The sequence below is a fragment of the Pseudophryne corroboree genome, chromosome 5 (assembly GCF_028390025.1).
Source record: "Pseudophryne corroboree isolate aPseCor3 chromosome 5, aPseCor3.hap2, whole genome shotgun sequence".
Classification (NCBI taxonomy): Eukaryota; Metazoa; Chordata; class Amphibia; order Anura; family Myobatrachidae; genus Pseudophryne; species Pseudophryne corroboree.
Genome location: NC_086448.1, coordinates 728,429,807 through 728,501,895, shown reverse-complemented (window position 1 = coordinate 728,501,895; position 72,089 = coordinate 728,429,807). Strand labels below are relative to the sequence as shown.

Here is a 72,089-nt window from a genome sequence, read left to right as displayed (position 1 = left end):
TCAGAATGCATAGCTCACAAAAATTGTTAACAATAATTTTTTTGCATGTTACAAAAATAAGTTGATTATATGAAAATGTATTTACTGTTGACTATATTTCATATGTAAATAAAGCACATTTGTTTTAATTCACGCTGGCTCAAAATAATTATATCTATACATAACATGGTGAGTACAGAGTTCTCATGATTTTTTTTTGGGGTTTAAACAAAGTGGTGGCATGCCACTTGCACCCTGTACATAGCAGTGGAGAGTGGTGATGTTGCATGGATAATCACACTCATGGTTAATCCGGAATACATGTACAATAGTCACTGTTCGCTCTATGGAGCCAAAGCAGAAAGTTGAATCCATAGGGGAATTTCAGAAATATGTACTGCAGCCTAGCTTGGACTTGTGTACAGTAAGTAAATATTACTGGGGAGGATTAGAAAAACATATATTTTTAGCTGACCGTTTAATTTTCTCCACAGATAATCAGGGTTCTGCTGTATAGCCATGTATTAACATTACTGACAAGCAGGGCCGTAACAATGTGTGTGCGGAGGGGGCACCGCACATAGCGCTGCAGGGTAGGGGGCGCAGTTGGTGGCACTTGTCAATTATCTGTTTTAATTACTTTCACTTTGAGCTTCCCCACTTTTTTTGAAGCCCAGTATCTCCTGACCACCACTGTCTCCTACCCTGACCCCTTCTGTCGCTAATACCTATACAACATTCATGAACTCATCTTGAGATTTCTTTGTTATTCAGTCACATTGTCCTTTATTACATTTGAAGATGCTGACATACCCCGGATTTGAGCCCATTGCCTGTGGCATTGCAGTCAGACACTCTATTCATTGAGCTATCTGCCCTTACATAGAAAGCTAGAGAATTCTATTTGAAGCTTACCTTGTACTTTGTGAAAAAATGATCAGCATTGCTGCTGAGCAGATCTATTTATCGTGTGACTGCAAGAGATTGGATGTGTGGCTGCACACCATAGATCTGCTCAATTGCAATACTGTTTTTTTTTTTTTTACAAAGTACCAGTAGCTTCATATAGTGTCCATAGTATTTATGCAGGATCAGATAGCTCAATGAGTAAGGTGTTTGGTTACAGTTCAACAGGTTATAGGTCTGAATTCCGGGTATGGCAGTATATTGTAACTGAATATTAATGACAGGGCCGTAACTAGGTGTGTGCAGAAGGTGCATTGCCCACAGCGCACTTGCCCTGTGGGCGCACCTTCTACATACACCCTGAGTGGCCGCATATCCCTCCCGCTGACGGCAGCCCTCCCGCTCCCCTGTGCCTGGCATCCGCAGCAGCCCCAAGCTCCGACCAGCTGGAGCCGCTGATCACTGTGTAAAGTCAGCATCCGCGCTGGACAGAATAACCCCCCTGTGCTGCTGCGCTCCCGCGGCCTGCCTCCTCTCTGCCTGTGAAGTGTACAGACTCTGCAGAGGAGTCAGTTCTGTACAGGAGCCGGCAACAGTGCAGGAAGAACGTAAGCCTACACAGACACTACACTCTACACTATATTACACTACACTACACTACACTATACTACACTACACTCTCTGGGCGGGGGGGGTGTAAGGGGAATCTGCCTGCCGTAATGTGTAAAATGGGGACTCTGCCTGCTGTACTGCATAAAAGGGGGAATCTGCCTGCCGTAATGTGTAAAAGGGGGACCTAGCCTGCCGTAATGTTAAAAGAGGACTCTGTCTGCCGGAATGTGTAAAAGGGGGACACTGCCTGCCGGAATATGTGTAAGTGGCGCTACTGTGTGGCATATTATGAATTGGTATTATTTTGTGGCCACGCTTCTTCCCCCATGAAGCCACACCCCTATATTTTTGGCACACGCCTACGGCGCGCACTGGCCCTATTTTAAATATGATGTGGGAGGGAGGGCGCCAATACGGTTTCTTGCACACAGCGCTAAAATGTCTAGTTACGGCACTGGTGACAAGCATGACTGTGTTCATGTTATGTCAGCATCAGAAAAAGTTGGGAAACTTTGGCCAACTGTCATTTAAAACCCTTGAAATTTTTTGAATACTTTCACGATGATAATATAAAACACAGATTCCCTTGTTGCGCTGTTTAAAGAGTAAATATATGGTATCAAGCTAATGGGCTGCCCTGTTTCACTAGGTTCCCTGTTAGAAAGAACCGGAGTAAACAAGGGGGGTCATTCCGAGTTGATCGCTCGCTAGCTAGTTTTAGCAGCCGTGCAAATGCTATGCCGCTGCCCACTGGGGAGTGTATTTTAGCTTAGCAGAAGTGCGAACGCTTGTGCAGCCGAGCTCTGCAAAAAAAAGTTTGTGCAGTTTCAGAGTAGCTCTGAACCTACATCTACGCTTGCGATCACTTCAGCCTATTTGACGTCATACACCCGCCCAGCGAACGCCCAGCCACGCCTGCGTTTTTTCAGACACGCCTGCGTTTTTGCAAACACTCCCTGAAAACGGTCAGTTGACACCCAGTAACACCCCCTTACTGTCAATCCTCTTGCGGCCGTCAGTGCAACTGAAAACTTCGCTACAACCTGTGCACAACCACAACGGGCTTTGTACCCGTACGATGCGCGTGCGCATTGCGGCTCATACGCATGTGCAGAAATGCCGATTTTTAGCCTGATCACTGCGCTGCGAAAATCGGCAGCGAGCGATCAACTCGGAATGGCCTCCCATATGTGTAGCAATAGTAAAATTGTCGCCCCAAGGAAAAAAATGGATTCCCTCCTTTGCTGGTATTTATATAATAATATAGCATAACATTTTATGCATCGTAAAATAAACAGTAAGTTCCAATAGACAAATTTTATTTAAAATTCATAAAAATAGCAGCAGTGTCCATATACATGTACTGTAGATCCTCTTTGGTACAACAGCCCCCTACCACATGTAATGGGGGTCTGCTTTCACATAAGCGTACAAATACTTATTTTATGGGGGGTAATTCCAAGTTGATCGCAGCAGGATTTTTGATAGCAATTGGGCAAAACCATGTGCACTGCAGGGGGGCCAGATATAACATGTGCAGAAAGAGTTAGATTTGGGTGGGTTATTTTGTTTCTGTGCAGGGTAAATACTGGCTGCTTTATTTTTACGCTGCAAATTAGATTGCAGATTGAACACACCACACCCAAATCTAACTCTCTCTGCACATGTTATATCTGCCTCCCCTGCAGTGCACATGGTTTTGCCCAATTGCTAACAAACATCCTGCTGCGATCAACTTGGAATTAACCCCATGATATCCTCCTTCCAATAATGCAGATTTGAGATCGCATCAAAACAAGATAGAAGGGTACGTTTACATGTATATGGACACTGCTGCTATTTTTATGAATTTTAAATAAAATTTGTGTATTGGAACCTACTGTTTATTTTACGATGCACGAAATGTTTTGCTATATTATTATATAAATACCAGCAAAGGAGGGAATTTTTTTCCTTGGGGCGCCAATTTCACTATTGTTACGTACTTTCAGGGTGATACTCATACGGTGAATTGTCTTTGACATTATTTTGTTACCCCCTAAATACCATACACGGGGACTCTCCTTAAATAACAGGGAGACTCACTGAAGTAGTGGGGATCTTCCTGTCTCCCTGAGGTCTACCGCTCGCCCTGAGACCGTGCTGGGTGAGTGAAAACACTGATATGTCATGTGATAATCTTCCGCTCACCAGGGGAGGAAACACTGGGGAGAAGTATAAGGTGGATGTGTGCTACAAGAAAATGGCCACCGCTCTCTATGAGTAGCTGAGTGCCCAAGGATGATTTACAGGTGATTTGTGAATTAGGAAATGTGTGGATTTATTGGAAGTGTGTGCTCCATTGCATGGCATGTGTGTTTATTTCTGCTGAATTACGTATGTAACAACTTTGGGGCCATTTGCAATTGGAAGTTAGTAAGTTTTATAACCTGACTAAAAGACAACAGTAAATGCCCTCTTCAGCTCTGCACGCACAGATATCGCTTTCATAATCTCCTTGAAATGTTTTATCAAAAAGTAGTAAAGTATGCTAAGAACTGAAAGATTAGCCACAGTAAGCATCACCTATATGCAGGTAGGCCGGGAGCATGCAACCATTATGTGATCTGCTCAGCGAGTTGTAGCAGTGTGTCTACAGATGGAGCCATCTTTATCTTGGCCTGTAATAGGATTAATTGAGCCAGGGCAGTCAGACTTAATCCCCTGCTGTAATGATTTAGGAGGTCATTCCGAGTTGTTCGCTCGCAAGCTGCTTTTAGCAGCTTTGCACACGCTAAGCCGCCGCCTACTGGGAGTGAATCTTAGCTTATCAAAATTGCAAACGAAAGATTAGCAGAATTGCGAATAGACACTTCTTAGCAGTTTCTGAGTAGCTCGGGACTTACTCGGCATCTGCGATCAGTTCAGTGCTTGTCGTTCCTGGTTTGACGTCACAAACACACCCAGCGTTCGCCCAGACACTCCCCCGTTTCTCCAGCCACTCCCGCATTTTTCCCAGAAACGGTAGCGTTTTTTCGCACACACCCATAAAACGGCCAGTTTCCGCCCAGAAACACCCACTTCCTGTCAATCACATTACGATCACCAGAACGAAGAAAAAACCTCGTAATGCCATGAGTAAAATACCTAACTGCTTAGCAAATTTACTTGGCGCAGTCGCACTGCGGACATTGCGCATGCGCATTAGCGACTAATCGCTCCGATGCGAGAGAAAAAATAACGAGCGAACAACTCGGAATGACCCCCTTAATACCCTGATGTATTGTTCTCTCTGTATTGTATTGCAGCTGTGAACAATAGATGAAGGGTTTATGCTAATAAACCATGGTGTATCTAGGCGCAGCAGAGAAGCCAAGATAAACGTGGCTCCAACTGTACCTCCCACATACTGCCCTTGCCCAGACTCGCCAAATACCTGCATCACAATCCTCTCCCTGTTAACACGCCAGTGCAAGCTTTACACATTAATGCTGCGTTCTACAAGGTTCATCATCATTAACTACTAAAAACTGGAAGTAGACAACAATAAACAGATTTAGCCCGCATAGAGGAAGTGTGCTCTCTATACACAATAAACTACATAAATCTATAACTTCAATTTACTGAAAATAATAAACCTGCCCGCTGGGAATATTTTCCTTTTACTATGTGAATGCCATTTTCTGTCTTTGTTGCTAGGTGGCGCCATTTGAGCATTTTTGTTTTCCTGACGATTACAACTAACTGCAATGCAATAAGATGCTATTCCATCCACACAGAAATTTATAAGGTGTACCAGGTGCAAAGTAGTTATAAAGTAAACGTCGATCATATTCAGCACTGTAACAGAATTAGTAATTATAAAATATATATAAAACCCAGCGCTTATATAAACCACCAAAATCTGTTGAATTCATTCATAAATACCAATTTCTTGCAGCTCCCACTGGTAGTGCTGTCCTACCAATTGAAATCATAAACCACAAAGATAATAAAAAATATCAAGGGAGCGCAATGACTTTGGTAAATTTATTCATAACACATTTAATTATTTATACTCCACATAAAAAACAAATTTTTAAAAAAGCTTAGAATACATATACATGTGCAATTTCTCCTCAATCGATTGTCCTTTGCTCCAAAATATAAAGTTTAAAATGTCCCTCTAGACTCCGCTTAAAACATCCACTTTGTTATTTTTAAACAAGTTGTATCAAGGTTCTTTAAATGGATAAAACGTAGAGATAAAGAGACTACCGTTTATCCATTTAAAGAACCTTGATACAACTTGTTTAAAAATAACAGAGGGACATTTTAAACTTTAGATTTTGGAGCAAAGGGCAATTGATTGAGGAGAAATTGTAGTCTAAGCTTTTTTAAAAAATAGGTTTTTTTATGTGGAGTATAAATAATTAAATGTGTTATGAATAAATTTACCAAAGTCATTGCGCTCCCTTGATAGTTTTTATTATCTTTGTGGTTTATTAGTAATTATAAGATGTAGCAACTACAAAGTAATAAGATATACCAACTGCAAAGATATATATATCTAGCCTTCTAAGTATAGCGTGAATAATATTTCTTTAGACTGCACACTCTTAGTATATCTATTATATATAATAAATATGGCACACAGCTGAAAAGTCCTGGTCACTCCTGTGACTAAAGCTAGATTGGGCACCCTTGGAACCCTTACACCAATCAACACTATAGAATGTCAGAGTCAGGTGTATCACACTGCTATAGATCCAGGCACCGGAGTGCCTAAAAAGGTTTTCCCTAACCTCCCACCATAGAGTCCTTAAGGCAAAAGTGAGTTTCCATGGACTTACAATGTTACATTAACAATTTTTACTCAGAGGACAGTCTTGGAAGATTTCTAGACTTGCGCCAATAACGTCCTGGTTGCAACCAGTATAGGACCTAATATATATATACATTCTGAAGCATGTAACAGCTCAAAAGCTGAAGTACGGATGGTGTAATGGTTAGCATTACTGCCTCACAGCACTGAGGTCATGCGTTCGATTCCCACCATGGCCCTAACTTTGTGGAGTTTGTATATTCTCCCCATACTTGTGTGGGTTTCCTCCGGGTACTCCGGTTTCCTCCCACAATCCAAAAATATACTGACAGGTTAATTGGCTCCCAACAAAATTAACCCTAGTGAATGTGAATGTGTGTGCGTGTACATGTGATAGGGAAGAGGAGCGGATCTTGGTGCGGGCAAGCAGTGCCTTCGCCCGGGGCACTGCGGCCTGGGGGCGCGGCCGCAGTCACCCTGCAGGCACCGTCGCCTGCCTGCACCCGCACCCCGCTCCACGGCTGCAGCAGACGCCGTGCGCTGTGTGGGCGTCCGCTGCAGCCGGCTCCAGGGACAGACACTCATAGAGAGGATCCAGCGGCCAGACGGAGCAGCAGCAGCGATCGGGAAGCAGGAGCGGGGCAGTGGTAAGTATTGTTTTTATTTTATTTTTGTGTGTGTGTGTGTGTGTGTGTGTGTGTGTGTGTGTGCGCACAACTACTGGGGGCAAAGAAACGGGGCACAACTACTGGGGGCAAAGAAAGAGGGGGCACAACTGCTGGGGGCAAAGAAATGGGGCACAACTACTGGGGGCAAAGAAAGAGGGGGCACAACTGCTGGGGGCAAAGAAACAGGGCACAACTACTGGGGGCAAAGAAAGAGGGGGCACAACTGCTGGGGGCAAAGAAACGGGGCACAAATACTGGGGGCAAAGAAATGGGGCACAACTACTGGGGCAAAGAAAGAGGGGGCACAACTACTGGGTACAAAGCAACAGAAGGCACAACTACTGGGGGCAAAGCAACAGGTGGCATAACAACTGGGGCAAAGCAACAGGGGGCACAGCGACAGGGGGTACAACTACTGGGGGCAAATCAACTGGGGGACACAACTACTTGGGGCAAATCTGGGGGCACAGCCACTGGGAGCATAACTGTGGCCACGCCCCTCCTCTATGAGGCCATGCCCCTATTTTTATTGCGCGCACAAACTGTTTTGCCGGGAGGGGGGGGGGGGCGCCAGTGGAAACTTTCGCACTGGGTGCCACAAGGTGTAGAACCGGCCCTGATAGGGAATGTAGATTGTGGGCTCCACTGGGGCAGGGACCGATGTGAATGGCCAAATATTCTCTGTAAAGCACTGCGGAATATGTGTGCGCTATATAAATAACTGGTAAAAAATGATAAGTCTCATTTATAGAGCTCACTTTATTGAGACAATAGTGGTTTGAATGGATTCCTAACATTCTGCAGATGATAGAGATCACACCTGTTCCCCAAGCAGGCTCATTACAAGGTTTAAAAGATTTGACACAAACTCAACACGAAAGTTGTGTTATCACATTACTGTATAACACAGAACAATCTATTATTTTACCTGGAACTCTTAAGAATACGTGGATAAAATAATTCTGTATTTCAAAGACAATGGAGAATGTCCCCCATCATTTTTTTTTTTTTTTTAAAGTGTACCCATCCTGTGCACATGGAGATGTCAGCTATTTTGTGGCTTTACCAATATTCTAAAATGTGCCAAATGCCCCAGTAATGCCACTAGTCCTAGGTGAATGGATAAACTGAATAGGCTCAACCCTCAAAATGACTGCTCGTAAGGGCCCTACTCACTGGCCGACCCGCCGCCGAGCTGCCCGACGGCGGATACGGCCGACGAGCGACCCGGCGGCGGGGGGGCAGTGACGGGGGGAGTGAAGTTTCTTCACTCCCCCCGTCACGCGGCTGCATTGAAGTGCAGGCAAATATGGACGAGATCGTCCATATTGGCCTGCATGCACAGCCGACGGGAGACCAGCGATGAACGAGCGCGGGGCCGCGCATCGTTCATCGCTGGAGTCTCCACACTGAAAGATATGAACGAGTTCTCGTTCATTTATGAACGAGATCGTTCATATCTTTCAGAAAATCGGCCAGTGTGTAGGGCCTATCAGTGAGTGAGGGTGACTGATCTATGTCAAGAGATCTCTTAGAACATAATGCAAGGACATAATCTGTCCTGAGGAACCACAGCCATACATGTTTGTAATAACTTAAGAAAGTTCCTGCATATCCTAAATTGCCCTCGGTCCACTAATAGGCCAATACAATAATACAGTGCATCCGGAAAGTATTCACAGCGCTTCACTTTTACCACATTTTGTTATGTTACAGCCTTATTCCAGAATGGAATAGATTCATTTTTCCCCTCCAAATTCTTCACACAATATCCCATAATGACAATGAGAAAAAATATTTTTTTTAGATTTTTGCAAATAAAAAACTAAGAAATCACAGGTATATCAGTATTTACAGCCTTTGCCATGAAGCTTTAAATTGAGCTCAGGTGCATCCTGTTTCCACTGATCATCGCTGAGATGTTCCTACAACTTAATTGGAGTCCACCTGTGGTAAATTCAGTTGATTGGACACGATTTGGAAAGGCACACACCTGTATATATAAGTTCCCACATGTGACAGTGCATGTCTGAGCACAAACCAAGCACTGAGTGCCACAAGGTGTAGAACCGGCCCTGATAGGGAATATAGATTGGAAGCTCCACTGGGGCAGGGACTGATGTGAATGGGCAAATATTCTCTGTACAGCGCTGCGGAATATGTGTGCGCTACATAAATAACTGGTAATAAATAATAAATAAATAAATCTCCACAGGGGGTTCGTTATCTATCAGGCGTAATAAATATAAGGATGTATCCTTCAAGCTATGATAGATTTGTGTCTTCATTTCCTCAGAAAGCATAGTAATATAGCTTTCCCACATTATAAAAAAGCTAACGTCAACCCAATCCATTCTAAAGAGGTAGAAGAGTTTACATTTAAACAAGGAAAATGATGGCGGGAGAAGATATCCATTAATGCAAAATAGTCTTGTGTGCCTCTGTGTTTATTGCTAGAAGGAGACGTTTACCTCCTTTACTAACTCTTATTGAGGATGGAACCACACCAAATATTGCCCACTCCGTAGTAAAGGGAACTCAATTAAGTAGCAAAGTTTCAGCATACTGTTTTATTTGCAGCCAAAATCTTCTTACCAATGGGCATGACCAAAAGCAGTGGTAAAGATCAGCGTTGGCTTCCCCACATCTATAACATGCGGAAGTAGTGGAGCGTCCCATAAGGAAACTTCTATGGGGGGATAGGTAAGCCCTATGGATAATATTCAAAAACATTTCTATATACACGGATGAAGTTAATGTTTTACATGATGTATTAAGAGCAGCAAGGAGATCTTTAATTTCATATTCTGGAAAGTTGGGTAAGCATTGTGCCATACCCTTAGTTAAAACCGAATTATCCAAAGGAGTCCTGAAGTGTTGGTAATATTGTGAAATAGCTTTTTTTTTTTTAACAACGGTTGTTTATTTAAAGGAGTATCCACTGGATTTTCACAATCTTTTTCCAAAAATATCCGTATCACAGATGCAGTATAGTGCGTAGCTTGCAGGAAGGCGTAGAGGTTATATCATTAAAGTGCTATGCTTTTCCACAGCTTTAGTGAATGTGAAAATCTGTCGTGAGGTTCTATTTACCAGGCAACCTAGATTATTGACGCCACCCACTTCCCATATTTTGAATGGATAAGCCGCTTGACCATTTTGAAAATCAGGATTACCCACGAATGGCAGAAACAAAGACTTGTGACAATTCAAGCCTGCTCCCAGTGCCATGTTTTTTTTTTACATTCCACAATAGTGGATTGTCTTGTTTGTGGGGTGGGACTTCTTGATCATGGAGATGTAAAAAAGAGATCAGGTTACCGCCCTCCAATAATGCCCTTTCCAAAGAAGTGTTAGCATAATTATCCTGTCCAGATATCCAATCCGACAAATATCGAAACATGGCTGCCTTATATTCTTGAACATCAGGGAATCCTACCAACCTGATGCCCCCCCCCCCCCACCACCCCCTCCTTCCCCTTCTCCTTGGTTTGTTGTAGCTTTGTTAAACTAACCTTAGGTCTTTTTCTGTAACAAATAAAATGTTAGAAATATATTGGACAACTGTTTTTTTTGTGATTAATAGGGGAAGAGTCTGAATGAGGTACATTAATCTTGGAAAAGATATGATTTTAATTAAATGCAGGTGACCTAGGTATGACAAGGGTAGGTTTTTCCAGTCCTTAAGCTAAGAAGAGATATGCCTAATGATGGATGTATAATTATAAGTATATAAATTAGATAACTGGTGAGGAATTGAACTCCTAAGTATGTAAAGCTGTCTTTGGCCCACTTCAGCGGAGTATCACTGATGATCTGAGTTTGCAATGCGTTACTACCCAATGGGAGGGCTATGGATTTGTGCAGATTTACCGCAAATCCTGATATTACATCGGGGGTCATTCCGAGTTGATCGCCTGCTGATGATTTTCGCATTGAGCTATTAAGCATCTCTTGTTGGGTTGGGGACAACTCCGATAAGGTGACATTATGAAGTTAGGCATTATGTTTCTCAGGGTCGAAGGGGAGGTCGCTATATAAATCTGTATAACTTTTCAAATTCACTAATTATTTTGTTAGTGGTAGTATGCATTTTGTCATTAAGTGAATCCTGAATGGTCGTTATGTATGGCCTCTTATATTTTGGTTTTGAAAAAGTAGCTAGAAGCTTTCCAGCTTTATTCCCCCATCTGTAATATTTATGTTTAGAATACAGGACATCTTTCTTAGCTTGTGACAATAAGTGAGTATCTAACAACTGTTTAGCTTGTAAATAAGTCTCTTGGGATGACATAAGGCCTAATTCAGACCTGATCGTAGCAGCAAATTTGTTGGGCAAAACCATGTGCACTGCAGGTGGGGCAGATATAACATGTGCAGAGAGAGTATATTTGGGCGGGGTGTGTTCAAACTGAAATCTAAATTGCAGTGTAAAAACAAAGCAGCCAGTATTTACCCTGCACAGAAACAAAATAACCCACCCAAATCTAACTCTCTCTGCAAATGTTATATCTGCCTCCCCTGCAGTGCACATGGTTTTGGCCAACTGCTAACAAATTTGCTGCTATGATCAGGTTTGATCCCGTAAAGCATTTGACAATGGCAATGATAAAGAATTATAACTAATATTCGCTCCCTTGCATTGTCTAGATCAGAGGTTCTCAAACTCGGTCCTCGGGGGCACACACAGTGCATGTTTTGCAGGTCTCCTCACAGGATCGCAAGTGAAATAAATAGCTCCACCTGTGGACCTTTTAAAATGTGTCAGTGAGTAATTAATACACCTGTGCACCTGCTGGGTTACCTGCAAAACATGCACTGTGTGTGCCCCCGAGGACCGAGTTTGAGAACCTCTGGTCTAGATACATAGTCAATTATACATCCCCTTAACAACGCCTTAGATGTGCCCCAGAACACAGTAGGAGTGTCCCATGCCTCTATATTGTCATCTTAAAAATTCTTCCATTGAGTTAACAGGAAATCTTGACAGTTTTCAGATTTGTAAAGATATGCAGGGAAACGCCATTGACCTGGACCCCGTACCTCATCGGGAAGAGTGAGAGACAGAGTTATAGGAGCGTAATCAGAGATCACAATGGAGTGAATTTCAGCCTAACAGATCCGGGAAATTAAATTATTCGCTATTAAAAAAGTATCTATATGGGACCAGGAGTGGTGTACTGCTGAGTAAAATGAAAAAGTTTTAGCCATGGTATTAAGTAATCTCCATGCGTCGGCAATCTGGAGAGTAGTTTTGAAAGATTGGAACTGTCTCCAAACTGCAGGAACCGAAGTCGGGGGGTAAGTTATCTATCCAGGGAAGGGTTTTCCACAGCGTTGAAGTCACCCGCTATAAGTAAAGAATAATTGGTCCATTGCACCAAAATACCCACTAACTGGCCAATAAATTCTTGGGGTGCAACATTTGGGGCATATACATTAACTAGAGTGTATCTGAGTCACCAGATTTCCACATCTAAAATTAAGTATCTACCATTCTGGTCACAGTATCCAAAATCGTGTATTGTAAATTTTTGTTGAGGAAGATAGCCACCCCCCTGACCTTCCTGCAATAAGTAGCTAATAGACACTCACCAATCGTATAACTATCTGCCCAATGTGTCGCCTGTAAGAAAACAACATCGTGGCGGAAGCATTTAAGATGTGAGACTACCCACTTCCTTTTAATAGGGGATGTACTTTCTCCATGTAGGGATCTAAAGAGTCATCAGCTATTTTTAGTTCCTTAGGGATGGTGTTGGTGATAAAATCCGTTAAGGATTGGCCTGACACCTGTTTGGGTACCCCAATAAATCTTAAATTACTTGTTCCTGCCCGATTCTCTAAATCATCTATTTTAGTCAAAAGGGTCTGAATAGTGTCTGTGTGGGAATCTACAGTCTGATGTGTATTTCGAGACTGGTCCTCCACATCGCTGACACGCTGTTCCAAAGCATTAAGCCTAGTTAAGAGTCTATCTTGTCCAAAGCTGCATCAAAAGATGACTGGAGAGAATCCAGTTTTTTATCTAGTTAAGGCATTATTATTTTAGAAATTTCTTGTTTCATCTTCAGAACCGCTGAGGGAGCCTGTGAGCTAGGCCCTGGAGAGGAAGGCCCTTCAGAGCCAGTATCAGCCATTTCACTATGGGATGGGGAGGTAGGGGATTGTCTCCCCGGCACTGATTTATTTTTACTCATCTTCTTGTTACACTTGTTCCGTGTGAATTTATTAGAAGATTTGTGGAGGTATCTGTCCATACCCTCAGGAGACCAATAAGAAGTTTTCAGCCCTATATGAGTGGGCACAGACCAATATACACCAATATACTAATAAACGTACCACAGAATGTAGAATAGTAATGAATTATCAATGTAGGAGCAGTGTCCTCAGCAAGAAGTAAAGGATTTTAATAAATTACATTTGCTTCACATATTGATTACGAATAATCAGAACAATTGAAAACAATAAATTGGTTACAAATATCAGATATGGGGCTAAGCAACTGCAAAATGAAAGAAGTAACCTGATGACAGTAGTACTATCACCATATGTCTATAGTGTTCTATGAATATCCCGTATTAACACAATAAAAATAAAATATATACTACTAAGTGATGACGGTATGCAACAAAATACCTTATATCTGGAAAACTGAGGGATTAGTTGTAAATACCCCCAACCAGTTTGTTACATATATCTGAGAGTGTTGGGAAATGTAGTATTTCTAATCAAATCATTAAAAGCAGATTGATAACCATTAACGACCACAGGGTGGCAGCACCGTATTTCCTCTCAACAGTACTTAGTAATGTGTGTAATATGTATAATAATAATAATAATATGTTATTGTTAATATGTTAATAATGTTATTATTATTATTATTATTATTATTATTATTATTATAATACAAAGGTAACCCTCAGCAAAGTAAAAATGGTAGAATAACAATATTTCTCAGATAGTAGTGGTATGCTATAACAAAATTTGCAAAAGGGACATTGACATATGCACTCAGCTGCAGTGAGCCGTGAATCTACGAGTCAAAGGATTGCAATATAAGAGGTGAACGGAACCCCTGCGATAATGTTCACACTAAGGTCCACTTATCAATAGGTTGTCTTTCATTCTGTGTGGTGAGAGTCCCACAATTTTATGTAATGTCACTAAGAGTGAGGAGGGAAAAGTGGAGAGGGATAGAGGGAAGATAATGGTAGGCAGAGATTATAGATGGGTAAAAGGCAGCAGGGGGAATTGGGCAGAACACGAGGGAGGGAGGAATCAAGCAAGGCAAAAAAAAAAGAGAAGAGATGATAAAGTATTAGTAAAGAGGAAGGACATACAATGATTTAGTACCAGTAATTGGCTGCCAGGATCACCAAAGGAAATCCCGCTGTTAAATTAAACAGTAGATCAGCACCGCTGTAGAGACAAAGGGCTGGAATCCAGGTGAACCCTGTACCCCAAGATCCTCATCCAAGACGATTCTCCGATGTAACTGTCAGCACGCCTGTCACTTTTCAGCATTTCCCGATTATCAGATGCACAACCACTCCAATTCCCAGACAGAGCTCTGGTGTCCTCCTGTGACACTGCCTCACACCCATGGAGCGGCTCACCTCATGTACCTTGCAATAGTGTTGGTTACAGAGATGCCGCAGCCAAAGCAGGGAGCTCCACTTACACTGCAGATATAATCAGGGTGGTTGGCTGTGCCTTCTCTCTCCACCTGAAGTGTAGTGCTCCGGCTGCCACTCCACTCATCATCCGCAGCTCTGCCTGCTGGCCGCCGCCGTTCTCCCCACAGGCCGTTCCCTTGTCCTCCTTCAGCTCCAAGCTATACCCGCAGCTCAATTGGCTTCCATCGGAGAGAGGGACAGTCCCACCCTCCTCTCCGCACACCACCTGTTACTCTGTCCGCTGCCTGCCGCTGCGCTCTCCACTCGTGGCTCCGTCCTCCTCCCGCGACTCTGAGGTACGCCCGCAGCTCTTCTGACCTTCGTTGGAAAGAGGGACAGTCTCACCCTCTTTTCAATGTCCTCAGCATCTATCTGTATCTGTGTGGTAGAGGTGGGGGTATAGCATTTGAGGCTTTAGCACTACTTGCGCAACAGCTTAACTACCATGCTGGCGCTGTTAGGCCACAATATTGGCCGGACTTCGGGGAAACTATATAAAACTCCTGGGGGCGAACAGCGTCCTCAATAAGGTCAGTGTATGCTCTCTTACTTGTGGGCACTGTCAGTGTGTATTCCAAGAGCTTGTAACTGCCCGCAGGCTAGTTTGTTAGAGATGCTGACCTGGAGCTGCTCTAAAATGCGAGCATCGTGGATGTCCCACCCACCGGACGTCCAGGTACACAGACATTTAAGGAGATTAAGTTACAGACCTCCTGCTGAGCCTCAGATGATAGCCATTATGTTTTCTATGAATATACCATATTAACGTGATAGGACATACAAACGTCACACAGAAAGATGCATGGTTGCGATCGAGCCCATTTTCCTATTGCTGTGAGGCAGTAATGCTAATTATTATGCCACTGTGCTGCCCCAAGGCAATTCCATTACATATACACTATGTAGAAAAAAGTGATTAGACTACCCCTGTAGAGACTTAGTGCTGTATCACCCAGCTCAGGAGAGTGGGATACAGGGAGACTTCACCCCGCTTTCAGGATCGATCAATACGTTAGTGAATGCTGAGTGGATCCAGCCGCTAATAGTGTACACAAATGCCCAGTGAACCTACAGTGAAACACAGACGCCCAAGTGAACACTGACGCACCAGTCACACAGGCACCTATGCTGCGACTTGGTGCTTTTTAGATACACAGCGTCTCAGATGGAAACAGGAAATCAGTTCATGGCGGGAAACTCAGAGGAAACTGGCCATGAACTGGTCATGAACTGGGGGAGGGGCGACCAGGGGAGCGACTTACTCCCTACTGCTGACATCAACCGCAGGGATCATGGCCTCACACTAATCCCTGGAGCCTGTGATCCCTGAGGCCTAGCGCAGTCGCGTCAACTACTGTTCGGTAGTCTCCTAAACAGTGCGGCTTTGTGTCTTGCGTCTCCCCCGCTAAGTGGAACCAACGCCTTACCTTCTCTCCGTGCTCCGGCCACAGCCTGGTAATATCCGCTGGATTTGCTAGTACATCCAACACAGACGCCCGCCGAAACAGCACTGTACACGTGGGTAAGTGTTGTCGTGACCCGGTGGAGAGTTGTTGGAGTGACTCTTTCTAAGGTGCGTGTAAGACGCTTTTTAGAAAATGTAAGACTATAAAAATAAATGAAATAACAAGCTTATGGCTGCCAAAATCAACAGCCCAAAGATCGTGGTCCGGCTCCTGCCGCACCAACAAAAAAACTGAATTGCCTTAGCCAGGAGGCGGGGAAATAGGGGACTGACCCGCTGCATTCTGGAAGACCGAAAGCTTTGTTCGTTGGTGCCAATCCGCTGACACTACCTCATATCCCAGTGTTTATCCTGTGGATAACCTGTTGACCCTGCAGGAGAAAGGGGATCATCGTAGGCTGCACAATGTCATGTTTTCAGGGGAATGCTGGACTAGTATACAGAAAATTCGGTAACCCGGATAGATTTGCCAGCTTAGAGTCCAGCAGCGGGATATAATGGAGGTGCGGGTTGCCGGATGATCTCTGACTTTTTTTGTAAAGGGGCAATCACTTACAGGGTGTGGTTTTGGCTTGTAAGTGATTGCCCCTTTAAAAAAAAAAAGTCAGAGATCGTCTGGCTTTACACACCTCTGGCGATTTCGGACTCTATTACATCCCGCCGCAGATCTTAACCTCTGGGACGATTCGGAGTGAGGGGTGCCTTCTAGACCGACTTAACCTTCTTCAGCACTGCAGTTGGTCACTCTACTTAAGGCGGAATAGCAAAACATACCACCTGCTCTTGTCCAGGAACTTGTGGGCAGTTTGCCAAGAAGGGTGTCTGCAGTAACCATTGCACTTGGTAGACCTACAAAGTAGTGACATCAATAAAATCTTGTTGATCTATTTGCAGTCAGTGTCCAATCACTTTTGCTACATGGGGGGTTATTCAGAGTCAGTTGTTAAATTGTGATTTTGCAAATGGCCGATTTTCGGCTGTCTGCGCATGTGCAGCGGTCGCAATGCACATGCGCAGCAGTCGCAATCCACATGCGCGGGCTTTCACTATGCGATCGCATCTCGGAAGAATGTGATCACATAGTGATTAACAGGCGGCGGGCATTCGTGGGGTAGAAAACACAGGTGTATCTTGCCCGTGTTTAAGGACAGCCGGATGCCGTTGCTTGAGTTTCCTGCAAAGGGAAACATGGCACCGGACCGCCTGCACACGTAGCCTGGTTGCAAATACTCTACCTCTATTCCATGATTCCTGTCATACAATTGCTTTTTAAATGCAATCGCAACGCAGGGCAGCGCTACACATGCTGGGCGGCCCTCAGCATGCGATTTTATCAGTAGCAGTAGTGCAATTTTAGCAAAACTGCTACTGAGTATGAATAACCCTCCTAGTGTATTACATTTACTTGAACTATGGGGTCTATTTACTAAGCCTTGGATTGAGATAAAGTGGACGGAGATAAAGTACCAGCCAATCAGCTCATAACTGCCATGTCACTGGCTGGGTTTGAAAAATGACAGACGTTGATTGGCTGGTACTTTATCTCCATCGAAGGCTTAGTAAAAAGACCCCGTGATCTCTAAAAATGAATTCATTACTAGTTATGGAGCTGGAGCATCTGAAAAAGAAGCATGGAAATGCTCTGGACCAGCTTTGGAGCAGGGGTTCCTTGAGAATTCAGGGACTGAAGCTCAAAGTCTGTCTTGGCTCTGGAACCAAAGCTGGAACCTGGAACATCGCCAACACTACCATCGACCAGTGAGAGCACTGACGGTGTACTGGGGCGGTGGAAGCACAGAGTGCTGTTCATTTAATGATTAGAATACTGGATGCATTATTTAGCATAAAATATCTGTCACGATCCGGGTATCTGGACGCCATTTCTTACCTATCAGATGCCTCCTAAGGCTGGCTCAGCGCTCCAGGACCGGATCCCATCTGTTATCCTGATGTGCACATTCCCGCATCCTCTCCTGTCTCTCTGGACGTAGTCACAGTAACGCCTTATACATCTGGCATGGCGTCTCCCGCGGCCTCCGCCGCCGTCCCTGAGCTTCTGCATTCAGAGTGGCGATTACGTCAGCCGCGGCCTCCGCTGTGTCCGCGTGGTCGGATGTGCATCTGTCAGCCTGGCGTCTCCTGTCTCCGGTGGCCGGCGCCGCCATTACTGTTTTCCAGACCACATGGATTACAATCCAAACTTCCCTCCAAGTGTCTGCAATGGGCGCAGCCATCTTGGATTCTGTCAGCTGATCATTCCTACCAATCCGTTGTCAGTATTATTAATTTGCATAATTGCCTAGCCAATGCCTTCCTTGCTGCAGGTATAAATAGGTTGTGCCTGAGCAAGGAAGGCGTCAGTGCTTTGGTTGTCAAACCTAGTTCCAGTTTGTCTCTCTTCTGTGAATGTCTTCCAGGTTCCAGCTCCTGTCTCCAGACTTCTGCTATAGAGACCCGCACCAGCATTCCATCTGCGGTGTAGCCTGACTCTCCGATCCATTCTGGACTCACCTGTTTCCAGCTACAACATCACCTGCTTCCAGCTTAGCTTCCAGCAGTGTACAGCTTCTCTTAAAGGGCCGGTGTCCTTTCTGCAGTTTACCATTCTCCACCGGTATTATTATTTCTCCGCTCTCAAATTCTACATTTCATCTACATTGCATCGCTCTCAAGCTTTATTTATTATTTAACTGGTTCCAGCCAGTATCCACTCCGTGCCAACACCTGTCTGGTTCTAACCAGTACCCACAGCAGCATTTTATCTACAGCAGTCCAGCTTTCCCTGGAACACCAGCTGGTACGACCCTGGGCTTTCCTCATTGCTACAGTTGAGCCTGGTAAGGACTTTCCAACTTGCAGATAATAAGAACTGTCTCATACCACCAGAGCTCTGTGGCCCCTGCCACCCTGTAGTACCCAGGAACTGTATTATTATTTCTCTGCTGATTTTTATGTTACTTTTTACTGCTACTGTGATGCATGGAGTTTGTCATAAATAAATATCATTGACTTTTACTCAAGTTGTCGTGGTCACGCCTTCGGGCGGTTTCTCTTCATGTTACTTACATGTCCAGGGGTCTGATACAACCTCCCAGGTTCCGGTACATCTCAGCCCCTACAACTGAGGCTGCCTTCCGTCAGCTCAGGCCCTCAGTTGTGACAATATCCCTGATGAAAACCGAAAGCTGGAAGGAACTTTTTATTTTATATTATGGTTGTACAGTATTAGCATATGTAGTTGTAAAGGATTCAGCACTCAGCTGTAGATTTTCTTTAATTAATAACATGAGTTATTTCCACAAATGCGTGTACCTTTCAGAGCCTGGAATACTTTTATAAAGCTGGTTAATAACGGTGGTTAATTAGTCTCAAATGTTTCAGTACAAGATACATTTGAAAAAGTCAACGGTTTAATTTTTTACATGGGATTTACACATAGAGCCAGATTTTAAGATTTATTTACGCAAGTCAATAAACAGGTTAAGCAAAGTAATGATATCCCTTGTAAAAAGATTTATTAGCTCAACAATCAAATAAAAACAGTTATCCATGCAGATCACAACTCAGAGTCTGTATTGGTGTACTGTATGGGTGGGACTGACGTGCAAAGTGGCTGTAGTAGTGGGCAGCCGCAGAAGCCAGATCTACTACCTTGTGCTAATGCCAGTAACCATTCTGATAATATAGGGTTTTTGCGTGTGCAGGAGGAAGCCCGTGCTGCCTTTTGATTTAATACTGGCCGCAGCAAGCGTCACAAATAGTATCTGTGCTGGACCCTGTAAATACCAAATTGTTTTCTAACAATTATTTAAAATGCCCGCTCTAATATATATATGTAGACGCCTGCGCATCTTATTACCATGTGCTATGAATGTGAGCTATATATCGCAAAACACTGCATCCCATAAGAGAAAACAATACACCCACACATTATCTGAGTTCCAAAGCTCATTGATGTATATATTTGTTATTAAAAGGATATGTATTCAATATATCACAATGTACAGTATATATATATATATATATATATATATATAGTTACATGGTTACAATTTATACAGTAAGCAGTTAATACAAACTAAATCAAATACATATAGTTACAAGCCAGCAAATACATCACCATATCTTTCTCATATGAAATCTTCCCTCCATATCACTCTTTATCTCTCTGTAACATCATGCAGGTACTGGTCTGGCAGCACCTCCATCATCGTCTGGGACAAAGCAGCAACTAACTCTCTAAGTCCTAGAAACTGCCTACATCACTCAGTGGGAATTTTCAGTCTGTTGATTTCGGTCTCCTTCTATTGGTCCAGAGGCCAGACCTCTCAAGAACTCAACGGCTCATTGGTCAGAGTGAGGGCTTTTGTCCTGTGTTGCTGGCACATGTGTCTGCCCCCAGGGCCATGCTGTGGAACTAGTTTCAAGTCTTCAAAATATCTTTTGTTCACTTTAGAATTTTGGCTCATATTCCTTCATTTAAACATATCTACTTGTTGCAATGAGCTGCAACTTAATAACAAGTATCAAATTGATATACACATGAATCTGGTTGCTTTAATACCAAATACGACATGTCTATCTTGCTCTGCTCCAATAATACACATACATGACGCTACACCATTTTATTATTTGAAATCATGATGTCTGGCGCTTGATATGTTATAATTATGTGTGTATGTGTTAGGTTCCTGGTGCTCAGAACAAGGGAGATGTTGCGTAGTGAGTCCAGAGCACCAGAACGTGATGCTGAAATAAGGTGTGGTGTGGAAATAGCCCCTAGCACCCTACCTCCATTGTCTCACCCGTGTGGTCAGTTCACGCCTGAGTGACTATGGTTTCTTGGGCCCATGGCAGCCGCGTTTGAAGGGCGGATTAGGTCTGCCCAACTCCGATGCCCCCAGATCTTAGAGCGAGACAAGGCGTGCACCGAGACAGGATAATAACAAGGGGACCTCTAACTAAAGCAAACAGAAAGCTAGGGGCTACTAACAACCCTAAAACTAAATATATGTGCGGCACGCCGCCAAAGGAAAAGAACAACAAAGGAAATGCTGTCCACACGCCGACACAATACTGTTGTGTACCGGCGGTGACAGCATAAGCAGAACCCTCTGCAAAACACCAGTAACAAATATAACCAAAGAATACTGCGGCCAAGGCCAACGGACGTGGCCAAACCGCTACTCACGGAACCGGTACAAATACTGGCAAACGGACAGGAACCCCCAATGTAGCCGACACAGACTCTCAGAACCGAAGGACAGGCAGAATCCTAAACGACAGACCGGTGGACACCAAGAAGCCAGATACTCGACTAGGCACAGACAAAGCCACAGGACTTCTGGACAGGAACGCTTCACGGCAGGACACGGGATCAGACACTGGAACCGACACTGGAACCGACACTGGAACCGACACTGGAAGCAGCTAGACAGACACTGCTAGACAGGAGCTCAGGAACTGGCAGGGACTAGCTCGGAACTCAAGAACTCTGGAACTATCACCAGCGTCTGTGTATTGCACTGAGCCAGAATATAACAGAGAGTCCTAATTAATTATGTCGTGCAGCTGCCCTGCTGCACAACTGAGAGGTGCAATTAACAGACAGGTGAGGCTGAACACATGGGAACAAGCTGCAATTACACAGACTCATCACTAGCAGCAAACAAGAGTCTTCTTAAACCAGAGCAATGGGAAATCCTGGCCTGCAAGACAACTATAAACATAAAATAGGAATGAACCACTACCTGTGGTTCATAACAGTACCCTCTCCTTAAGGGTGGGCTCCGAACACCCCATGACACCCACGGGGAACAGAAACAGAAGTATAACATAAAATACATAACCAAAATGCAAAACAGGAATGAGCCACAGCCGTGGCTCATAACAGTACCCCCCCCTTGAGGAGGGGTCAACGGACCCCAAAATTCAGACTTTCCAAAACAAGGGATACAAAAAAAAACCTGACACACTGGTCTAACAGGCAAGAAAACAGAAACAAGCTGTGGCAACAGCTTGTAACAGTGCCCCCCCTTGACGGTGGCCACAGGACACAAGACAAGGAAAAAAATAAACCTTTTTTTTTTTTTTTTATATATACCCCACAAGGCAAGAGTCAGCAATATTTCTTTTTCTTTTTCTTCTTTTTACCCTGTGCTTGCTTGGCGACACCATGAAAGGAAGAAATCTCTGGCTCAAAAAATTCTTCAAAACATATAGGTCGAGCAATCAGATGCTTCTTCCGTCTCCTACCAGAGTGCCCCGGCATATAAGAAACCTCATCAGTTTCGGAATCTGAGAACAGACCATAGATTGGTTCCATTCCCCTAGGTACTGAAACTTTAGAAGATTTCCTGTAGGGAGAAGACAGGAAAGCACATCCAGTAGCAATGGTAATAGGCTGTGATTTTTGTGCTGACTGGCTGGAGTGCTTCACTGTGACCAAGTCATTACAGACCTTCCTCGAGGCTGTGACTTTCTGAACCCCACCAGGGGCAGTGACTTTCTGAACCCCACCTGGGGCAGTGGCCCTCGGAACCCCACCCGGGGTAGTGACTTTCTGAACCCCACCCGGGGCAGTGGCCCTCGGAACCCCCTCTGGGGCAGTGGCCCTCGGGAACCCCGCTGGGGCAGTGGCCTTTGGGAACCCCGCTGGGGCAGTGGCCTTCGGGAACCCCGCTGGGGCAGTGGCCCTCGGGAACCCCGCTGGGGCAGTGGCCCTTGGGAACCCCGCTGGGGCAGTGGCCTTCGGGAACCCCGCTGGGGCAGTGGCCTTCGGAAACCCCGCTGGGGCAGTGGCCTTCGGGAACCCCGCTGGGGCAGTGGCCTTCGGGAACCCCGCTGGGGCAGTAGCCTTCGGGAACCCCGCTGGGGTAAGCACCTCGTATTCTTTTACTGGGACCGGGCCGTCGGCCTCCCTCTCTGGGACCGGGCCGTCAGCCTCCCTCTCTAGGACCGGGCCGTCAGCCTCCCTCTCTGGGACCGGGCCGTCAGCCTCCCTCTCTGGGACCGGGCCGTCAGCCTCCCTCTCTGGGACCGAGCCGTCAGCCTCCCTCTCTGAGTCGATAATTATCAAAACTTCTCCCGGGACAATGACTTCCGGGACTTTTGCTGAAGCTATAACTTTCAGAACCTCCACTAACGCTATGCCTCTTGAGTCCTTTCCTGGGGAAGCGACTTCTAGACCCTTCTCTGGGGCTGTGTCTCTCGAGACCCCACTTGGGGATATTACTTCAAAGATCCCTTCTGGGGTTTTGCTTCTCGAGTTCCCTTCTAGAACTATGGTTTTAGACACCTTCTCTGGAGTTGCGCTTTTCAAGTCCCTACCTGGGGTAACAGCTTCTGAGACCCCTTCTGGTATTGACACCTGAGCTATAATATTCAATGTCCCTCTATGACCCAGGGCATCGGGTACCGCTCCAGGACTCTGGGCATCGGGTACCGCTCCAGGACTCTGGGTATCGGGTACTGCTCCAGGACTCTGGGCATCGGGTACCGCTCCAGGACCCTGGGCATTGGGCACCGCTCCAGGGGTTTGCAACTCTGCTTCAACAGGAAAATTAAGAGAGGAGAGAAACATTCTCCTTTGGTTCCTGAATCTATAATGGGGCTCCCTAGCCCAAGGACCCCAATTATAGGACAGAGTGCTTTTTAGTGTGGGTTGTGTGACAAGTACCTCTGCCACAGTAGAGACAGGAGTAGGTCTTGTATCCTGACTCAACTTGGCCAGAGGGCAGGACTTGTCGCCACACTTTGGCTTGCGCAACTCACAGGTCTGCAGATAGTGGCCTAAACCCCCACAATATAGGCATAAATTTAAGTTTCTGCGACGCAGACGCTCCTCTTCTGAGAGCCTGGGCCGCAGAAAACTTTTAAACTTTTTCTCTCCAACTGAACCTGAGGATTCTCTTGTCACCATATTGTGAGCAAGAGTCTCTTTAGAGGTAGATGAACTCTCAACGACTTCTGGCAAGATAAGCAAATTTTTAGTCAGAAGGTTTTGCAGTTGCTTTAAAGATTGCTGCAAAACTTCCAGTCGCTCAGGTTTCAAAGCACTGAAAGCAGAGTTCAGGGCTGAGAGAGACGCCTGCAGGGCTTGCATAGTTGGCATAGGAGGATTTTAAACTAGACAAGACAAGACTAAACTAGACTAGACAAGACAAGACAAGACTGGACTGGATTTTTTTTTTATTTTTTTTTAAACTAGACAAGACAAGACTGGATTTTTAAACACCGGACTGGATTCTGCACACCGGACTGGATTCTGCACACTGAATTCTAGACAGGACTGGATTCTGCACACCGGACTGGATTCTGCACACACGAGAGGCAGCCAGGCACCCAGCATGAAAGGCAGGCACCCAGCACGAGAGGCAGCCAGGCACCCAGCCCACAAGGCAGCCAGACACTAAGCACGAGAGGCAGCCAGGCACCCACCACGAGAGGCAGCCAGGCACCCAGCACGAAAGCCAGGCACCCAGCACAAGAGGCAGCCAGGCAGCCAGCACGTGCGGCAGCCAGGCACTCAACACGTGAGGCAGCCAGGCACTCAGCATGCGAGGCAGCCAGGCACCCAGCATGAGAGGCAGCCAGGCACTTAGCACGCGAGGCAGCCAGGCACTCAGCACGCGAGGCAGTCAGGCACCGAGCACGAGAGGCAGGCAGGCACGCAGCTCATTACCAGGAGGAATACACGTCAGTTGCTGGGATCAATACACTGGTAAAAGATAAAGAGGGTTCTACAGCCTCTTAGTAGTGATAACATATTATATTATCTATATATCTTGAGGTGGGAGAGGGGTTGTTCTTTTCATTTTGTTGGAAAAGTTTTCACTTTCTAGCATTAGCTACTTTAGGTCTAAAGGGCCCCATACACTACAACATATGTCTGAGGCTGAAGTCGGAGGTGATTTCCCTTGAACACTCCCGGGAGCTTCCATATGATTTGGTACATTTTGCATGCAATATATCGTATGCGATCCCAGCCATGCCTGCGGGAACCGACATATCACGAGTGCAGCACTAACGATCTAGGGGAGCCGATCTGACTCTCACGGGAACTCGCATCGGATCAGAGCCACCTCCAAAATGCCCAATTTCACTCGATATATCGGCCCGAATGCCCAAAATTGGATGAAATCGGGCATTATCTTTCTTTAGAGTCTAAAGTTTAGACAGTAATGGCAACATTAATATGTCAAATGTGGAAATAGAGAAGACTGTTACCATTAAAGCCAAAAATCACAGTGGAGCAGTTTTATTCTCGGAACTGTGTATCTGAGTAATGTGGACAGTGTATTATACATGCTGCCTTTTATATAACATGCTTGAGCAGACATAAATGGATGTACTGTATAACAAGGCTCATATTACAATAAGGCTAATGAGCTTTTGTTAAGAGTCATATAACTGGCTATATTTTCCAAAAATGTCCCCCCAAATGATCACATTTTGTAAATAAGAGCTATTTACACCTGATTTAGTAGAATTTTTAGAAAAAAATGTTACATAAAGTTTAATTACATAATGTGATAATTAAAAAGGGTACAGGTGGGGGTTGGAAGGGATGAGGGGAGTGGGGGACAGGATGGAACCATGACAGAGCAGGGGGTGGGGACCAGACAGAGTGGAGGATAGGACAGGGATGAGCAGGCAGCATTGAGGTATATATACACACTGATGTGTGTGTGTGTGTGTGTGTGTGTGTGTGTGTGTGTGTGTGTATACACATATATACAAACAAACAGTGCCATGTCAGGCAGTGTTTGCCTTCAAGTAGAGACTGCTTAGGGTGGGGGTGCAGCCGGGCTTCCTGATCACTGTGTCCAGCAGTGATAAGGACACACTGGGGGTGGAGCCATGGGTGCAGGGGGACCAGGAAATCCCCTTGATATAGGCGGCTGCTGGAAGATTCTTTTCCAGCAGCCGCCCAGAAGGCATATCTGATGGCATCAGTTGTAACCTTGTCAGGGAAAGCTCCGCCTCGGGTGGTCATATCTGATGCGACCAGGCCAGGCAAATGGTTAAGGTGATGTGTTATTATAAAAAGGATGTGAACGGAAGATAGGGGAATATATATTGTCAATAAACTTTCATGTACAATAAAGTTCTATAACATGAATCATAGCCAGAGTGATCCCACGAGAAATGATGTGTGGACGAAGGGTGAGTACTCTTTCATTAGTTTATCTTTATCTTTTATCACCCACTAAACTTTATAAAGTATAAACTTCCACCAACCAATGATTGGCGAGATCGCTTTTAAGTTAGAGCGCAGGATCCTCTCCACCATCTTCCAGAACAAGAAGCGCCTATACAATTTATCTGTGGCCAACGCCGAAGAAAAATTAAGATTTTGGTTCACATTAGTACCATGGGGTATAGATGGGTCCACCAGGAGCCATTGGCACTTTAAGAGTTTGAAAGTGTGGGCTGGCTCCTCCCTCTATGCCCCTCCTACCATACTCAGTCTAGAAACTGTGCCCGAGGAGACGGACATCTTCGAGAGAAGGATTATACACAGAGATTCGTACCAGCTCACACATCCAAGACACGTCAAGCCAACGAAGCTGGAACACTCAGCAACTGCTGAAACATTACTTACCAAGTTGTGTCCTAGGCACTTAAAGAAATGGATAATTTGTACAATACGTTTCTTTTTTGAGATGGATGGCCTCAGGATTGGTTCCCTCCTTGTATTGTAATCTCGTCCGGTTGTATTGTACCGTAATTATTCAAACATGTGGAAGAAAAAATAGCATACAATGTGTAGTATTGCTAACAATCCAATAATGACAGACAAATGAAGAAAAATTGTAGTGAGAAAGATGCTCCACAGCTATCTTGCGTACCCCACTCACAATAAGGTGAATGTAGGTGTATCCATAAAGGTATCTTTTAGTATAGTGATGTTGACAGCATCCAGGTGACCAGACAGTATATTATGGTGATTTAATCAAACACAGGCGTACCCAAAACTCACACAAAGGATGTAGAGGGCACTCCTTGAAAGGTATCTTTAAATTTAGTATTCTTCAGAAAAATAAAGCGTACCCCAACTCACACTGGCACGAAGAGTTATAATCCTATCAAGGTTTCTTTATTCCGTAGTGGTGCTGTCGGTAAACTTCAGTGCTCTGGTTTAATAACTCGCAGATATGCGGAGAGGAGGAGATAATGACAAACAATGTGTGATATTGTTTTAGATCAAAAATGTGCACAGAATGGAAGGCACCAATACTACGTGGGACACTCGTGTTTAACGTACCCCACTCACATCAAAAAAAGGGTAATGATAAGCCCATAAAGGTATCTTTCATATGGAGACTGCCATAAACCATAAAATAGAGGCTTAATCTAAAATGGATTGATGTACACAGGCGTACCCGAACTCACACTGGATAAATGACACACGTTCCTATAGCAGTATCTTTCACACCATGGCACTCAAATATAGGCGTACCCAGACTCACGTTGAAGTGAAATAGATGAATCCTATCAAGGTATCTTTTAAAAAACTTTCTCCAATCCGTGTGTGATGGCAGGAAAAGTCACAAAAAGTGTATAAAAATTTCCCAAAAGAAAATCCAAATATAATATTCATAAAAACAAAATTGTACTTTATTCCAATCCGACAGAACAAGAGGTTTTTCAAATAGAAGAAAAGTCCAGGTTCAATACAAAACAATAATTGTCCATAAAAAAATAAATTTGTTGGCCGTTTAAAAATTCAATTAAAAGAGGAAAATGGAAATCTTGCTACTCACAGTCCAGATAATGTCGACGCGTTTCGGTCGTGAGACCTTTGTCAAGACATATCTGAACTGTGAGGAGACTAGGTATTTATAAGGACACTGGCCTATCTGTGAGTAGCAGGAAGTGATGCCGTCAATTAGCCGACTTCCTGTTCCTTAATTCCATTACTTGTAAAATTGTGATCAAAAGGCAATAAAGAAATAAGATACATCGCGGTTTATATAATGTTATTGGAGACAAATCCATAAAGTTCGTATATTTGGTGCAGAAGCATTCATTCTTGATCAATCGCGCTGGCCGCGCTTGGCCTTATGGGATTCGTAGTTCTTTGATTCCAATTTGCGGTCCATATATGGTGTTTCCGCCGGAACCGAAAGCGGAAATGACGTATCGGCCGCTCATGTCAGCGCAATTTTCTCAATGCATTCTGGTCTTTGTAGTCTGGTGCCCCGGTCTCAATAGATAACTATGTATCATAACGGTAAAGAGAGCATTAGGGAAGAACACAAAGATCGTTCACCACATTACAACAATACTTAATAAACAATATGATGAATTAGTATCATATAATAGTGATTTGTATGGACACTAATGACGTCAGTCAGAGAATATATAACAATAACACAAACTGATGAAAATTACAAAAAATGAATTGAAAAATAGAGAAATAATTAGAGTAGGGCATAAAAAACGCTACCTGACATGATACTTCCCGGTCCCATTTATAAACATAAAATATTAGCAACCCTCATGCAGCCCGTAGTTCACGTTATTTTGAAATATATATATTAGGGTATTCCTGGTTGTATCGTATCTAAGATATATCTATAAGAACCATTTAAGCTCAAAGTCACTGTTGAGCCCTGTTGGAATAAGGGTATTATATGTGAAAATAGCCTTCATTTCCGCTTTTGCAAGTTGGGACAATGTGTCCCTGTATCTGATATTATTTTTGATGTGTTTAATTCCATAAAAGCCCACGATGTTAGAGATTGCACAATTGTGGACCTTTTTAAAATGCAATGAGAGAGAATGGGTCTCCAGACCTTTTTTAATATTTCTTATGTGCTCACCCATCCTCACTTTTAAATCTCTAGTGGTTCTTCCAATGTAAAACAGCGAGCAGGTGCATTTGATAGCATAAACCACGTTTTTGGTGTGACAGGTGATGAAGTCTGTGATTTTTACTTCAGTGTCGTTTATGTAAATGCTTTCGATCTTATTATGTCCCTCGCCAGTAATATTTTTGCAACCCTGACAACCCCCACACCTGTAAAAACCTTTTGAGGTGATCCTTGATATAGGTTGCGCGGAGGGGAGACTGCTGGAGACAAGTTTGGATTTCAAATTGGGTGCTCTGCGGTATATGTGGATAGGCTTTTCTGGAACAAGGGTGCCTATGACAGGGTCTTTCCGTAAAAGATCCCAATGTTTCCTAAATACCCCTTTGATCATGCGATGTTGAGAGGTGAACTCAGTAATGAATGCCCAATCGAATTTGGGGTCCTTTTTCGGATCTAATTCGCTGTTGGTTTTTTTCTTCTCAAGGAGGCTCTCTCTGTGGATATCCATAATTTTGGATTTGGCAGTATCAATCCTGTTTCGATCATACCCACATGCTACAAATTTTTCTGTCATGGCATGTGCCTGTGATTCGAAAACTTTATTATCAGTACAGTTGCGTTTTAGACGTTTAAATTGACCTGTAGGAATCGAGTTCAACCAGTTGTCGTGGTGGCAACTGGTAGCCCCAATAAAAGTGCTGGAATCCGTAGGTTTGGAGTATGTTCTGGTATGGATTGTGTTATCTTGTATATAGACTGTTATGTCCAAAAAATTGATACTTGTATTGCTATTTTCAAAAGTGAGTTTGATATTTAAATTGTTAGTATTCAGAAAGGAACAGAATTCAGACAAAGAATCCATCTCGCCCTTCCAGACAAAAAATATATCGTCTATATATCTGGCATAGGACACCAGACTCGCCCCGAATGGGTTGTTGGACCAGATATTGTTCAACTCCCACAAACCCATGAACAAGTTTGCATAGCTTGGGGCGAATCTGGTGCCCATAGCCGTGCCCATCTTTTGAATGTAGAAGTCACTCCCAAACATAAAAAAATTATTGTTGAGAATAAACGTTATTCCTTCTACCACCAGTTCTTGAAGGTTTTTAGATAAATTGGACATGTTGAGAAAGTGCTTGACTGCTTGTATGCCATCTAAGTGGTCAATGATGGTATAGAGCGAGCTTACGTCCGCTGTGACCAAAATATAGTTACTCTGCCATTGGATCTTTTCTAACTGGCAGAGGAAATCCCCAGTATCTTTCAAGTGTGATTTATTTTGAACCACTAGTGGTTGCAAAATGAAATCAATAAACTTGGAGAGATTAGATGTTACCGAATCAACCCCTGAAATGATGGGTCTACCCGGTGGCGCTGTTGCATGTTTATGTATTTTCGGTAGAATATACATAACTGGTACTGTGGGGTTCTCGACGTAAAGAAATTTCGCCTCCTTAGTGGTGATCGTGCCCTTTTTCTCAAACTTCTCTATCATTTCTTTGAGTTTGGATAAGACTTGTTCAGTGGGGTTGTTTCTTAATTTTCTGTATGTAGATACATCATTGAGTTGGCGTAGGACCTCTCGTTCACAGTCCTCAAGGTCCATGAGGACTATGCCTCCGCCTTTATCTGTAGGTTTGATAACCACAGTATTCAAATCTTTTAAATCCTTTAGAGCTTTCCTTTCCTTGTATGTGAGGTTGCACCTTGACTGTTGGTTCTTTTTGGTGGATTTATCTGAAAGATGTTTGCAGTCTTCAATTACCAAAGCACCAAAGGTCTCTATGAATGGGCCCTGTAAATATTTGGGGTAAAAATAGATTTTGGCTTGAAAGGGGTCACTGGTGGCGGTTCTACTTCATTACTAGCCTCCTGGTTTGCGAAAAATTTCTTGATAGTTAATTTCCGCAAAAATCTTTGTATATCGAGATAAATATCAAAGGGGTTGGAGAAATTAGTAGGGGAATATTTCAACCCCTTTTCCAACACTTTTGACTCAACACTGGTGAGTGTATGTGAACTCAGATTAAAAATTTTTACTGCTGAAGAGGTTTGTGGGGATGCCTCTGGGGTAATTTGGATCGGTTCCTTATTTTTCCAAATTTTTCTCTTCTTGCATTTCCCTTTGTGTTGTTTCTGTTTCCCCCCTCTCTTGCCCCTACAGGTTTTGTAACTAGCTACCTCGGGTTGTAGGAATCTCGATTCCTCCCTAAAAAATGACTCGTTCCCTCCAGTGGTGAAAAGACATTAGATGTATATATAGAATCTCTTTGGTTTCTCAGAGGTCTTTCTCTATGGTTTCTTTTAGGGATTTCTCTCCATTCTGGTGTATGGTCCCTCGTGGACTCCACCCGGTTTCTATAAGTGAAATGTTCTCTATACGGTCTATAAGTTTGGGAATGAAACCCCTCATTTTTAGGTATATACCTATTGTCCAATTCGTTTTTTTGTTGTATGGGACTCCTCCCCCTCCTTGGTCTAAATGGCACTGTCCTTCTTTGTGGCTTATCTGATATTTTCATAAGTCTTGGGCTGGACATTTCTTGTGAGGCCTCATTAGGAACAATCAACTCCTTCTTGTCCCTATTAAATTTTTTAAATTTTTTATCTATGAGTTGTTTTTGAGATCTTTTTATTTTTACTTCGATGTCTTTCTCAAATTCTTTGTATTCTTTCGAATCACAATACGGGGTTACAAGGGATTTGAGAATACCAATTTCATCTTCTAGTTTGGAAAGTTCTTTTTTTCTTTCCCTGATGATTAATTTCATCAGGGAAAGGGAACAGTTCTGTAGAATATTGTCCCATTCGGTCCTAAACTCTTCATTAGCTGAAGTGAAGGTAGAGGTTTTAGTAATTTTCAGACCCCGTGGGACAAGGTTATTGGCTAAGTATTTGTCCAGGGTAGCCACCTCCCACCAGATTTTACTCTCTTTTAATAGGGTGGTCTCTAACTTTCCCATAACAGAGTCTAGGTTATAATCTAAAAGTTCAGTGACTTCTCTATTATCTCCGAAGACATTTTCAAATAGTGCAGTACGTTGATCTCTATATGTGAACATTTTACAAGAGTTGCTGCCAAATGGAACTCGCTTTGACAATGGTGAGAAAATGGAATAGCAAAAGTCTAGAAAAAGTCAAGCAAGTTCCCTGGGCGCAGAGCCGCCTGTACACTTCTGATGTCAAAATAAATGTCACCACATTTATAAAACACAGATATCTAACACAACAGATAGACACCAGATTGTGTCCTAGGCGCTTAAAGAAATGGATAATTTGTACAATACGTTCCTTTTTTGAGATGGATGGCCTCAGGATTGGTTCCCTCCTTGTATTGTAATCTCGTCCGGTTGTATTGTACCGTAATTATTCAAACATGTGGAAGAAAAAATAGCATACAATGTGTAGTATTGCTAACAATCCAATAATGACAGACAAATGAAGAAAAATTGTAGTGAGAAAGATGCTCCACAGCTATCTTGCGTACCCCACTCACAATAAGGTGAATGTAGGTGTATCCATAAAGGTATCTTTTAGTATAGTGATGTTGACAGCATCCAGGTGACCAGACAGTATATTATGGTGATTTAATCAAACACAGGCGTACCCAAAACTCACACAAAGGATGTAGAGGGCACTCCTTGAAAGGTATCTTTAAATTTAGTATTCTTCAGAAAAATAAAGCGTACCCCAACTCACACTGGCACGAAGAGTTATAATCCTATCAAGGTTTCTTTATTCCGTAGTGGTGCTGTCGGTAAACTTCAGTGCTCTGGTTTAATAACTCGCAGATATGCGGAGAGGAGGAGATAATGACAAACAATGTGTGATATTGTTTTAGATCAAAAATGTGCACAGAATGGAAGGCACCAATACTACGTGGGACACTCGTGTTTAACGTACCCCACTCACATCAAAAAAAGGGTAATGATAAGCCCATAAAGGTATCTTTCATATGGAGACTGCCATAAACCATAAAATAGAGGCTTAATCTAAAATGGATTGATGTACACAGGCGTACCCGAACTCACACTGGATAAATGACACACGTTCCTATAGCAGTATCTTTCACACCATGGCACTCAAATATAGGCGTACCCAGACTCACGTTGAAGTGAAATAGATGAATCCTATCAAGGTATCTTTTAAAAAACTTTCTCCAATCCGTGTGTGATGGCAGGAAAAGTCACAAAAAGTGTATAAAAATTTCCCAAAAGAAAATCCAAATATAATATTCATAAAAACAAAATTGTACTTTATTCCAATCCGACAGAACAAGAGGTTTTTCAAATAGAAGAAAAGTCCAGGTTCAATACAAAACAATAATTGTCCATAAAAAAATAAATTTGTTGGCCGTTTAAAAATTAAATTAAAAGAGGAAAATGGAAATCTTGCTACTCACAGTCCAGATAATGTCGACGCGTTTCGGTCGTGAGACCTTTGTCAAGACATATCTGAACTGTGAGGAGACTAGGTATTTATAAGGACACTGGCCTATCTGTGAGTAGCAGGAAGTGATGCCGTCAATTAGCCGACTTCCTGTTCCTTAATTCCATTACTTGTAAAATTGTGATCAAAAGGCAATAAAGAAATAAGATACATCGCGGTTTATATAATGTTATTGGAGACAAATCCATAAAGTTCGTATATTTGGTGCAGAAGCATTCATTCTTGATCAATCGCGCTGGCCGCGCTTGGCCTTATGGGATTCGTAGTTCTTTGATTCCAATTTGCGGTCCATATATGGTGTTTCCGCCGGAACCGAAAGCGGAAATGACGTATCGGCCGCTCATGTCAGCGCAATTTTCTCAATGCATTCTGGTCTTTGTAGTCTGGTGCCCCGGTCTCAATAGATAACTATGTATCATAACGGTAAAGAGAGCATTAGGGAAGAACACAAAGATCGTTCACCACATTACAACAATACTTAATAAACAATATGATGAATTAGTATCATATAATAGTGATTTGTATGGACACTAATGACGTCAGTCAGAGAATATATAACAATAACACAAACTGATGAAAATTACAAAAAATGAATTGAAAAATAGAGAAATAATTAGAGTAGGGCATAAAAACCGCTACCTGACATGATACTTCCCGGTCCCATTTATAAACATAAAATATTAGCAACCCTCATGCAGCCCGTAGTTCACGTTATTTTGAAATATATATATTAGGGTATTCCTGGTTCTATCGTATCTAAGATATATCTATAAGAACCATTTAAGCTCAAAGTCACTGTTGAGCCCTGTTGGAATAAGGGTATTATATGTGAAAATAGCCTTCATTTCCGCTTTTGCAAGTTGGGACAATGTGTCCCTGTATCTGATATTATTTTTGATGTGTTTAATTCCATAAAAGCCCACGATGTTAGAGATTGCACAATTGTGGACCTTTTTAAAATGCAATGAGAGAGAATGGGTCTCCAGACCTTTTTTAATATTTCTTATGTGCTCACCCATCCTCACTTTTAAATCTCTAGTGGTTCTTCCAATGTAAAACAGCGAGCAGGTGCATTTGATAGCATAAACCACGTTTTTGGTGTGACAGGTGATGAAGTCTGTGATTTTTACTTCAGTGTCGTTTATGTAAATGCTTTCGATCTTATTATGTCCCTCGCCAGTAATATTTTTGCAACCCTGACAACCCCCACACCTGTAAAAACCTTTTGAGGTGATCCTTGATATAGGTTGCGCGGAGGGGAGACTGCTGGAGACAAGTTTGGATTTCAAATTGGGTGCTCTGCGGTATATGTGGATAGGCTTTTCTGGAACAAGGGTGCCTATGACAGGGTCTTTCCGTAAAAGATCCCAATGTTTCCTAAATACCCCTTCGATCATGCGATGTTGAGAGGTGAACTCAGTAATGAATGCCCAATCGAATTTGGGGTCCTTTTTCGGATCTAATTCGCTGTTGGTTTTTTTCTTCTCAAGGAGGCTCTCTCTGTTGATATCCATAATTTTGGATTTGGCAGTATCAATCCTGTTTCGATCATACCCACATGCTACAAATTTTTCTGTCATGGCATGTGCCTGTGATTCGAAAACTTTATTATCAGTACAGTTGCGTTTTAGACGTTTAAATTGACCTGTAGAAATCGAGTTCAACCAGTTGTCGTGGTGGCAACTGGTAGCCCCAATAAAAGTGCTGGAATCCGTAGGTTTGGAGTATGTTCTGGTATGGATTGTGTTATCTTGTATATAGACTGTTATGTCCAAAAAATTGATACTTGTATTGCTATTTTCAAAAGTGAGTTTGATATTTAAATTGTTAGTATTCAGAAAGGAACAGAATTCAGACAAAGAATCCATCTCGCCCTTCCAGACAAAAAATATATCGTCTATATATCTGGCATAGGACACCAGACTCGCCCCGAATGGGTTGTTGGACCAGATATTGTTCAACTCCCACAAACCCATGAACAAGTTTGCATAGCTTGGGGCGAATCTGGTGCCCATAGCCGTGCCCGTCTTTTGAATGTAGAAGTCACTCCCAAACATAAAAAAATTATTGTTGAGAATAAACGTTATTCCTTCTACCACCAGTTCTTGAAGGTTTTTAGATAAATTGGACATGTTGAGAAAGTGCTTGACTGCTTGTATGCCATCTAAGTGGTCAATGATGGTATAGAGCGAGCTTACGTCCGCTGTGACCAAAATATAGTTACTCTGCCATTGGATCTTTTCTAACTGGCAGAGGAAATCCCCAGTATCTTTCAAGTGTGATTTATTTTGAACCACTAGTGGTTGCAAAATGAAATCAATAAACTTGGAGAGATTAGATGTTACCGAATCAACCCCTGAAATGATGGGTCTACCCGGTGGCGCTGTTGCATGTTTATGTATTTTCGGTAGAATATACATAACTGGTACTGTGGGGTTCTCGACGTAAAGAAATTTCGCCTCCTTAGTGGTGATCGTGCCCTTTTTCTCAAACTTCTCTATCATTTCTTTGAGTTTGGATAAGACTTGTTCAGTGGGGTTGTTTCTTAATTTTCTGTATGTAGATACATCATTGAGTTGGCGTAGGACCTCTCGTTCATAGTCCTCAAGGTCCATGAGGACTATGCCTCCGCCTTTATCTGTAGGTTTGATAACCACAGTATTCAAATCTTTTAAATCCTTTAGAGCTTTCCTTTCCTTGTATGTGAGGTTGCACCTTGACTGTTGGTTCTTTTTGGTGGATTTATCTGAAAGATGTTTGCAGTCTTCAATTACCAAAGCACCAAAGGTCTCTATGAATGGGCCCTGTAAATATTTGGGGTAAAAAATAGATTTTGGCTTGAAAGGGGTCACTGGTGGCGGTTCTACTTCATTACTAGCCTCCTGGTTTGCGAAAAATTTCTTGATAGTTAATTTCCGCAAAAATCTTTGTATATCGAGATAAATATCAAAGGGGTTGGATAAATTAGTAGGGGAATATTTCAAACCCTTTTCCAACACTTTTGACTCAACACTGGTGAGTGTATGTGAACTCAGATTAAAAATTTTTACTGCTGAAGAGGTTTGTGGGGATGCCTCTGGGGTAATTTGGATCGGTTCCTTATTTTTCCAAATTTTTCTCTTCTTGCATTTCCCTTTGTGTTGTTTCTGTTTCCCCCCTCTCTTGCCCCTACAGGTTTTGTAACTAGCTACCTCGGGTTGTAGGAATCTCGATTCCTCCCTAAAAAATGACTCGTTCCCTCCAGTGGTGAAAAGACATTAGATGTATATATAGAATCTCTTTGGTTTCTCAGAGGTCTTTCTCTATGGTTTCTTTTAGGGATTTCTCTCCATTCTGGTGTATGGTCCCTCGTGGACTCCACCCGGTTTCTATAAGTGAAATGTTCTCTATACGGTCTATAAGTTTGGGAATGAAACCCCTCATTTTTAGGTATATACCTATTGTCCAATTCGTTTTTTTGTTGTATGGGACTCCTCCCCCTCCTTGGTCTAAATGGCACTGTCCTTCTTTGTGGCTTATCTGATATTTTCATAAGTCTTGGGCTGGACATTTCTTGTGAGGCCTCATTAGGAACAATCAACTCCTTCTTGTCCCTATTAAATTTTTTAAATTTTTTATCTATGAGTTGTTTTTGAGATCTTTTTATTTTTACTTCGATGTCTTTCTCAAATTCTTTGTATTCTTTCGAATCACAATACGGGGTTACAAGGGATTTGAGAATACCAATTTCATCTTCTAGTTTGGAAAGTTCTTTTTTTCTTTCCCTGATGATTAATTTCATCAGGGAAAGGGAACAGTTCTGTAGAATATTGTCCCATTCGGTCCTAAACTCTTCATTAGCTGAAGTGAAGGTAGAGGTTTTAGTAATTTTCAGACCCCGTGGGACAAGGTTATTGGCTAAGTATTTGTCCAGGGTAGCCACCTCCCACCAGATTTTACTCTCTTTTAATAGGGTGGTCTCTAACTTTCCCATAACAGAGTCTAGGTTATAATCTAAAAGTTCAGTGACTTCTCTATTATCTCCGAAGACATTTTCAAATAGTGCAGTACGTTGATCTCTATATGTGAACATTTTACAAGAGTTGCTGCCAAATGGAACTCGCTTTGACAATGGTGAGAAAATGGAATAGCAAAAGTCTAGAAAAAGTCAAGCAAGTTCCCTGGGCGCAGAGCCGCCTGTACACTTCTGATGTCAAAATAAATGTCACCACATTTATAAAACACAGATATCTAACACAACAGATAGACACCAGATTGTGTCCTAGGCGCTTAAAGAAATGGATAATTTGTACAATACGCTTTATTTTTCTGAAGAATACTAAATCTAAAGATACCTTTCAAGGAGTGCCCTCTACATCCTTTGTGTGAGTTTTGGGTACGCCTGTGTTTGATTAAATCACCATAATATACTGTCTGGTCACCTGGATGCTGTCAACATCACTATACTAAAAGATACCTTTATGGATACACCTACATTCACCTTATTGTGAGTGGGGTACGCAAGATAGCTGTGGAGCATCTTTCTCACTACAATTTTTCTTCATTTGTCTGTCATTATTGGATTGTTAGCAATACTACACATTGTATGCTATTTTTTCTTCCACATGTTTGAATAATTACGGTACAATACAACCGGACGAGATTACAATACAAGGAGGGAACCAATCCTGAGGCCATCCATCTCAAAAAAGGAACGTATTGTACAAATTATCCATTTCTTTAAGCGCCTAGGACACAATCTGGTGTCTATCTGTTGTGTTAGATATCTGTGTTTTATAAATGTGGTGACATTTATTTTGACATCAGAAGTGTACAGGCGGCTCTGCTCCCAGGGAACTTGCTTGACTTTTTCTAGACTTTTGCTATTACTTACCAAGTAACAATGCAGTACTAAACTAAAACGAAGTTGTACTGAACCAAATAATATTTGCAGGAAAACGAAGCGCTGGGCAGGCGCCCAGCATCCTCTACAGACTACGAGAAAAGGATTTACCGGTAGGTACCAAAATCCTATTTTCTCTTACGTCCTAGAGGATGCTGGGGTACACATTAGTACCACGGGGATGTACCAAAGCTCCCAGAATGGGAGGGAGAGAGCGGAGGCTCCTGCAGAACTGATTGACTGAACTTCAGATCATCAGAGGCCAAAGTATTGAACTTGTAAAACTTTGCAAACTTGTTCGACCGCGACCAAGTTCCAGCTCGGCAAAGTAGCACTGCCGAGACACCGCGGGCAGCCACCCAGGAAGACCCCACCTTACGAGTAGAGTGGGCCTTAACAGATTTAGGACACGGCAATCCTGCCATAGAATACGCATGCTGGGAAGTGAACCAGATCCAGCGAGATATTGTCTGCTTAGAAGCAAGACACCCAATTTTCTTGGGATCATATAGGACAAACAGAGAGTCCGACTTTCTGTAACGAGAAGTTCTCTTCACATATATCTTCAGAGCCCTTACAACATCTAAGGATTTTGATGTAATTGAGGAGTCAGTAGCCACTGGCACCACAATAGGTTGGTTGAAATGCCGACACAACCTTCAGAAGAAACTGCTGACGTGTCCGGAGCTCAGCTCTATCTTCATGGAAGATCAAGTAAGGGCTTTTACAGGATAAAGCCACCAATTTGGATACGCGTCTAGCAGAAGCAAAGGCCAATGACGTGACCGCCTTCCATGTAAGAAACTTGAGCTCAACCTCTGGAAGAGGCTCAAACCAATTCGACTGGAGAAACTGCAACATAACGTTAAGGTCCCAGGGCGCCTTAGGCGGTACAAAGGGAGGTTGGGGACTTCCGGTTCCGGCGCGCGGATGAGCGGCTGCTGAAGGAGACAGCTCCGCCAAGCCGAGTGCCCCACTCTCTCTTTACAAGGCAATTAAGCCTCCCTACAGCCGCCTGCACCGCCGGAGAGTGAGGGGGACAAGTACCGCTGTATGGAACGGTACTTGTCAGTCATGCCCAGAGGAAAGTCGCGCACCGAGCCGGAGAAGGAGCTGAGACGCGCCCAAGCTAAAATGGCGCTGGACGCTGTCTCCTCACAGCTGCAGCATGAAAAGGCTCATCTCAGCCCAGATGGCGGCTCCCAATCAGCGCAGTCAGCGGATTCAGATGAGACATCTGAGGAGGATTCCCCCCCAGTTCAGCAGACTAAAGGTGGGAAAAATAAGACTCAGGCAGTGAAAGCATTGCTCCCTGATAAAACACTGCAGCTGTCAGTGTCACAGTTTGATCATGCTGATATGGTGATGGCTATTAAACAGGCTATTAGTCCACTGTTCAAAGAACAAACAGCTGATATTAATAATCAACTGGCACAATTGACTCAGAGAGTACTTGGCATTGAACAGCGTCTTGGAGAGACTTACTGATGTGGCTAATCTCAAAAAATCTACTTCTAAGAACACGAAAGATATCTTGCAATTACATAACAAGATTCAAGATTTAGAGAATAGATCACGAAGAGGGAATCTTAGGATCATAGGTCTACCGGAAACGGTCAAAGGTCAAGATTTATTTGACTTAATAAAAAAGTCTCTGCCGGCTTTGCTCTATGTGGAAGATAGGTGCTCTGACCTGATAATTGAACCAGCCCATAGATTAGACCTTCTTAGACCACAAGAGGGAGCCAGACCCCGGGCGGTGATATTCAAGCCTCTGAACTTTCTTCATAAAGAATTGCTGTGGTCTGCGTCTCGCAAGATAAAGCAGCTAATATGGGACGGACATAAAATTCTTCTATTTCGGCTGAGTTATCCAAGGTCAGACGTGACTTCACCCATTTACGCTCCCGCCTTATCCAAGAAAATAGGAAATTTGCCCTTTTATACCCAGCACGGTTGCGCATATACAACGGTTCTCACTTCGTTGATTTTTTGTCTCACATTGATGCGGAAGCCTATCTTAAAGAAGCATCAGAGGCTGATGTGAATAACTCCAGGTTGTCTCATTGTGAATGATTCTGCAGCTACTGCCGGCTGGAGTTGGATTTTGAACTGCCATTGCGGGACACAACCGGTCTTTGCCTGTTGGAACTTTTTTGGATCCTTGTCTCTTCTGCAACTCAAATGGACACGTGAAATATCAGGGTACACTCCTCGCATTGACATATCCTTGACCTATAATGCATTGTCTGTGGAATCACGTACACTCAGACGTGGGTTGCTGCACTGCCCTACCAGAGGCAGAACTCTGGGAGGCAACGGAGTCAGCTGCCGCCGGGCTCCTGCTTTGAAGAGTGGCACCTCTTCTCCTGTTCCGTGTGTTCAGTGACATTAATCAATTAAGTTAATTGACAGAGTCCGGTATCTTTTCCGTAGCCGACTTCCCCACTAGTCACTGCACCTTACAAATCACACCCTCTTTATTATAGATATACTGGAAGCAGACACCTTACTGATGAAGCTATTTGCTCCTATAAAGGAAACATGAGAATTCTAACTATATGAAGTTATTTCTCTGACCATTACACGTAACTTCATATAGTTAGAATTCTCATACTTCCTATGCAAGAGCAGACTTCCTATGCATGCTACCAGTGTAAAAGGTTGTGGGTTCTAATCCTGGATATGACACTTGCAAATTAATTGTCAGATAAATAATCAGCATTGTGAGTGACTGAGTAGATCTATGTAGTGTGTGGTTGGACCCCTACATAGTTCTGCCTAGTTGCAACGGTTTTGTACGGTGTTACTCGGATCTCAAAATGGCATCTTATTGGCTCACGGATGATATATAGGGGGCACCAATATTTTTCTTGCCTCTGGGCAACTGGGATAAACTTACGCCACTGGCCCTACCCTTACATGTAGAAAGCATGCTTTGCTAAATTTGTTTGGATGTTGATATTTTTGTGCCTTATTTCTCTCGGTTAACGTGAGCAACTTCCTAGTTATTATTGCATCTCTTATTATGTGGATTTTATATTACAAGCTTGAGTGCTGCGACAGTTAATTTTGGTAAAGATTTATCTGTTTGCCGCTGCCTATCACCCTCCCTTCCCCTCCCCCCCTTCATCCCCCCCCCTCAATCCCTAACTGAATGGGCTGCATGATCAACCAGTAGACGGGCGCTGTCTGTGTTAAGTGTTATATAGAGGGTTGAGAGTACGTTGGATGCGGAGTTCAATGTTGCTGAACTCTATCCTAGGCGACAGGAGTCGCCTATTGTTGGCGGAAGTGTTCCTAATGTTATTGATTTTGCTAATTTCTTTTTCCTTTGTTTGTATGTTTGAACACCACTTGGTGTTCCCCTCTCCCTCTTTCCCTTCTTCATCTCCTTCTATCCTCTATACTATGGTCTCTGATCTCACTATCACGGTCCCGTACATGTCTGACAGGTTCTCCCCCGAATGATCTCGTTGAAACGCTGATATGGCTTTGCATATAGGTACTTGGAATGTGGGGGGGCTTAACTCCCCGAATAAACGCAAATGTGTTCTTATGTATTTGAAAAAATTGCGTTTACATATTGTTTCATTACAGGAGACACATTTACTGCAAAGTGATATACACAGACTGAATATTTTGGGCTGGAGGGTTTTGATGTCAGCCTCTTACAACTCAAAGTCAAGGGGGGTTGCGATTATTGCGCGCTCCTCCCACTCAATAGAGATCTCAGATGTCACCATCGATCCAATGGGGCGCTATGTTGTACGTAGGTTGTTATATGAAAAAATGCTCTTTGTCTGTGCTTCTATTTATGCGCCTAACGTATATTCCCTACATTTCCTGACAAAACTTATTTCTATACTAATGGCACGCTCTCACTTACCCATGATAATTGGAGGAGACCTAAATCTTATATCTCTAGCTCATCTTGACAAACAATCTCACACATCTCTTAATGTTAAGATTCCTAAGTTTGGTGTTCCAGAATTTGCTCGTGACTTACACGTGCTTGATTTATGGCGCACCTTACACCCAACAGACAAAGAGTACTCCTGTTTGTCGGCAGCAACGGGACGAATGTCGTGAATAGATTATATGTTGACTTCAGTTTCTCTCCTACCACGATTGTCTGGAGCGAAGATGGAGCCAATAACAATTTCGGACCACGCAGTTGTTTGGATTCAGTTGCAGATGTCTTCTGATAGAGGTAGCTCCATTCGCTGGAGATGCCCCTCGACACTTAACACTTCTCAAACATTGAAAGATTTAATACTCAAATCCTGGGATGAATTTGAGATGGGTAATAGTGAAACAAAATTGTCTAAACCAGTACTCTACTGGCAAGCCTTTAAGGCAACACTTAGAGGGGTCATAATTTCGTACACTGCTTCACAGAAAAAGCAGGCCATCTCTCAATTCACCCGGGCGCAGGATACGCTGACGTCCTCATTTCAGCTTTATAAATCTAACCCATCAGTAGATACAAACATCTCCTATAATAAAGCTAGACACCACTTTGAGAATCTATTTATTAAAATGGAAGCGTTCTATACTTTTGTAAAAGGCTGTAAATTTCATAGATTAGCCAACAAATCTGGTAAACTCCTTTCCAATTTGTTGAATGGTCAGCGCAAACCACCTACGGTTTACCCACTCAAAATGGAGGATGGGAACATGATATCTTCAAACACTCAGATAGCGGAGGTGTTGAGAGATTTGTACACCTCACTCTACTCAGCCCCACTGGCTGATACATCTCAAGACTCGTCTTTCTGGCAAGGCTTACCTATCCCACAGCTACCACATTCTATGGGTGATGTCCTGACTTCTAGAATTACTGCAGAAGAGGTTGCCCTGGCGAACTCTAATTTAAAAATGGGGAAAGCCCCAGGCCCAGATGGTCTTACTCCTGAGCTCTATAAACTTTTGTCCCCCCGTATTGTACCTATACTGGAATTGGTTTTTAATTCTATTTTAGACTTGGGGGAATTACCATTGCATTATAACACAGCGCTAATTAGGGTTCTCCTGAAACCAGGCAGAGAACCCTCCGACCCGGGTTCATATAGACCCATATCCTTATTGAATATTGAATATAAAATGCTGAAAAAAATTCTGGCGAACCGTTTGAAACAGCTTCTTCCAAATCTTATTCATGAGGATCAAACGGGTTTTGTGCAAGGTAGAAACTCTACAGTCAGTGTGAGAAGGGTATTGCTGGCGGTGAGTGGTTCCCGGAGTGCCATGTCGGCTGCCCCACAGGCTATACTATCACTAGGTGCTGAAAAGGCGTTTGACATGGTGCTCTGGGACCACCTGTACGATGTCTTAATGTGTTTTGCCTTCCCTGATAGATTCATAGGTTTTCTAAAAACATTGTACACCCAACCTAGGTCGCAGCTGATATGTAACAGTTTTCTTTCAGATCCATTCCTAATAATGAGGGGCACCCGTCAGGGGTGTCCCTTATCACCTCTGTTGTTCATTTAAGCTTTAGAGCCTTTGGCTATCGCCATAAGACAAAATCCGTTATACCAGGGTATTGTGATTGGTGGCAGGGATCTAAGAGTATCATTGTTCGCAGACGATATGCTCTTGTTCATCACTAATCCTTGTCACTCGATCCCAGTAATTTTGGAATTGATTTCTCAGTTTGAGGACATATCAGGGTATAAAATAAATGTAAACAAATCAGAGTTATTGTTTATAGATGGAAACGGCCAGAATGCATTGACAGAGAGTAATACTTGGAACATAAAAATTATGCCTTCCCACTTAAAATACCTTGGTATCCTTATAGCTAACAACTTATCTGCAGTTTACAGCTTGAATTTTAGACAAGTAATTAAAAAAATGGAAAAATCTCTAGTACAATGGCATGACCTACCACTGTCGCTTTTAGGTAGAATCGAGGTGGTAAAGTCTATCCTGATGCCTAAACTGTTATACCATATGCAGATGTTGCCCTTCAAACTGACCAAGAAAGATATTACCCATGTTGATAAGATCTGCTCCAGGTTTATTTGGAAGTCAAAAAAACCTAGGATTGCATCCTGGAAATTAAGGTGTCCAAGAGCAGCTGGAGGTTTGGGCTTACCTGACCTTATGCATTACTCGAGAGCACTTCTATTCAGATTTGCGCTTGATTGGTTGACAGAAGGTAGTAAATTAACAGGCTTTGAGTTGGAACGAGGCTATTTTCATCCGTACTCCCCAGGAGCTCTATTGCTTGCCCCAAAAGGCCTTGGCCCTCATTCCGAGTTGATCGGTCGCAAGGCGAATTTAGCAGAGTTACACACGCTAAGCCTACGCCTACTGGGAGTGTATCTTAGCATCTTAAAATTGCGACCGATGTATTCGCAATATTGCGATCACAAACTACTTAGCAGTTTTAGAGTAGCTCCACACTTACTCTGCCAGTGCGATCAGTTCAGTGCTTGTCGTTCCTGGTTTGACGTCACAAACACACCCAGCGTTCGCCCAACCACTCCCCCGTTTATCCGGCCACTCCTGCGTTTTTTCCGGAAACGGTAGCGTTTTCAGCCACACGCCCATAAAACGCCGTGTTTCCGCCCAGTAACACCCATTTCCTGTCAATCACATTACGATCGCCGGAGCGAGGAAAAAGCCGTGAGTAAAAATACTATCTTCATAGCAAAGATACTTGGCGCAGTCGCAGTGCGAATATTGCGCATGCGCACTATGCGGAATTTCACTGCGATGCGATGAAAAATACCGAGCGAACGACTCGGAATGAGGGCCCTTATTCCTAAAAGTATCCTTACAAATTTCTTGTTTAAAGATATTTACGAGACATGGGGAGCAGTGAACAAATCGATAGATAGACGATGATAAGAAAACAATGGATACCCCTATGGGGAAATCCCGCCTTTACGCCTGGGTTGGAGAATTCGGCTTGTCGCAGACTGTTCGCTAAAGGTTTGAGGGCCGCTTCTCAGGTATTTGACCCAGGGGGCAAAATTAAGTAATTTAGCGTCTTGCAGGCTGAATTTAATCTCCCTAGTAGTAGTTTGTTCCCTTTGATGCAAGTAACTCATTATGCCCTGTCTATAATCTCAAGCCATGGTCGAGACACAGATGTAGATCCCTTGCAACACATTGTTTTCCGGTACACTGCCAATAAATATAAAACGAGGCTGTTGTATGGAATATTTATGAAACCCAAGATACCCAAATTGATAAATAAGACTCATTCGATGTGGCTTTCGGATTTACCATCCTTGGTGACCGACAAAGCTTTACTTAAATATTATGACAAGACTCTCAAGATTCTGCGGGCCGCTGTCCTACAAGAGGTACATATAAAAACTTTAGAAAATCTTTAGAGCCTATATGACACAAGGACAGAGACAACACTTTATAGCAGAGGAATCTGGCAGATGTCCAAAATTCAAAGCCCCCTCAGCGACATTAATCCATAACCTTTGGACCTGCGGAAAGATCAAAAAATTCTGGCATAAGTTGATTTATTATATACATTTTACTTTTGCTTTAAGGGTGTCGCTAGACCCCCTTCCTCTACTATTCGCATATTTTGACAATTGGGCTTTAGATACATCTCAGTCTCATTTGATTCCCTTTTTGATGAATCTTGTGACAGTGGCAAAGAAAGTAATTATGAACTCTTGGATTTCTAGTCATGTCCCATCAATGAGAGAAGTGGATGTTCTCCTTGTGAGATACATGTATTTTGACCGCTATGAGGCGACTCATGATGCCTCAAGTGGGGATTTTGGGTTCCATCGTAAGTGGGATATATATATCGCCTCACAATCAGAGGAGACACGAAACCGAATTTACGCTTCATTGGATATGTCCAGATAATCCAAGTATTTGGTAAAGATTGTCATACATGGTATGAGAAACCCTGTAACAGTGTGCCGATTCTTCTTCTTCCTCTTCTCCTTCTCCCCACCCCCCCTTTTCTCATTTCCATTTATATACAAACACGAGAACTATACATCTGACAATCTGACATGTTAGAATGGGCCAAAGTGATTGTGAGTCTGCTCCGTTAAGTTTATCAGATGTTAATGGATGTAGGAGATGACTTCAAAATTTTTCCTTGTATCCCCCCCATCCTTCCTGTTCTATTATTGTTTTACTAAAATATTTTAGTATTGGTTATGGTTTCTGGGATCATAATGTCGGTTGGGAGATGAAGGATATAGATTTTGATATGAACGCAGAATATGGTTTCATCTCCACCACTACCTCTACGGTGTTGAAGAATACATTTGTACTGTAAACGTTACACTTCTGAAAGAACAATGCCTTTTATACTGACCAGTTGTACTTGCATTTTCTTTATTTACCATTGATGATTGTCTTATGTACAATGGCTATGTAAGATATACCAACTCTATTCATATGTTTTCGGTCTTGCCATGTTTTTTGATGTATTAACATATAAAAAACCCAATAAAATTTATTTCAAAGGGAGGTTGGATGTGCAGAACTCCCTTCAAAAAAGTCTGAACCTCAGGGAGGGAAGCCAACTGTTTCTGAAAGAAAATAGATAGGGCCGAAATCTGGACCTTCACAGATCCTAACCTTAGGCCCACATCCAATCCTGCTTGCAGGAAGAGGAGAAAACGTCCGGGTTGAAACTCCACCGTCGGAAACTTCTTGGATTCACACCAAGAGACATATTTCTTCCAAATACGATGGTAATGTTTGGACGTTACCCGTTTCCTAGCCTGTATCAGGGTAGGAATGACCTTCCACGGAATGCCCTTCCGAGCAAGTATCAGGCGCTCAACTTCCATGCTGTCAAACGTAGCCGCGGTAAGTCTTGATAGGCGAACGGCCCCTGCTGCAGCAGGTCCTCCCGAAGAGGAAAAGGTTCTTCTTGCAGTAGATTCAGAAGATCCGAGTACCAAGCCTTCTTGGCCAGTCTGGGGCAATGAGGATCGCTTGAACCCTTGTTCTCCTTATGAGCTTTAGGATTCTTGGGATGAGTTGGAGTGATGGAAACACGTACACTGACTGGAACACCCACGGAGACACCAGGGCATCCAGTGCCACTGCCTGTGGGTCCCTTGACCTGGAACAATAACGCCGAAGCTTCTTGTTGAGACGAGAGGCCATCATGTCTATTTGGGGTAATCCCCAAAGGTCTGTTATTTCCATGAACACCTCCGGATGGAGACCCCACTCCTCTGGATGGAGATCGTGTCTGCTGAGGAAGTCTGCTTCCCAGTTGTCTACTCCCGGAATGAAGATGGCTGACAGTGCCAACGCGTGCTTTTCTGTCCAGAGGAGTATTCTTGTGACCTCTGACATTGCGGCTCTGCTCTTTGTTCCGCCTTGTCGGTTTATGTAAGCCACTGTTGTTACGTTGTCCGACTGCACTTGAATGGCCCGATTTCTTAGAAGAGGGGCCGCCTGAAGAAGACTGTTGTAGATGGCTCACAGTTCCAGGATGTTGATGGGCAGGCCGGCTTCCAGGCTTGACAACCTTCCTTGGAAGGTTACTCCTTAAGTGACTGCTCCCCAGCCCCGAAGGCTCGCATCCGTGGTTAGAATGACCCAGTCCTGAATCCCAAACCTGCGGCCCACCAGAAGGTGAGGCAATTGGAGCCACCAGGGGAGTGAGATCCTGGCCTTTGGCGACAGACGAATTCTCTGGTGCATGTGGAGATGAGATTCTGACCACTTGTCCAGGAGATCCAGCTGGAAGGTCCGAGCATGGAACCTTCCATACTGGAGAGCCTCGTAAGAGGCCACCATCTTTGCCAATAGGCGAATGCATTGATGAACCGACACCCGGGCTGGCTTCAGGACATCCCGGACCATAGTTTGTATCACCAACGCCTCTTCCTGCGGAAGAAACACCTTTTGCACTTCCGTATCCAGGATCAGTCCCAGAAAGGACAACCTCTGGGTTGGTTCCAAATGTGACTTTGGAAGGGTTAGAATCCAACCATGACTCCTGAAGAGACGTGTTGTGAGAACAATGGATTGCAGCAGCTTCTCCTTGGACGATGCTTTTATCAGCAGATCGTCCAGATATGGAATGATGTTCACCCCTTGTTTGCGGAGGAGAATCATCATCTCTGCCATCACCTTGGTAAACACCCTTGGTGCTGTGGAGAGGCTGAATGGCAGGGCTTGGAACTGGAAATGACAGTCCAGCAATGCGAAACGGAGATAAGCCTGATGCGGCAGCCAGATCGGAATGTGGAGGTACGCATCCTTGATATCCAGGGATATCAGGAATTCCCCCTCTTCCAAACCTGATATCACCATCCTGAGAGACTCCATCTTGAACTTGAACTCCTTTTGAAAGGGGTTCAATGACTTTACGTTCAGAATGGGCCTGACCGAACCATCCGGTTTCGGTACCACGAAAAGGTTCAAATAGTAACCTTTGTTCTGCATGTGAGGTGGTACTGGCACAATGACCTGTGCCTCCACCAGTGTTTGGACAGCGTCCTGTAGTACAGTGCTGTCTGCCAATAGAGTTGGTAAGCATGATTTGAAAAAATGATGAGAGAGACCTTGAAATTCCTGCCTATATCCCTGGAATACAATATCTATCACCCAGGGATCCAGGCCGGACGATACCCAGACGTGACTGAAATATTTGAGTCTGGCTCCCACTGGCCCCATCTCCAGGCCGCGCAGTCCACCGTCATGCGGAGGACTTTGGCGTACCTGATGCAGGCTTTTGTTCCTGGGAACCCGCAGCTGCAGGTTTCTTGGATTTAACACAACCTCCCCTAAAGCAGGTATTGGATGCTCTGGCCTTTATAGGTCTGTTAGGCCGAAAGGACTGCGTTGCAGAGGAAGAGAAGGATTTCTTCGGAGCAGGTGCAGCTGAGGGAAGAAACGGAGACTTACCTGCTGTAGCCGTGGATATCCACACATCTAGAGCTTCCACAAAGAGAGCCTGACCTGTATAGGGTAGGGCCTCTACACTTTTCCTGGATTTCGCGTCGGCCGACCACTGGCGCAGTCACAGTCCCAGACGAGCTGAAACAGACATGGAAGATATTCCCGCAGCCACGGAACCCAGGTCTTTCATGGATTCTACCATAAAACCTGCTGAATCATGTATATTGCATAAATATAATGCAACATTATCCCTGTCCATCATATCCAAATCCTCAAGTAAGGTAGCCAACCACTTTACTATTGCCTTTGCAATCCATGCGGTAGCAATAGTGGGACGTCATATGGCCCCTGAAGCAGTGTACATTGATTTAAGTGTGTTATCAATTTTTCTATCAGCCGGCTCCTTTAAGGCGGTAGATCCTGGAACAGGCAAAACCACCTTCTTTGAGAGTCTGGACACAGATGCTTCAACAATCGTCAGGTTTTCCCATTTTTTCCTATCCTCCTTAGGGAAAGGAAACGCCACCTGGACCCTTTTAGGGACCTGGAATTTTTTCTCAGGGTTTACCCATGCTTTTTCAAATATAGCATTCAATTCCTTTGATGCAGGGAAGGTTAGCGAGGCTTTTTTATTTTCAGTGAAAAAAGCCTCCTCAACCTTGTCAGGTGTGGTTTCATTAACATTCAACACATCCCTGATAGCCTCTATCAACAATTGCACCCCCTTTGCAAGAGATGCGGACCCCCGCAACACATCCCCATCACCGTCTGTGGTGTCAGAATCAGTATCTGTGTCATCTTGTGTGACCTGCTGTTGTGGGGGTAAACAGCGGGGCGTCCTGAGGTACCAGAAACCGGCCATACTGCCATAGAGCTCTGTAATACCTGGGTTGCAGATTCATTACTCGCAACCCTGTCAGAAATCTGAGAAATCCAAGATTTGATAGAGGAAAACCACTCCGGTTCCCTTGCTGGTATCTGTGCTAAACCAGTGCTATCCTGATTACATGGAATGGGACGATCCTGGGAGGATAAATAATCTGCCGCATATGACACAGTATCCCTGGACATAGCTAAAGGAGACCACCAAACACCACACACACACACACACACACACACACACACACACACACACACACACACACACACACGTGAGGGCAGACAGAGTTCCCCCCCCCCAAGAGTGGCAAGAGAGACAGAGAGATTGGAGCCAACCCACACACAGCGCTTTTATCAAAGGGAGACCCCTTGTCAGCGTTGACTGTGCACCTTAATAGGACACAGTCTTATTACAGCCTTGCCTCCCTTCTACAACCCCCTGGTACCGTGTACAGATAGCTGGAGTTGCTGTGGACGGACCTGTCCTTCCTCTCAGCGCTGTGCAGGCAGGAAAATGGTGATGGAACGCTGCTGGGTCCACTCTGAGGAGAAGCTCCGCCCCCTTAATGGCGCTGTCTTCCTGCTCTTCAAGGATTATACTGGCCTGGAGAAAATGTGCTGACTGAGATACGCGGACCCCGACAGACTTGTGAACCAGTGTGGGGGTAAGTGCTGGCCCAGGGCACCCCACCATGTGCCTCTGAGCCTTCCCAGGAGCGCAGTTAATACTGCGCTCCCTCCCAGTTGCCGCCATCTTCACACCGGCCCCCCGCTTGCTAGGGGGGCTGGTGTCTCACTCACCACATCTTCAGCTCTGCAAGGGGTTGGCGGCATGCTGCTGGGGCGATCGGTCCCCTGTGGCGGAGAAGGATCCGACCCCTCTGGAGCTCAGTGTCCAGTCAGCGGAGACAGTGGCTCAGACCCTGCAGGTTGGACACTGCTCCCCCCCTTAGTCCTTGCTGCAGGGAGGCTGTTGCCAGCAGCCTCCCTGTAAAAAAATAAACTCTTCCAGGAAAGCTCTGTAGAGCTCCCCTAGCTGTGACCGGCTCCTCCGGGCACATTTTCTAAACTGAGTCTGGTAGGAGGGGCATAGAGGGAGGAGCCAGCCCACACTCTCAAACTCTTAAAGTGACAATGGCTCCTGGGGGACCCGTCTATACCCCATGGTACTAATGTGGACTCCAGCATCCTCTAGGACATAAGAGAAATTAATCAGGTAAAGAATTAATTTTAAAATCGGGACAACATAAAAAAAGGAGCGTCAGGGAAGACATCTGCAATAAGATGCCCATCCTCAGTGAGTGATGTTATTTTTCTTCTGGGAAGGTTATAAAGTGTGGCACAGTTACTCCGAAAGGAAAAGTGGGCACTAACATGTTTCCATGGACCAATAAATGTTACTCAAGGAAAGTTACACAAAACAAAACCTTTAAAATGTAATCAAATTGCTTAAAATAAAACTTTCATCCCCCACTTTGTATTACATAGCATTGTCCAGCCCTCAGTGATCACTTCACTTTATTGATATAAGCTTTCCTAATAGTCAGTTGGTACTGGGTTTCTCCATAAGAAATACCCCCCCCCCCCCCACACACACACACACACACATACAATGATAGTCAACCCTTTACTCAGCACAACAATACGTGACATATGATATTTGTACATGTGACTGGTTGTCCTTTGTTTTTTTACTGTAATCGGAATATACAGATATATAATTGTAACGCTGTCATTGCTTTCTCTTCCCACAGACGACTACCTGACCACTGACTGACAAAGTGGATAATAAGGAAAAGCTGCACTAACTCTGCTTTTAGAGGACCTCATTAATGCGTATGGCAGACTGGCTAATGACAAGGTACTTTAACCTAACAGAACATATATACACTACTATATAGCAGCAGATATGGAGATACTGTTCAACTATCTCCACTATATGTCAACACAGGATGGAAAACCATTGTTTATGTAGTCACTGAAGATGGCGTTTGTCTCCACCACTAAAACTGAGTACATACCAAGGGCATAGCTACCATACGTGCCAGGAGTGCAGCTGCTATGGGGCCCAGTGCAGAGAGGGGCCCACCTTCCCTGTCACATGTGTTATATACAAGGGTGTAGCTACCATAGGTGCAGGGAGTTAGCTGCTGTGGGGCCCAGAGCTGTGAGGTGCCCACCTTCCCTGTCACGGTTATATGGGTTATGTACAAGGGCATAGCTACCATAGGTGTAGGGAATGCAGCTGCTATGGGGGCCAGAGCTGAGAAGAGGCCACCGCCATGGTCTGGTTTACCACTGCCCTGGGTACTGAGAAATCAATAACAACCTTAAATGGCTGTCTAGCTGAGCTCCAGGAGTGGATGAGTGGCAACTGGCTGCAACTGAATACTGATAAAACAGAGGACAGGATTGGATGGAACTCACTTCCCTGCACAGTTCGAGAGGCCCCACTCTAGAATTCTTCAAAAACAGTATTCATTTTGGCAAGGATTTTCAATTTAGTTTTAGTCTTAGTCGCTTTCTTAAAATTGGACTAAATTTGAAGTCACATTTTAGTCTTTTTGTTTTGCTTTGTTTTAGTCATGGCTCTCAGTTAACATTGGTTCTCAGTTAACATTTTAGTCAATGTTTTAGTCATAATTTTTGCAGTTTAATGACACTGTAATGGATTTTTCTGAAGAACATTTTGCTACAATACCCTCGAGAAGTTTGTATAACTGTAACTATGGACCTTATTCAGAGACGGACGCAGATCGCTGCATACACAGCCAGATCTGTGCCCATCTCCTCACATGATGGGGTTGCCCAGCATAGGGCAAGGTAGTCCAGCATGTGTAATGGGCCGCCTCCCAATGAAATGCGGACTCATCAAATTCAGGTTGACCCCTTGCTGCGCAGTAGTCAAGTGGTCCGCCATGTTTTTAATCGAAGTGGTTGCATGTGACATTACGCAGCCGCCCCGAAAATGCTCCCGGGCCACCCCCGTTCAGCCTGCTGTGCAACCCCCCCAATGACATGTCAACGCCCCACAAACGCCTGCCACTGTCAATCACACTGCGGCTGCATCCTTTCGGGATGCGGGCGCAATGTGTAAGGTCATGTATACACATTGTGGCCAGTGCGCGTGCGCAGACCACCCGAATGCATCCACCGTGTACAGACATGCGGCTGCATTCAGGTCTGAATGACCCCCTATGTGTTTAGTCATCTAGGCTCAGTAGACTGTACTGTAGTACTCCAATATATCATATACAAATGAATGCCTTAAGTTTGTTAGCAGTGGTTCTCCAACTGTGTGCCGTGGCACCCTGGGGTGTCTCGGGACACTTGCAGGGGTGCCATGGATTGGTGGTCCAGGACCAACTCAAATTATTTATGGACAATGTAATGTGCTAAACCATTGCTGGTAGCGGTCAATCGTAAAATATGTGGAGAACCAGAAAGAAATCTTGTCCCTCACCACACAATTGAACCTAAGGATGACATATAAACACAATTTACTTAATTTAATATTTCTTTCTAAATGTCTCAATAAGAAACTTTGGCCTAGGGGTGCCGTGAGAAACATGCTGATGCTCTAGGGCGCCGTGATTCAAAAAAGTTTGGGAACCACTGTGTTAGAACAAACAAGTACAATACACAATGATATTTCCTTCACAGCAGGTAGATTGCAAATATCAAGAGAACGCCTGAAGAAGGCGTGAAACCATCTGAAATAAGGTGGACCATCTTGTCACACAGCTGGCGAAATTTCTCCATTGCAACTGAAGACCTGCAAAACTGTTTGACAACTGCTTTCACCTTTTCCAAGAGACGTGCAGCCAAGACTTCTTTGTGGACCATGTTGACGACCAACTGCAATGTGTGAACAAAACTAGGTGTCCACTCCATAATGCCTCCATACCTGAGAAACAGACCGAGGACAAAGGACTTAATTATTATTTTAGTGAAAATGTTTTTGTTTTTTTTAAATGTATTTTATTTGAACTGTAATAACTTTAATAATATTACATTGCCTCCTCACATTCATGTTCTCTCTCACTCTCCTCATCATCTTCTGAATCTGCAAAGCTTATTTCCTCTTCTTCCAGTTTGAATGCAGCAACCATGTTGCTCCCATTATCTGTTATAACTGTAAGAATTTTGTTCTTCACATTTCAGTGCACTGGGCAACACAAGCTTTGATGGAATGAGCAGTATGTGGATGGGAGCTCTCTTTTCGAGACTGAGTAATAGGTCTTAAGGTTGGTTCTGCAAATGTAACATGCACTTATAGCAAGGTAGGAAGCAGTAAGTCCCTTGGTTGTCCAAATATCTAGACCAATCGTTATTTTCCGTGCATTGGCTACTCTATCTTTAAATTTCTTTCTTTCACCCTTATAAATGCTATCAATGAGGCGCGGTGGCTTGCTGTGCTCGCCTCAGGTTGTATTCTCCCTCTATTGTGTCATGGACACCCACAAGTGGGACTAGCCCCTGTGCGCCGGGATTCCGGCTGTCTGCATTGTCGGCTGTCGGTATCATGACCGCCAGGATCCTGACAGCCGGCAAATTGATTGCATCCCCCCTGTTATTGTCCTATATTGTCTTGAACTGTCACTTTTTTATTGTTTTTTTTGTCTGTTTGTGTACTCTGTAATTGCGCGCTGCGGATCCCTTGTGGCGCCATATAAAGGCTAATAATATCCAGCCCAGAGAGATAAACCTCATCTCTACGGTGAAATGCTCTATATCTATATAGGACTTCTGTACATGCACTTCCCAGATTAAGTACTCACACCTCATTTTGTCCCACAAAAGGGGTGTTAGTATCAATCCACCACTGGATAAAACACAATGGCCCTCATTCCGAGTCGTTCGCTCGGTATTTTTCATCGCATCGCAGTGAAATTCCGCTTAGTACGCATGCGCAATATTCGCACTGCGACTGCGCCAAGTAATTTTACAATGGAGATAGTATTTTTACTCACGGCTTTTTCATCGCTCCGGCGATCGTAGTGTGATTGACAGGAAATGGGTGTTACTGGGCGGAAACAGGCCGTTTTATGGGCGTGCTGGAAAAAACGCTACCGTTTCCGGAAAAAACGCAGGAGTGGCCAGGGAAACGGGGGAGTGTCTGGGCGAACGCTGGGTGTGTTTATGACGTCAAACCAGGAACGACAAGCACTGAACTGATCGCAGATGCCGAGTAAGTCTGGAGCTACTCTCAAACTGCAAAGTAGTTTGTAATCGCAATATTGCGAATACATCGTTCAAAATTTTAAGATGCTAAGATTCACTCCCAGTAGGCGGCGGCTTAGCGTGTGTAACTCTGCTAAAATCTCCTTGCGAGCGAACAACTCGGAATGAGGGCCCATATTCTTTTTTTCTATTTATCTGGCCCTTTTGTGGTGATTCCCGCACTTTACCACCCTCCATCCTAGATATATAGGCCCTCATTTCGAGTTGATCGCAGCAGGAACTTTGTTAGCAGTTGGGCAAAACCATGTGCACTGCAGGGGGGGCAGATATAACATTTGCAGAGAGAGTTAGATTTGGGTGGCTTATTTTGTTTCTGTGCAGGGTAAATACTGGCTGCTTTATTTTTACACTGCAAATTAGATTGCAGATTGAACACACCACACCCAAATCTAACTCTCTCTGCACATATTATATCTGCCTCCCCTGCAGTGCACATGGTTTTGCCCAACTGCTAACAAAGTTCCTGCTGCGATCAACTCAGAATTACCACCATAGTACATGCAGTGCTGAGTACCAGCATGTCTGCATTCTATTTTCCCTGAGTCTTCAGATCTGTATCATGTAGTCACAAAAGATCCCTGATACACATTTGGTGGTCACAGGGGCGGATCCAGAAAAAAATTACAGGGGGGGCACCATAAGGGGCGTGGCTTCATTGGAATGGGCGTGGCTTAGTTGGAATGGGCGTGGTATTGCAGGAAAAGACTACCTTATACCCCAGTTTTGCAACCTGCACGCCCAGACGTTGGCCACCACAGGAAAGAAAAATAATCCTGATTCATGCCCCTTACATTATTTGTCATTTTTCCTCCTTATAGTAATGCCCAGTATACATTATTCCACATACTGCAATGGCCCTTAGACATTATTCCACACACAATAATGCACATGACACAATATGCACACACTGTAATGCCCCAGACACATTATGCCACACACCGTAATGCCTGTGACACATTATGACAGGAATCGCAATGCCCGTTATACATTATGCTACACACTGCACTGCCCCTGATACATTATAGCACATACAATGTCTGTGACACATTATGCCACACACTGCAATGACCTTGAGACATTATACCACAATGCCCGTGATATAGTATACCATACACCGTAATGCCTGTGACACATACCGCAATGCCCGTTATACCCTATGCCACACACCGCAATGCCCGTTATATATTATGCCACACTGCAATGACCCTGAGACATTATACCACATACCACAATGCCCGTGATATAGTATACCACACACCGTAATGCCTGACACATTATGACACACACCGCAATGTCCGTGATACATTATGCCACACACTGCAATGACCCTGAGACATTATACCACATATCACAATGCCAGCGATATAGTATACCATACACCGTAATGCCTGTGACACATTATGACACACACCGCAATGTCCGTGATACATTATGCCACACACCGTAATGCCCATTACACATTAAGTCCTACAGTAAGGCTTCTAATTACTTTTCAAATACCTGCTCGTTGCCAGGGGTTTCATGCTCTTGGTTCCATGCACGGTGCCAGGGGTTTTCATGCTCAGGGTGTCATGCTCATTGCCAGGGGTTTCATGCACTGGGTGTCATGCTCGTTGCCAGGGGTTTCATGCACTGGGTGTCATGCTCGTTGCCAGGGGTTTCATGCACTGGGTGTCATGCTCGTTGCTAGGAGGTAGTCCTTGTTGCTAGGGCTGTGCTCCCAGTGCCACATATGTCCCCAGTGCCAGATATTCCCCCACGGTGCCAGGTACTCACATGCCCCCAGTGCCAAATATAGCCCCCCCCCCATGTGCCAGGTACACATATACCCCCAGTGCCAGATATTCCCCGACAGTGCCACATATGCCCCCAGTGCCAGATATCGCCCCCCCCAGTGCTATATATGCCCCCAGTGCCACATATGCCCCAGTGCCAGATATTCCCCCCCCAGTGCCACATATGCCCCCAGTGCCACATATGCCCCCAGTGCCAGATATTCCCCCCCCCAGTGCCATATATGCCCCCAGTGCCAAATATGCCCCCAGTGCCAGATATTCCCTCCCCAGTGCCATATATGTCCCCAGTGCCAGATATTCTCCCCCCCCCCCTCCCTGCCAAATATGCCCCCAGTGCCAGATATTCCCCCCAGTGCGTCCCCCCCCCCCCTTCCTCCGCCGCCGCCGCCGCTGCTCCCCCCGCTCCCCTGCTGTTAGGAGGGACACGGAGGGCACAGCACAGTGCACGCCTCCCTGTGTCCCTCCTGTGTCTCCGGCGGCCGCGGGTCACTGTAATAAAGGAAGTGCTCACGAACGGCACTTCCTTTATGAGACCAGCGGCCGCCGGAGACCCAGGAGGGACACAGGAGAGGCGTGCACTGTGCCCTCCGTGTCCCTCCTAACAGCAGGGGAGGAAACGAGACCGCAGACTGACATGCGGACGCTAGTCCGCATGTCAGTCTGCACTAAAAATGACAGGGGGGGCACGTGCCTTGGTGCCCCCCCCCTAAATCCGCCACTGGGTGGTCATGCACACAATTAGCACCTGTATTGTACTTTTTGTATGTTTATCCTGAAGATGGAATAAAAGCTGGAACGTTGATATGACAACGGAGTCACTCTGTATCATTACAAGTCTGCTGAGAGTGCCACTGTTTCCTGGTATTGTAATTATATATATACAAACAGTCACAAATGGGCCGCTCCATAGTGCATATAATTTTTATGTTGTAAAAGTTGTTTAAAATATTCAGATTTATAGCAACACAAAGTTTGCTCATACCATATAATACTTCAGTGTGGGCTTAGTACCACGTGATTTTGATAGCAATCTGCATCTCGACCAGTTCCCCGTCACCTGTCTCTCCTTAGCCATGACCACACACCACGCTGTGTAGCTGAATATCACCACTGCGGCTGGATGCAGGGAACGGGAGTCGGAGCAGGACCACACAGCATCACCAGGCCATGCCTATATTATATATAGTATAATCACAAAGAGATGAAAGGCGCTGGTATTTAAGCAAATTTACTGCTTTTAAAAATTTTTACATGTAAAACACAAAACTACACCTTACCCTGATTGATGCTGTCAAAATGCTGGTGCTGAGGAGACTAATCTGCCTCCTCCTCTGCCCCGTCCTGCCTCTGATGTTGCCCTGCTCAGTGCTGTAAATGCTGGGGTGACAGGCCAAGCTCTGCCCGGTGTATGTTAAATATGTAAGGTTTGCAGGGATAGGCTGTCTATTCCTAAGGGCCCTAGGTCTCCTTGCATAGCTTATTGCTCTCCTTAGGGCTCCTCCTTTGAGGTAAAAAGGAAAAGATTTTCGCACAATACTTAAAGACCCTTTACACAGCAGATAAGCAGTTGCTGACTATCAAGTTTTTTTTTTAAATGCATTTAAGAGTCAAAATATCTAACTCTCCTTTCCGCCTATAAATCTCTAAGAGGTTCGGCAATGTTTAGTTCAAGTGACAGGTTAACCTCTGATAACTGAGGGGCCGATTCAGACCTGATTGCTAAGCTGCGTTTTCTCACAGCATGCGGTCAGATCTGAACTGCGCATGTGTATGAACCGCAATGCGGAACGCACCAGTGATCACAAGGAGATGGACAGGAAGTGGGCGTTTGTGGGTGGCAACTGACCATTTTCAAGGAGTGTCTGGAAAAACGCAGGCGTGTCCAAGCATGGGAAGGGAGGGTGTCTGACATCAAATCCGGTCCTGGACAGGCTGAAGTGATCGCAGTGGCTGAGTAAGTCCTGGGCTGCGCAGAGACTGCACAAAATCAGTTTGTGCAGCTCTGCTACACATGCGATTGCACACTTGCACAGCTAAAATACACACTCCCTGTAGGCGGCGACTATCCGATCGCAGGGCTGCAAAAATCACTGCCTAGCGATCAGGTCTGAATTCCCCCAATGGAAATAGGTTGGTTAAGTACTTAAAAGGCAAATACCACTGACTCATCACAAAATCACCTGAACCATAAGGCGGGACTTCCTTGCCAGCGGCAGTTGCAGAGCAGTCCATTATTCAAACAGGGGAGCCACACCCAGCACTGTTTGACAGTGTTTGAATAATGGACTGCTGTCAAGAAAGTCCAGAAACAGATCATTGTGTCCTCTCCCCTCTGCGACTTGGTATCGCCGGCACCACACATTCTTCATAGCCCTGGCTGGGTGGGCTGTCTTAACTCTCCTCTGTGAGGGGGGCATTCCCAATAATCATCTCACCCCTTTTAACCCCTTTGTCTGTGAAATTTAAAAAAATCTTTGTTAGTGGGTGCCTACATCATAAAAGCAAGCTACTGTCTAAATGTCCAGTATATATATATATATATATATATATATATATATAGTAGTCATTGTTCTCAAACCCTTTTTGGCTATTTGTCATGTACAGAATGTAGACATATCTAATAATAACACTAACACTGTCAACACTGACATAAAGTTGCCATTGCCAGAATGAATGCAATTTCTACTGCACTTTTCATGTAATCCTAACCACAGCCTAAACAATAACCCTAATTGCAGCCTAACCCTAAATTCTGGCTGCTATACTGTATGTGTTACATACATGCCTCTGAGCTGTTATTAGTTAGGCCATCGAGCCAAGTCAGGCTCTGAAGATTGTTAGAAAGTGGTCAACGGTATCCTTTTTCCATTTGGAGAACCTACGGGGTGAGCACCGTGAGGGGTCTGGTGAACGGGTTGGCGGGGAGACCCTCCACGTTCCAGGAGGCAAGGGGAAAATATCCATGGCTGGCAAATCACCCTATTGCATTCCTTCAGGCTCAGCATTATATTAGTTTTATTATAAGACCTTTTTCACCTTCGGATTGGAACAACCCATTAGACACACTACTACAAAACCAATGCTTGACAAAAAAAAAAGCTATCTCCTTAACATATAACTGCATACGCAGGGCCGGCCCTAACCAATATGATGCCCTAGGCAAGATTTTGGCTGGTGCCCCCTAGCACCACCACTGGTTGCACCTCTTTCCCAGCACCATCACCCCTCACCCATAGCAGTCCTTATTTTGGTGTTTGTACCCCCTATATTTTAAATAGGAACAGTTCGCACATTTGGCGCACAGCCCAAAAAGGGTGTGTTTTTGCTGGCAAGGGGCATGGCCACACAATAGTAACCCCAATTCCAATTATGCCACACAGTACTGCAACTTTATTCACATTTGATCATGCGATAGTGTCCATAATTCATATTACATCCCACAATAGTATTACTTTACCTTATAAACATTACTCCTCACAGTAGAGCCCCTTATTCACATAACATCACATTGAATTGCTCCTTATTTACATTACACCACACCCTATTGCTCTTTATTCATATTAGATGACACAGTAGTGCCCTTTCTATACGCAACGCCACATAGTAGAGCACCCTATACACATAATGCCACACATTAGTAATGCATTTATACACATAATTCCACACAGTAATGCCCCTTACACATTATTAATGTCCTTATGAACATAATGTGCCTTACACATTATGACAACCTTTATTAATGCCCTTTTACACATAATGTCCCTTACATATATGCCGCACATTATTAATGCCCTTATACACATAATGACACATAGTGCCCCCTACACATTTGCTGCACATTATTAGTGCCCCTATACACATAATGACACACATACAGTAGTACCCTGTTACACATATGCCACACATTATTAATGCCCTTATACACATAATGACACACATAGTGCCCCTTACACATGTGTTGCACATTATTAATGCATTTTTACATGACACACATAATGCTCCTTACACATATTCCGAACACTACTGCACAACCAACCCACTCACATGCACACAGCACTCACACTTCCACTAACACTGTGACCTCTGCCTCTGCTTGGATACAGATGTGTCCTCATAAATCTTGCCTCAATGCTAACGTCGGGCACCTTTTTTTATGAAAATGCATCTTATTTTCATTGCTATGTGGCTAGGATGCACAAGCAGATTCTGCTGATTAAAATGATATGCAGCATGCCTATATACTGTGTGAGACTGTGGCTGTATCTGCATATGAAATGCTACACACAGAATATAGGCATGCCGCATATCATTTTAATCAGCAGAAGCTGCAGATGCCCCTAGGCATATCAAATGCCCTAGGCAATTGCCTAGTTTGCCTATAGCTATGGCCGGCTCTGTGCATACGTCAGGTGTTTATACCAGATAAGTCTGAAAAGAACCTTATCCCGTGGCTCTCCCAACTTCCTAATGTGTCTTCAAACGATATACTACGCTCTCATGCCAAGGCATGTGCTTTATTACCTTACTCCTCATATATAGCTATGTTCCTGAATATTTTACACAGAGCCTATTTGTCTCCAAATAGAAGATTTTTAATAGGGGAATCACCAAATTCCAATTGTTATAAATGTGGCGCTAATTCAGCAGACTTATTTCACTGTCTTTGGGACTGCCCCATAATCCGAAGTTTTTGGATTCAGGTTAGAAAATATTCAACTGAAAACTTGGTTAATTATATCCCTATGACACCAGAATGGGCTTTGTTTGGCATGCTCCCCCCCAATGCTCGCACATCATATGGTGGCAAACGTCTTCTGTTAGCTATAGGAGCGGCGGCCTGCAAGACCATTTTGCAAACCTGGTTACAACCATCTCAGCCACTATTGTCACTTTTTAAAGCTAAATTACATTATCTTTTTAGAATGCAGTGGATCGAGGTAACTCTGGCTGGGGAGGCTAGGGTGGAGAGGTTTTTCCTCATGTGGGAGACATATATAGCCACGTTATCATTGCCAATACGAACACAAATTCACAATAGTTTAAAAGACACGACTTGGTACATGTTACAAGTGGCAGCAAATGATCCTCCAATCCCTCTGTAATACTACACTTTTAATGAACAATAGAGGCAGGACAGGGTGTCTTCAATGAGGCCTGTTCGGGCCGGGGGGGGGGGGGGGGGGGGGAGGGGAGATGGCGGGACACTGGTGACGCGGCAAACATTGATTGTGACTGTGATATCTCTGGTTTTGGTTCAATTACAATACGTGCATATCTATACACATATCTAATATCTCATTGCTGTGACAATGTATCATCTAACAGTATGATGGGGTTTCTTATTTCCTGTTCATGCATGATGATTTTTTGTACTCTGGAAACTCTCATTGGGATTTGTCACAATGTTTGAATAATAGTTTATTGATGCTTCAATAAAAAATGTTTAAAAAAAAAAAAAGAAAGTGGTCAACGGGAGACAAAAACATGGTAACTGGTGTGCGCAGCAGGGAAAGGGCATTAGGGATAATGGGAGGGGTTGGCGATCCCCAGCACTATTCAGGCATACCCTCTTGTCACCACAAACTGAAACTGTGCCCATTTCCTTGGGGCAATGTTGGGCGGTATGGTTTGGCCTGCTTTTGATATTGAAGCTGCTGTCTGACATTGTAGCTACGGAGAGAAGACTGTGATATGAAAAGTATATGACACAACAATTCAGTTTTCGGGCCAAGGCAACAGTATAGGTTTCAGGGATATCCCTGCTTGTACACAGATGGAATATTCAAACTGACCGAGGTAAATAATTAAGTCACCTGTGACTAATAGATATTCTTAAAACTTGGACTGTTGAGGTGCCTTGTGTACTGCGTTTGGGAACCACTGTACTACATGTATATGAGGCACCTAGTACAGTAGGCCTCTGTAATGTCACTAAAGCTGGGTACGCACTAAGTGATATATTGGCAGTTCAAGCTAATGGCGAGCGAAGCAAGCCGTTTCGAGGGGACAGGGTGCACTAAGTGGGGTTCCCTGTCACTGCACGGAGAAAACGACACCAACATTTTTTTAAAAACTCATGTCGTCCTTTCTTCATGTCGACCTAGAGTCCCAGACAACCTAAAAACTATGTCGACCTACTTACTGTCGACCACTAGTGGTCAACCTAAGTCTTATATACCTAACATACCACACCCACTATAAATACACCTTACCTATAATAGGATTTTAAATACCTATCGGTAAATCCTTTTCTCGTAGTTCATAAGGGATATTGGGGACAAATTAGTACGATGGGTATAGACGGGGTCCAAAGGAGCCAGTGCACTTTAAATTTCTTCCACTGGGTGTGCTGGCTCTTCCCCTCTATGCCCCCTCCTACAGGCAGTTATAGGTAAAACAGTGCCCGAAGGAGAAATGACATACTGTACTTGAGAGAAGGAACATAACAACGAGTAGTGTGGTGAGATTTATACACCAGCACACCATAACATAACCGGGCCAGCAACAGCTGAACAGGTAACACCTAACAGAGAACCTGCAGAGAGTCACCGCACAGAGGCGGGCGCCCAATATCCCTTATGGACTACGAGAAAAGGATTTACCGGTAGGTATTTAAAATCCTATTTTCTTTAGCATCCATAAGGGATATTGGGGAATCTAGTACGATGGGGATGTCCCAAAGCTTCCAGAACGAGCGGGAACGTGCAGAAACATCTGCAGCACTGCCTGCCCAAACTGGGTATCCTCTCTGGCCAGGGTATCAAACTTGTAGAACTTCACAGAGGTGTTCTTCCCCGACCAGGTAGCTGCTTGGCACAGCTGCAGGGCCGAAACTCTACAGGCAGCCACCCAAGAAGACCCCACTGATCTTGTAGAGTGGGCCTTCAGAGACTGTGGAACCGCAAGGCTGCCAACACATAGGTTTGCTGAATAGTGAGCCGAAGCCAACGAGCAATGAACTGCTTTGAAGCAGGGCAACCCTTTTTCTGTGCATAATACAGCACGAACAAGGAATCCGTCTTTCTGATCCGAGCCGTCCTCCTTACATAGATCTACAAGGCTCGCACCGCATTCAATGCCTCTGGAGGGGCAGAAGTGCCAGAACTGGATGAAATCACAATAGGTTGATTCAAGTGAAACGTGGAGACCACCTTCGGCAGGAACTGCTGTCTAGTCCTGAGCTCCGCTCTGCTCTCATAAAAGACCAAGTATGGACTTTTACATGATAAGGCCCCCAATTCTAAGACACGCCTAGCAGAAGCCAGGGCCAGTAACATCACCGTCATCCACGTGGGGTACTTGTCTTCTACTGTCATCAGAGGTTCAAACCAGGAGGACTGCAGAAATCTTAACACCACATTCAAATCCCAAGGTGCCGTAGGCGGCACAAACGGAAGTTGTATGTGAAGCACTTCTTTTAAGAAGGTTTGAACTTCTGACAACATAGCCAATTTCTTTTGGAAGAAGATTGAAAGAGCTGAAATCTGGACCTTAATGGATCCCAGACGTAAGCCTTTAGCCACTCCAGCCTGCAGGAAACTAAGGAATCTTCCCAAGTGGAATTCTGTAGATGGATATGTCCATTCTTTGCACCAGGAGACATATCTCCATCAGATATGATGATAGTGTTTTGACGTTACAGGTTTTCTGTCTTGCACCATAGTGGCAATGACCTTTTTGGAAAGACCTTTGTGAGCTAGGATGTTCTGCTCAACTTCCAAGCCATCAGACGAAGCCGCCGTAAGTCCGGGTAGACGAACAGTCCTTGCTGAATAAGATCCTTTCTTAGTGGCAGAGGCCAAGGGTCTTCTACGGACATGTCCAGAAGAGCCGCGTACCACGCTCTCCGGGGCCAATCCGGGGCAATCAGGATTGCTTGCAGTCCTTGGTGCTTGATCCTCTTGAGCACCTTTGGGATCAACGGAATCGGAGGAAACAGGTATACAAGCTGGAAAGGACAAGGTGATGTCAGCGCATCCACTGCGCTCGCCTGAGGGTCCCTGGTTCGTGAGCAGTAGCAGCGAAGTTTTTTGTCGAGTCGAGACACCATCATGTCGATCTGTGGGCATCCCCACCTGTCGATGATCTGTTGAAACACCTGAGAGTGTAGTTCCCACTCCCCTGGGTGGAGATCATGACGACTCAGGAAGTCCGCTTCCCAGTTGTCCACTCCCGGAATGAAGATTGCGGACAGTGCTCTTGCATTTCTTTCTGCCCAGCTGAGTATTCTTGACACTTTCGCATGCAGGCCCTGCTTTTTGTCCATCCTTGTCGATTGATGTATGCCACAGCCGTGGCGTTGTCCGACTGAACCTGGATTGCTAGATCCTGGAGCAGAGGGGAGGCTGGAATCAGAGCATTGTAGATAGCCCGGAGTTCCAGTATGTTGATCGGAAGTAGGGCCTCTTGGGCAGATCACTTGCCCTGGAACTGCGCCCCCTGGGTGACAGCTCCCCATCCTCTCAGGCTCGCATCCGTCATGAGGAGGACCCAATCCTGAATTCCGAAGCGTCGACCTTCCAGAAGATCAGAAGACTGTATAGAGCACAGTGATTGCACAGCAGTAATATAACATGCATAGGCTCAGAATCACATACAACTGACATTCTGCCCACTGCATAGTATTAACACTAAAAAGGTGTGCTTTCAATTATATTTATACCCTATTTAAGGGAATGTTATACTACTACTCCAAAAGGACACTTTCATATAGATCTTGTTAATAGGGTGCATTGTATTAAAATATATATGAATTCATTATAAAATTAGACAGATCATTCAAAGCTGCTCTGTGTCAGTGTTTATTTAGACAGCACAACAGTGCCTCTGGTGCAGAAGATACATATGTATCAGGTTTAATAATTTGATACATAGTGATTAACAACTAGTTACTGTATCAATTGAAAGGGCAACTTTTGCATTTATTATACTGAGAATCCCAAGAAAGAACTACTCTAGCATATACATAATCACTATCATTCACACATATGTATGATTATTCAATAGAAACATCAGCATAAAGGAGAATAAGGCAAGAGAACACAGTATTGGTACATTTTGAAAGATATTCAAAATATATACAAATATCGGAGCATAAGAACATTGGAACTCATCAAAAGAATATAATAGAGATATATGAGAATAAGAGACGGCACACGATTTGGTTTTAACTTTATTCTTTTTCACACAGACAGAAATCTTTGCCTTTATCTTTCTTATCACGTTTTTCTATTGCTTAATTGTTTCTAATATTTCTCTTTTGTATGACCTTACACTCAGGTCATAAAAATACTACATGTGGGATAACGAATAAAGAATATACATTCCACGTGGGTATTGGTATTCAATTTGTGAAACATTTATCAAACAATAAATGAATCAAATAAAATAAAACTTTTTTCAAAAGACACATGTAACATTTATGTGAATGGGATAGAGTGCAATCAGACAAACTGATCCCTGCCACTAGTTTTTTTATACTTATCTTTTGGATCAGTGGGTAGCACCAATGTTTTATAATATGTGTGGACTATATATATAACAAGAAACCAAACATATAATCCCTTGCATTACCATCAATCATTAATAGTTCTGGACTGGTGCGGGATACCATTCTCCAAAAGGATTCAAGGATTTCAGATTCAAAATGGGTCTCACAGACCTGTCTGACTTTGGTACTACGTGCAGACTGGAGTAGTAGCCTTGTCCTTGCTGTTGCAGGGGTACTGGAACAATGACCTGGGACTGGACCAACTTGGTGATGGCCAGTAGCAGTATAACACGCATATTTTCCAAAGCTGGTAAGCTTGATTTGAAAAATCGTTGGGGAGGAGCACCGTCGAACTCCAGCTTGAAACCCTGAGAGATGAGGTCCCTTACCCAGGCATTTTGGCAGGAACCTTCCCAGATGTGGCTGAAGCGACGTAACCAAGCTCCCACCACAAGATCCTCTCGGGGTGGGTGGGCACCGTTTCTGCGGAAGCTGAACTGGTGCTCTGTTCCTGAGAGCCGGCAATGGCTGGTTTCTTAGGCTTACCTCTGGTGCCTCTAGCTGCATTGGAGGCACCTCTGGCCCTAGATCGAAATCTGGAGGACCGAAAGGACTGAGTAGACGGTCTCGGGTAGGTACGTCTAGCAGGCGGAGTCCCTGAGGGAAGAAACGTGGATTTCTCAGCAGTAACCTTGGAGATCCATGCGTCCAATTCGCCTCCGAAGAGCCATTCTCCTGTAAAGGGAAGAGAATCCACATTGCTTTTGGAGTCAGCGTCTGCAATCCACTGACGAAACCATATGGCTTTGCGTGCAGACACAGCCATAGCAGTGGTCCTAGCATTAATATTGTCAATCTCTTTTAGGGAGTCACAGAGGACCCGTGCCGTGTCCTGAATGTGTTTAAGGAAAGTTACCATAGTAACCAGGGTCATATCACCCGAGAGACCCTCCTGAATTTGAGTAGCCCAGGAATGAATTGCATGTGTCATCCAGCCACCTGTAATTACCGTCTTTGAGATATACCTGCAGCAATGTAGATAGATTTCAGTGTGGTCTAAATTTTCCTATCGCCCGGGTTCTTCACCGTAAAGGAGCCCGGAGAAGGGAATACTGCCTTTTTAGAGAGGCGAGAGATGGAGACGTCTACAGCTGGAGATTCTTCCCAGAACTTCCTGCCTTCAGGGGCAAAAGGAAAGGTATGCAAAAACAGTTTTGACACCTGATATCTTTTATCTGAACTTTTCCAGGCTAACTTAAACAAGTCATCCAATTCTTTGGAATCTGGAAATATGACAGTCAGTTTGTCTTGTGGGAGGAAAAACGACTGCTGATTAGTAGCGTCCTCCAGGGGTAGCTTTAGCACATCCCTTATAGCCAAAACGAGGGGTTCAAAACCCTGTGTAGTAGGGGTGGAATCCCCACTTATGGGACCCACATCATTCCCATCATCCTGTATATCATCATCAGTATCTGATAGAAGTGCAGGGAAAGCAGTTTATGTGGACCTGTAGTAGGGGGGGACGGACGGACGGACGGATGGGGAACATCAGCCCTGGCAGCTAGATCTGCTACTGCTTGTTGCAGTTCTTGTGTTTTGTTGGCATTTGCAGTGAGTTGAGATGACATATCAGACATCATACAGTAGTTTTGATAGCCCCCAGCCATGAGGGCTCGTGACTCTCCCCCACATTGTCCTCAGCATTTTGTGAGTACTGACTACACTGCTCACATGATATGGAACCAGATGAGAGAGGGGAGAATCTGGTATTACATACACTGCATAACTTGTGTTTTACCATTATGAAGTAATACACAATACACATACAACAGAGACGGATTTATAATGCAAGCCTGAGCCCGCTCTGATGTAGTCCCGCCCCCGTAATGGCGCCAGAGCTACTGAGATATATTTATACTGGCCATGTCTCCTAATCTCACTGTAGCCTTACATAAATGTTTAGTACAGCCATCGCTAGCCAGTCTCACGCAGGGGCTATAGCGGGTCAACCCCGGGAGGGACCCGCATGCCTCACCCACTCTTCTGCCGCACCATGAACTGGGGGACCCCCTTAGCGGGGCCCCCAGTTTGTACTCACCACCGACGATCACCTTCAGGCAGTGTTAGGGGTGTGCAGCGTGCTGCGGTTGCGACAGCCAAGGCGCCATGCCCTGCTGAACAAAAAACCCCTCAGAACGGTGGTCCTGCAGCGGGGAAGCTCCTCTGCACCTCGCGAGGCCGGTGACCGTCCCCCTCCTCACTCCCACGGGGCAGGTATGCTGTTGCCCAAACAGCATACCGAGAAAACAAAAGTTTTAAAATAAACTGAAGAAATCTCTGGAGTTAGCAGAGTGTGCATCCTCTCCTGAGGGCACTTTTTCTAAACTGCCTGTGGGAAAGGGGCATAGAGGGGAGGAGCCAGCACACCCAGTTGAAAAAATTTAAAGTGCACTGGCTCCTTTGGACCTTGTCTATACCCCATCGTACTGTGTCCCCAATATCCCTTATGGATGCTAGAGAAATGTTGTCTCTGCAACTGGGAACTAATTGATCCTCCCTGGACAGACAGTGTTTTCAGTTGGTATTCGCTGTTCATTGGCCCTCATTCCGAGTTGTTCGCTTGTTGCCGAGTTTCGCTATATTGCGATTAGTCGCTTACTGCGCATGCGCAAGGTTCGCAGAGTGCATGCGCTTAGTTATTTTACTCAAAAGTTAGGTATTTTACTCACGGCATAACGAGGATTTTTCATCGTTCTGGTGATCGGAGTGTGATTGACAGGAAGTGGGTGTTTCTGGGCGGAAACTGGCTGTTTTATGGGTGTGTGCGGAAAAACGCTGCAGTTTCTGGGAAAAACGTGGGAGTGGCTGGAGAAACGGGGGAGTGTCTGGGCAAACGCTGGGTGTGTTTGTGACGTCAAACCAGGAACGAAACTGACTGAACTGATCGCAGTGGCAGAGTAAGTCTCGAGCTACTCAGAAGCTGCAAAGAAATTTCTATTCGCAATTATGCGAATCTTTCGTTCGCAATTCTGCTAAGCTAAGATACACTCCCAGTAGGCAGCGGCTTAGCGTGTGCAATGCTGCTAAAAGCAGCTAGCGAGCGAACAACTCGGAATGAGGGCCAATGTCCGGAAGATGCCTGTCTGTATAGCAATATAACCTGTGTCATGTCACCTCCAGCCCCCAATCAGTCCCCTGCCACTCCAGCCCCCTGCCCCATCACAGCTGCCCTCTGTGCCACTCTAGGCTCCTGCCCCCGTGTCAGTTGGCTAGACTGGGCCCTGCCTCAATAAATACCAAACCCAGGGGCAGATGTATTAACCTGGAGAAGGCATAAGGAAGTGATAAATCAGTGATATGTGCAAGGTGATAAAGGCACCAGCCAATCAGATCCTAACTGTTAATTTACATATTGGAGCTGATTGGCTGGTGCCTTTATCACCTTGCACATATCACTGGTTTATCACTTCCTTATGCTGTCTCCAGGTAAATACATCTGCCCCTCAGTGCCAGCAGCATGCCATGACCATCACATCAACACCACTCTCATACATACTGTTGCCTCCGCCAGCCTGGGCGACGTCACGCCTCCCAAGCCACGCCCCCCGTGCCGCCCGGATAGGGCTGAGGGGAGGTGACGTCAGGTGGGCGGCGTCTGGCTGTGTGATGGCCGCAGCAGAGGTGTCAGGATCAGGGAGAGTGTGAGGAGGAGAACGGCGACAGGAGGGAGGCCAGCCAGACGGCCCGGGCAGGGAGGCCGCGTACGGGACATCCACCCGGTACGTATTATGCCTAGGCTCACACGTACACACACACACTGTATATATATATATATATATATACATATATACACACACACACTGTACACACACTGGCACGGTGAGTCAGGGTAGCGGTCTCAGCACCCTGTGTGCAGCTGCCTCCCCTTCTCCGGCTGTCTCATCCGTCCTGCATATAGCTGCTGGCTGTTGTGTAATGAATAGCAGTGTGCATTACCAGGTTGCCAGACCCTCTTCCTAAATGTTTAGCTGTCTGTCTGAACTCCCTCATACACTCTGAATGACCGTCTGGCCCCCTGGGTGCAGTCTGGCTGGCCCTGGTCACCCACTCATGGCATATAGCTGGCTCCCCATTACTCACTCCAACTAGCCTAGCACTCTGTATGGTGTATGTCTGGTCCCCCATTGTCCAGTCTGTGGCTCCTGCCTGGCATGCTCAGTGGGGTCTAATCTTGTCCCCCCTTCCTCCTATCACCCAATCTGTGGCATCTGGTTGGCCTCCTGTCACTTGATCTGTGGCTTCTGGTTGGTCCCCTGTTGGGTCTGCCTGGTGCACTGTATGGTGTCTGTCAGCCCCCCCCCGCCTCCAGTCTGTCCCCCCCCCCCCGCCTCCAGTCTGTGGAGCATGCTCTGTAACATCTAATTATGCCCCCCCCCCCGGCAACTGTTTGCCACCCCATCACATGCCCCCATTGCAGCGCTTGCCTTGCACTCTGTATGGTATCAGTCTGGCACCCTGTGCCCATAGTAGTGCCTGTCTAGCCTCCTTCATCCGCTCTGTCAGCAGTAAATTCTACCGTTGCTTTTACCATGTAAAATACAGACTGATGGACGTGTAGGATTGTACAGAGTACAGATATGCACCATTTGCACCCCAAAAAGACACTTCTGCCCAATTCTGCTTCAGCTGCTGTCTTCCCCCTTCTACTGCCCTGTCTCCCGTCTTATTCTATAGCAGGCCACATAATATGTAGTTGTTTTTTTTAGAATACTCTACCTTCAAGGCTGTTCTCTTATCTATATGTCCTTGACAGTGTGTTTTATTCCTTTTATGTATCCGCCACTGTTTATGTGATCCAAAGCTTGATAGGCATACTTATTTCATCCAATGTTTTACATCACCTTTAACGTCAGTTCTATCTACTTCTTCCCCATAGCTCTCTACCTGACTGTACATGCACCCTTGATCTCTGCATGCATTGTACATTTTCTGATATGTCCTGCTGACCTGGGACACCCTTCCTTTATTCACTGTCTGTTTTGCCGGCTCTCTTTCATCTCTCCTTCCCTTTTGCCCTGATGTTGCTTACTGTGAGCCCCTCCTTGCAGAGGCTGGCCTCTGCTTATTTGCCCCACACCCCTTTTCCTTTCAGTCGTCTCACTGGACTTTCTGTGGCAGAGATGAACAGAGGTTAACGGTTTGAAGTGCAAAGAGTTGCAGATGATAATTGAGAGTGCCAGAAGTCACTATATTACACATTAACAAATTGTATTTATACACGTGTCACTTGTATCTACATCTTTCTCATTAACTCTGCAGCACTGTCGGTGTACGTGAATACAAGTGCCAATGTCATCTGTGCTCTAATTTATTGCAAAGTCCCATTTAGCTGTGCCACTGTATTTACTCAGGATTTCTATTTTGTCTCTTGGATGTTATGCTCTGTGATATTCTGGTATCTTAAGCGGTAATAGATTGCATTGGTTGCTATTTCCGTTTCACTGTATGTCTGTGCCAGGGCTCAGTGCCTATCGGGATCTCATACACTTTCCTCACCTGAGTAATGC

General features: G+C 44.4%; 1 protein-coding gene and 1 long non-coding RNA gene across 3 annotated transcripts in view; one reads left to right on the top strand and one right to left on the bottom strand.

Moving 5' to 3' along the window:
* Positions 1–33,222: 33,222 nt before the first annotated feature.
* On the bottom strand, positions 33,223–58,198 carry LOC134929375 (uncharacterized). Of its 2 annotated transcripts, none has more exons than XR_010178520.1 (3): positions 58,015–58,198; positions 53,797–53,899; positions 33,223–33,773 (listed from the first exon to the last, which is right to left on the bottom strand). It is a non-coding gene; the product is annotated as an uncharacterized LOC134929375 (long non-coding RNA). The 2 variants fall into 2 exon arrangements; XR_010178519.1 differs by lacking the exon at positions 33,223–33,773 and adding an exon at positions 45,456–45,704.
* An 11,942-nt stretch (positions 58,199–70,140) lies between these two features.
* Positions 70,141–72,089, top strand: part of WWP1 (WW domain containing E3 ubiquitin protein ligase 1) — a 340,005-nt gene continuing 338,056 nt past the window's right edge. The window contains exon 1 of the mRNA XM_063924044.1: positions 70,141–70,301. The gene's annotated coding sequence lies outside the window, so the exon portion shown is untranslated. The remainder of the gene's footprint in view (positions 70,302–72,089) is intronic.